The 72,089-nt window shown below is 39.7% G+C and overlaps 1 protein-coding gene, 2 long non-coding RNA genes and 1 pseudogene across 3 annotated transcripts; 3 read left to right on the forward strand and 1 right to left on the reverse strand.

Annotated features, from left to right (window-relative positions):
* The first annotated feature begins 14,524 nt into the window (after positions 1-14,524).
* Positions 14,525-15,629, forward strand: LOC120438679. Its single transcript, XR_005612035.1, has 2 exons — positions 14,525-14,587; positions 15,009-15,629. It is a non-coding gene; the product is annotated as an uncharacterized LOC120438679 (long non-coding RNA).
* A 7,967-nt stretch (positions 15,630-23,596) lies between these two features.
* Positions 23,597-24,350, reverse strand: LOC116318251 (annotated as a pseudogene).
* An 8,905-nt stretch (positions 24,351-33,255) lies between these two features.
* On the forward strand, positions 33,256-41,994 carry LOC120438606. Its single transcript, XM_039609014.1, has 9 exons — positions 33,256-33,285; positions 36,710-36,973; positions 37,082-37,336; positions 37,419-37,667; positions 37,799-38,056; positions 39,737-40,039; positions 40,133-40,402; positions 40,524-40,607; positions 40,750-41,994. Exons 2-9 carry the CDS (start codon positions 36,747-36,749, stop codon positions 40,814-40,816), a joined length of 1,713 nt encoding a protein of 570 aa, XP_039464948.1. The 5' UTR covers positions 33,256-33,285; positions 36,710-36,746; the 3' UTR covers positions 40,817-41,994.
* A 4,341-nt stretch (positions 41,995-46,335) lies between these two features.
* On the forward strand, positions 46,336-48,470 carry LOC120438696. Its single transcript, XR_005612053.1, has 4 exons — positions 46,336-46,785; positions 46,943-47,093; positions 47,379-47,449; positions 47,552-48,470. It is a non-coding gene; the product is annotated as an uncharacterized LOC120438696 (long non-coding RNA).
* The last annotated feature ends 23,619 nt before the right edge of the window (positions 48,471-72,089 follow it).

The following is a 72,089-nucleotide window of genomic DNA, read 5'->3' on the forward strand; positions in this document are numbered from 1 at the left end:
TGCCCTACAGATGGACCCACACACTGTTTTCATTGTTCTCTCCAAAGTCATAGGAAATATAATGAGCTCCTCAAACCATCTCACATAAATACAAACAGTTATTTTCTTCTGCAGCCTCATTTAAACCCTTTATCCTCCAACTCTTTGCTGTCAGTCAGACTGAAGAAGAAAGTTTTTCCCACCAATGTCTCAGGATCACACCGAGTTGATTAACTGTCGTGATTATATTTCTTATTTTGTTCACACATTTATCTGCAGGCTGAAGCTGCTGACTGATTCTGATGCACAGCTTTATATCTATGTAAGGACACCTAAAAGCTGACATGCTGTAGGTACACAAACCTAATGAAAAGTAACACTGAAAACACAAATGTGGCATTAAGGACTCAGTTCCAGCTTACATGTCTAGAGCAAAGAACAGTGGAGGCTCTCTGGACTGATTACTCCTCAGAGACACACAGCTGGATTCAGAAAACCTCTGGAGGACCTGAGGCCAACAGGTTCTCCCACTGACTCTGACAGACATGGAGAGAAAATCATGTTAAATCCTTGTTCACAGAAGATTCTCTCTCCACAGACATCTGACCTGTAGGAGGTCTCTTCATGTTAGAAGGGAGTTCTTCCTCCACACTTTCACCAAGAGCTGCTCACAGATGATTATCATTGGCACCTCTCTCTAATATTGAACATCTTTACCTTATGAGTGAGATAACTATGATAACTGGTGTTACATTAGTAAATATACATTTCATTCATTCTAAAACTCATTTGTGTTATGATTCATATAAAATTGTTATTAAATGTTAGAAATAATGTGTATTTATATACTTTACCCTTTTTCCTTCACCTGCAGGCCTCACCAGCCTCCAGCTTGTATTACTCAGAAAAAAGTTATATTAAGAAATTGGCCTAAATATTTAAGAATTATCGTTATTTTTTTTAAAAATTTGCTCTTTGAGCCACTTGTTTGGTCGACTTGTAATATATTTGTTGATGTTTGATGCTAGAAAAATAACCAGGATAAAGTAAATGGATTCATTATTTACAGCTTTGATTTGTGGTTGAATGATTTATTTCACAACCAGATCAAACCTCTAAACTATCCTCTCATGTTCTTGTGGAGCCTGGCTGTGTTTATCACACCCTGCATGTTTCACTGCGTTATATGTTCCCACACACTACAAGACGGATCCAGCATGTGTTTATTGGAGCTTTGAGTGTGACCATGTGCTGAGCTGTGACATGGAGAAGAGTCATGAACAGTTAGAGATGGTCATCTCACCTCTGATCTTTGGTCTGGCTCTCATGTTCCCCACACAGAGTGCTTTTAGAGGGAGGGACTCCCTCCTCTCTGTCCTCACACTGATCCATGCTGCTCAATTCACATCAGCTCACACACACTTTCTACCTTCACCTGCAGAGGAAACACAAATCATTCATTTGCACATCAACTGAAATCCTCTTTTCCATCACGTGTGCTGTCCAAATATCAGCTGCTTCATCTCAGTGTCAGCTGAATGCAGTCAGACAGCAGTGTGAGGCAGAGGAAGCTGCCATCAGCTGCTCTACTTCTATTCAAAGATTTTACTGATATCTGTGCCATTATCATATCTGTTTATTGATCTGACTCTTGAAAATTTCTATTCAAAGTTTTATATGATTATTACACTCTATATTATATTTATCAGTCTTACTCGGTCTGACTTCTGTAATCCACAGAAGTCCTATTTATAACAAGTAATAATGGAGTCCGTCTTTCCCGCTGGCAGCACTGTGAAGATAAAGTTCCCGTCCGGAGCTCAGAGTCTCTACATTCTGGTGTTGTGCCAAACGTGATCGCACAAACGAACACAATATGGCGAACACGGCCTCGTTGTGGTGCCGTATTCACAGTCTGAGCTGCGAGTCCGTTACCGTGAACTAAGCTGCACACAGGAAAACATTACAAACATTACTGACTCCTTGCATTACCTTAACATGGAGCTTCACACGGAGACGGTCCACTGACACAAAGTTCAGGGGGGAAAAGTAATGAACACGGAAACACCCGAGCAGCTGCTGTTCACCGAGACTGCGTCTCATATTACAAGAGAGCCGCACCTCCACGTCCACACGCACACGGATGTTTATGAAAACTTTCCGTTTTTAAAATCTCTCCGCCCACATGTAAACGCCAAAAACAAAGTCAAACGCTGCCAAATCCTAACTGTGTAGTAATGTTGGCTTATCAGAAGCTTGGAGGGGGGGCACAGGTTTGTACTTCTGAAGTTTGTGTTTTTCTGGAAAGGAAGCTAATTTTTACTTTTCAACTGCCTTCAATCTTTCAAATGTTAATAACTAAAGACAGTCTTATGGCTGGTGTAGACTCACAATTTAGGAATGAACAAAATGCATACAGCATACATAATTTAATTTAACTGTGTGTGTGTGTGTGTGTGTGTGCGTGTGTGTCTATGTGTGTAACCAGTAAAGGTGACTAAGGAATGCTAACAACGCCACCTGGGGAGGGAGTTACCCCGGGAAAGATTTCTAAAGCCAATGTGGATGTTAAATTAGCTACCAAAGCCCTCAGGCTCGTTATTAACAGCAGAGGTGAGGTTAAAGTCTTCTGAAGATTAGGACTCAGATTGATCCGGAGGAGCGGTGCATCAGTAAAACCACACCACCCTGAAATTTGTGTGTAACAGCTGGCCTGTGCAATGCGCAATAAACACAACATATTATTTACTGCCAGATCATAATAGCAGATAATACCACAATGTAACATGCAGGCATTAATCTAACATAGTTTCATTAAAAGCTGCATTTTCACAGGAATTTCATGTTTATTTGTTGTAGATGCAGCAGAGAGAGTGACTCGCTATGTGCTGAGAAAAAGGAGATCAATTCAGTTCATTACTGAAGACTAACAAGTGGGCTTGCCTCTAAACACTCAGCGTGAGGACTGAGGGAAGAGTTTTACACTGCACTGCGCTCACAGCTTGTAGCCGATTAACACTCGTTCGAATAACAAATCCCACTTATATAGCTATAGCAAAGCCACAACGGGCATGGATTTAATGCAGTTTGCAGCAAATGGTGTGCCATAAATGTCTAATTCATGAGAAAGAAAGGAAATGACAGTGTTTTTTAATCCAAAGGAAAACTGGAGAAATGAGAAGGAGACAAGAGACAGGAGGAGGAGAGAAGAAACAAATTTTTCACATGTCAGATTTGATCACACCGGGATAAACAGCACACTTCATTTTAGGGGAAACACTGTAACATTGCATGTTATGTTACAGTGTCAAGACTATGTGTCAAGACTATGATAGGATCTAATCCTGAAGTGACGTTCTGGTCCATACCAGTTGGTGGCGGTATTGCACCATTCTGTTGTTTGCCAACCGCCAATAAAATTTAGAAGAAGAGGAAGAAGCAGGAAGAAGAAGAAGAAGGAAAAAGTTTGAGGAAATGTGTTTTTTTTTATTGTGGGACGTGATTCTGTTCAAACCTGGATTATCTTCAGTGTCTTTTGTTCCTGCTTCCTAATGGGCTGAAACTTTGTCACATTCACGGGATGTTGAGTGTTCAGGTCAGTTGTGTGTCTTCCGGACACCGCCCTGTTTACCTCAGTTCATGGCGGTGTCTTCTTTTCATTTTTCGTTGGTTTTAATTTACGTTTTAAAGTTTCAAGTGCGGTTTAAAAAAACGCTCGATGTGTTCAAGGACGCCGCAGATGGTGACTCGTGAATATGAGAATCCACTTTTAGGATGTTTTTAGACTAAAATGTCGCTGTGTGAACGTCACATGTCTGTCAACAAGTGCTGTGAATTTAGAAAACACATCGGTGCAAATTATAAGTCTGTATCATCATTTTTGTGCGTTTGCTGTAGGGCTGTCAACGTTAATGCCGTCATCACGATTAATGTTAATAAAAATTTTAAGTGAAAGCCTACAGCACATGTTCATGTATATAAACTTCCCCCTGTGATCAATAAAACTGTTCTCATTCTTACACGTGAGTCCAGGAAGACTGCCATTTATACTTAACACAAAGATAAATGTCAAAGTAACAGCAGCAATAATAAACAGGGTTTAATACCCTCTGTGGTCTGTAGACTGTCGTAATACATTTAGACCGGATTATTTTCCACACTCAGAAACTGCAGATTGTGCCTTAAAACAGCGGCCACGTGGTTATCAGCGCAGGTGCACATTCTGAGTAAAACTGAGAAGATCTACAAAGTTTGTTTTTCCTCCTCTTCATATTTTTGGGCTCTTTTAAAAAAGTAATGACTTGCTTTGTTAACTTTGTTTAAACTGAGGCAAAAAAAAGTGATCCGTGTAGATCTGAAACAAAGAATCCTGGAACCACCTTCACTTTCGCTTTACTAATGTTAAGGTGCGGGAATATTTACAGGTTTATAGATGGCAAAAACATCAGTGGTGCAGTTTAACTTCATACTTTTTAGACACATTGCAAATGTAGGGCATGAGTACTTTGCTACTTATTTCACAGTATAAAATTATTTCCATGCTAAATACTGCATTACTGGTTTTTGTAGCAGTTCTGTAGCAAGAACATGGCTCTATATGTTTATACACATGAATGAAACTGACATTTTCTTGAAAAAAGTAGACCTACTTAAAAAGAAAAGGGGAAAATAACCTTTATATAATGTTCGTTCAACAAATTGATACTTTGAAATATTACAGTACTTGTCAAAAGTCTTGAGCCAGCCCTCGTTTCTTTAAAATGTTCTTGGTAATTGGAAAACGGGTGGTTCATTGAAATGTGCAGAATAGTCTAAATAATGACTTTATAAAGAACGTCAGTATTTGGTATGACCATCTTAATTTTTTTTCCAATAGTCTGAACTTTTACTCTTTAGGAGGAACATCTGTGACCTAGTCAGCTAATCTTTGCTGTTGCCAAACTTAGTTTTTAACTTAGTTTTCTTCTTTGTTGTCTGGATTATAATATGCAATGCATGATGTGAGCTGCCGTACAGTTAAGCAGCATGATTGATTACTAAATAATGTTATTTATCTTTTCCAATGACTATGTCTAATGTGTGTTTGACATTAATCAAGGCTAAGCTTTAACTTGGTATCTGAGTGTTTGTTGGTTTTAGTTGGTTAGCCCATTCTTTTTAATGTCCCTAGTCTTCAGGACTAGTTCTGCAGGCTTCTTCAAGAACATTCAAAGCTCTCCTTTGGATGTTGGCTGCCTTTTATTTGGTTCTCTGTCAAGATGATCTTCCAGTCCATGGTCAGTCTATGACTGATAGGGCTTTACCGTGTTTTTCTATCCTGGAATGGGAGTGTTTGGGCTTATTGACATGCTGAAAAATGAAGCTGCTGTCAATCAGACACTTGCTAGATGGTTTTGCACAGAGAATTAAAATCTAATGGTTCTTTGCCATCTTTATAATTCAGTCAATTCTCACACACTACAGGCTTTAGAAATCTTGGAGAGCTATGGCTCAAGATCATTTTAAAAATGACCAAGTCTGACTTCAAAATATAAAGAATTTGATCTTCAAGTGTTAAAACCAAGTGTTTAAAGTTTAAGATAAGTTGTTGCTATGGCAACTAATCTTAAGATAATATTGCCTGTCCTTTTCTTTTAAATTATATTTAAAAAAACAAAAATGAACTCTGAACCTCTCCTAAATCTCCTCATCCCCTCTCCTGAAGGCTGGTTCCAGAACCCATATAGTGCATTGATGTCACCATTAAAGGAAATAAGCCCAAAACTCAGGTGTCGGTTAGTAAACTGAAAAGTGAAAAAAGTTTAGTCAACAAACACTCCTCTACGGAGCAGGCGTAACCAATCACAGCTCATTAGCTGCACCCAGCAAAAACAGCTCTCTGGCTCCAGAGCTCATCTTTCTCTGGCCTTAAATACCTTTAATTGCTGATAGGAGTCAGCTGTACAAAAGAAAAACGTTGGCACCTAAGACGGGAACTTCAGTAGGACATGCCCACACAGGCAACTTCAGGAGGAGGCCCTGCTAGGGCCGTAACAAAGGCCAATACACAGTCTGAAACTAAATGTTGCCTGTTTTCCACCCATCTTTCTAATCCTGTATTGCAGACTAATCCGTGTAATCTGTTTGCACAGTAGTGATAATTAAAAAGAGAGATGAGCTTTATCCTGCTTTAACCAAACACTCCATGCCACAAAGCATAAATCACTGTTTGAAATCCATGTTGTTCACCCTGATATTTTTTTTTCTCTGAACAGCATTTCTGAAATCCAGCAACTAAAGATCATGGCTTGTGCATCTCAGTCAGCCTTGGATTACGTCAGGAGTGCCAGAGACCACCTGGTGAGAACATTAAAGGGGTTTACTGAGGTTGTGGAGAAATTGTCCACGAGAGGATTTTTCTCAGAGGAAGATGTAAATAAAATAAAGTCAGAGAGTGATGGATTTGACAAAACCAGAAGAATTGTGGACTATGTTATAGAAAAGGGAGAAGAAGCTTGTTATGAGTTTCTCAGGATTATTGACAAAACAAGGAGGACCTCTGGAGAGAGATCAGTGTCTTTTGCAGAGTCATCGTCCTCTCTGTCCAACATGTTTGACCTCAACTACTGGATCAGCTGCTTTTCCTTCAGGGAGGACATTAACATGGATGTAACATCTTTACAAGGTATTTTTTAAACTGAAATGATTTTAACGTATTGATTGATGATTTTTAATCCATCCATATTGTGATGCTGTCAAGCGACACATCAGTGACATTAAATTGTTCTGCTTTTTTTTTCTCCTACACCTCCTTTCTTTCAGGCCCCAGCCCGTGCCACAGATACCAACAAAAGCTGAAATCAGAAGCTCAAAAGATTTCAGAAAGATCATGGACCCAAAGTAAAGCAGTCCTGTTCAACAAGCAGAGCTCCCTGTCCTACACCTCGCTTGTGTTAGACACACAAGGACAGGCTTCACCATCCAAAATAAAAAAGTCAAAGATCAAGAAAAGCAGGAAGCTTCGACCTAAAAAACTAAAAATGTACATACCTGAGGACAAACATGGAACTTCTCCGAGTGAGCTCCTGAAAACATATGAAAGAAAAATCCTTTTGGTAGGAAAACCTGGAACTGGGAAAACAGCTGTGGTCCATCAGATGTTGAAACTGTGGTCAGAGAAAGATAACAGAGATCTGGATTACATGTTCTACTTTGATATGAGAGAAACACCCAACATCACAGAGCTTCATAAACTGGATGATCTTCTCTTCAGTGTGTTCTGTGAACCAGATGAAGGCAAAGATGAGGTCTTAGAGGACATGAAGGATAATGCTGACAGTGTTACCATCATTTTTGATGGAGTTACAGATGTTGGCTCTACATCTGTGGTGTTTAAGCTCATACAGAAGACTCTTCTACCCGAAGCAAAGATCATCATCACCTGCAGACCAGAGGTGGAGTCAGCAGACTTCCTGTTGGATTGGGACTGTCTCAGAGTGGAAGTGAAAGGCTTCAGTGAGCAGAGCATCAGAGAGTACTTATCCAAGAATCTGAGCGAGGATCACTTCAACAAAGTTTTGTGTAACTTGGAGTTATTCTCTCTTTGCCACGTCCCCATGTACGCCCTGATGGTGGTCGCCTGCTTTAGCTTTGAGGGCTCAGATTTCTCTCCACATCCCTGCACAGTTACTGAAATATACCTCAATATCCTCCATTTCTGCAATCAGAGGAATGTTTCTAAGACATCTGAAAATGAAAGCACTAAATGGGATGCAATACTGTCTTTATCTCAGGCAGCTTTTTGTGCAACAGAAGGGAAAAATGTGAACCTAACTTCACTGCCCAAACTAGACAGCTGTGCTAATTTGGCCATTTTGAGCAGGAATGTAATTCAAGTCAGCCCAACTGTAAGGAAACCCTTGTGTGCCTTTCTCCACTACACAGTTCAGGAGTTTTTTGCAGCTCTGTGGGTCTTAAAGGATCCAGAGAAGACCAGGTGTGTTCTACAGCAGTGTCTGGTTCAGGGCAACAAACACATGAAACATTTGGTCCCTTTCCTGTGTGGACTGTTGAATGAGAAGAACACTGATTTGTTAGAGAGTCTCCTTCCTCCTCAGCAGCTCAGAGACACGTCTGATTGGTTCTTCAAACACTTGGTGACCACCTTTGTAGGTTGTAGTGACAGTGAAGACTGTGAAATGGACTTAATGTTCTTATGTCAATGCCTCTATGAGTCTCAGTCACCTGATGCCTGCCTCTGCCTCCTGGATAAATTGGACTACTTTATTGATGTGAGTGGAGAGACTCTTGATCCTCAGCAGTGTTGTGTTCTGGCCTATGTAATCAGCCAGAGTAAGGAGAGGAAAATAGAGCTGAACCTGGAGGATACAACAGTATCAAAACAGGGAATGAGGCCTTTGCTGGGATGTCTTAGCAAACTTCAAAGGTAAGTGAGAACTTTTAGAACTGAAGTTAAAGGGTTCTGTACATCTGTTTTTAATGTTTTTAATGTAAAGCATTCAGTGATTTAGAGCAGTATGTGTTTTTCTTAAAGTAAAAAATGAAAACATAGTAGTGAGAATGATTTGTTTCAGCTTTGTTTCATCATGTTTCCAGTGAGTTGTAGACAGAAAGTTTGTATGTAGTCTTTACGTATTTGGTAACATTATTCTTAAGTCTTGATACATACATAATAATACAGGTGAGGAGATCCTAGAAAGCTTAACTAACTTTACCTGGACGTTTGTCATTTGAATGAGAGATTTTATTACTTATTTAAGACATTTTCAGTCTCAGCTGAAGCACATTTAACTTGTAAACCTCTTGCAGCTTTGCACAAATTAGGAGTTTTGCATGAAAAAAGGCGAACATGGTTCTTCAGTTTCAGCATGAATCTACAGAATTAGACTTTGTTCTCAGCAGCTGATTAAATGTGAACTAATGAAGTTCTCTACCAACCTTCCAACTGTAGGAGTGACTCCTTGTCACGCCAGCTGTGGACCATTTCTCTTCTGACTGATGGGGACGTGGATTATGTGAGTTTACTTGACTTCACTGAGAATCAGCTGCACCTCCCAGTCAACAGTAAAACACAACTGTATGACAGAGCTGTGAGAGTCCTGCAGGAGAGGAAGAGGAAGGTGAAAGTCTGCCTTCATTGTGATCACAGAGTCTGTCAAAGTGCGAGCTCGTTCCTCTTACACCGTTTACCCCACATCCACTCACTCAGGTATGCTCTTTGGTTTTACTTATTAAACACTCAATGTTTTCATGTGCTCTTCAATTGTGGTTTAAAATCCAGTTGAGTTACTTTATAGAAATAATTGAATTGAATAATTGAACCAACTGTAATACTGACCTTATATGTCTTTAATAATGTATTAATGTATTTTTAATGCTGGAGATATTTATCTGAGACAAATCTAAGATGGTATCAGCGAGTGCTGCTTGTTTCTCTTTATTGTGCTCAGACCAAATCATCACATCATGTTTCCTTTTCTTTCTTCCAGTTTCTGTCAGTCATCAGGAAATCTCTCAGATCAAACTGAGTTGTTGATGAATCTCTTCATTGTAGCAGCAGAGAGAGAACAGAGGACAGGAGAGAAGATCCTCAACATGTTATCATCAGTCTGCTCTTATCAGAAATTCCCTCTTCATTCTAATTCCAATGACAAATATCAGAGTGACTTCATGTTGGATCTGTACTCCCATGTGAAGGACTATGAGAGTAAAACAGGTCTGAGTGTCCTTCCATCATTACAGTCAGTTTTCCAGTCAGCTCCTGCAGTCTGGTCCATAAAGCTCTCAGAGAGAAAGACCTCCATCCTCCTGGAGGTGCTGAAACTCCAACCAGAGAAGAAACAAGTGGAGCTGACAGGCTGCTCACATGAAGAGAGTGAAGTGAGGAGTTTGCTGCAGTGTCTGCCTTATATCTCACAGCTCAGGTAAATAACATGTTCTTCACACAATAAAGTCTGTCTATCAATAAATGAGTGCTGAAAATAATTCATGAAAATATTTTAGCTTTATTTGACAATTTAGTTGCTGGTTGATTGAACTCAGTTTATAGAAATAAGTCCACAAATTTGTAACGTTTATCTTCAACAGTTTTTAAACATGTTACAGTTTGTCTGTGAAAATAAAACTGCACTTAGTGACATTTACAGCATCACTAAGACCTCCTGGGGAAAAAAAGCTTCATTAAAAATATAAATAAAAATTACACTGTTAAGGTATTTATCTGTTTCTGATAGGCTTTAAAACAAAACAGCATCAAGCAGCTGTTACTGCAGAGTGAAACAGTTCGAGTTATCCAGGATGTTCAGCTTCAGCCTGTGAGGCCTGCGTTTGGGGCCTCTCGTCTCCACATCCACACAACGACCATTCATACGTTATTTCTGTCTTCTTCCACACAAAGTAGACCCACGGATTTTCACCTCCATTAATAAGAAATATTGTTACATTAACAGGTGACACAGAGCTATAAACAATATGTAACTATAACAACACAGGCAACACTGTTGCTGCATCAAAGGAGACTAAGCGATGCAGGTAGCAATCATTAACATGTGAATGAATGAATATATGTGTGTGTGAGCGCTCTGTGCTGCAGTTTATTTGTAAGCTGACAGCTGCACATTAAAGCTGTGACACTTTGACCTCGATCCACTTAAACATGAAAGGTTACTCGTTGCATTCAGCTTTGACACACAATCTGATGAAGGAGTTTGTCACCACATCAAAGTGAAGTTCATGTTATTGGTGGATCTTCTCTGTGATAAATGGACTAAACACAGACTGATGGATGTTCTAATGTGTGAAACAGATGTGCAGCAGATTAGGCTCCACATCTGTTTCACACTGCATCAGCAGCTGCATACATGGAAACTTGTGTGACCATGTGGCTCACAGACTGTGCTGCTCAGAGCAGACTGGAAATAAAAGAATCAGAGAAAATGTGTCACTTACAGCTGATTTTAATCTGACACTCTGAACATAACCTGATCTACACCAGGCTGTGTTCAGCATCTGTTACCATGGTGATATAGCCAGGTAAAGACAGCTGGTCTGGTGAAACTAAACACTGACAGGAGGCTCAACATGGCCACTAACATGTGAATCTTTGTGTTTAAGACTTTTCTGCAGCAGAAAATATTAATTTGGTCTAATTTTCAAAGTAAACAAATCTAAATTTAAATGAATTAATTATCAAATGTTAGTAAATGTTTGATTTCCACGTGTGTGATGTGAGCAGCAGGTGAAGCTGCTGTTGTAGATGTTGTTGTTCCCCTCTGTGTGTTTCTGTATTGTTGATATTTAGTGTTTTGCTGCTAACACTATAACAGCTGCACACTCTTCAGCATCAGTGAGTGTGAGTCAAAACATATTCCATCATTTATAAAGCTCCTCCTCAGTATGTCAATCATAAACATGGATACACATGATTAAGTTTTACTGAAGAGGCTCAAATATAACATGTTTAATGACAGCAGTTTGATACTTTTTCAATGATGGATGAACACTTTATAAAGTTGTACATGTGTTACAGATATTCCTGAGTTAATTCAGACAGTTACTGGTTGTTAGTGAAGTGTGTTGTGTGAGCAGGTCTAAAGTGAGGCCCATCCATGACTGACAAAGCATTTATCACATAACCTGAAAGCTCAGCAGGACCTGGAGACTCCAGCAGGTCTGAGCTGTCTTCATGACAGGAAAAGGAAAACACACAAAGTGATACAGAACATACAAATATTGATCACACAATGCAAACATAACTCACTGAAGGTTTGCAGGATATTAAATGTGAGCAGGGCCAGAGTCTGAGTTTGTTTGAGGCTTTAAGAGAGAAAGAGACTCACTGAGCAGCTGGAGCCACTCAGAGCTTTAACTTCAATGTACTGAAACTTCTTCTTTCAAATCAAATGTGAATGATCACAAACACTAGTGAATATTTCACACAGCGTCACAGACGAGTGTAAACAGCACAAACACAATGTTGATATTGAAGCGATCAAGGCTACTTTAGCTGCTCCCTCATCACAAGGAGTCACCTGATGATGCAGGAAAGTGTCTCTGGGATGTTTAAGAGTTTGGAAGTTGTGTAGTTGGTTCCTCTGGTTTGTAGTCAGTCAGTTTTAGTAAACAGGTCCAGTCAGTTTCACTTCCAAAGTGCTCCTGAATGAAACACAGCAGCTAAGCTGTTTGGTGCTGTGCTTTCACACAGGTGAAGCCTGAAAAAGGGGGCGTGGCCTCCTCGTCTGGCACAGTGAAAACTCAGAGCAGCTGCTCAGGCTAAGGAGGTGATCAGGTTCAGAGGTGGCTCGCCATCTCCTTCATCATAGAGAATCCAACGCAAACAGCATTTCCTGTCATATAAACATTACCTGTAGAAAACAGACATGTTACTGCATTAAACCAAGAAATACCAGGATTCAGTGACCATAGCAAATATAAACTCTCAAAATACTCTGACGTACATGAATAATACAACACTGTATTACAGCTGTTCTCACACAGTGTTCTACCTTTTTACAGCAGTGACATAATTATTTGATCCTCTGCTCAATTTATGAGTTTGCTGACTTCCAAAGAAATAAAGAGACTCTGATTTTTATCAAAGTTTTATTTTACTGAAGACAGAAAATCAACAAAGATCCAGATGAAACTCACAAACATTGCAAAGTGTGTCAGCAGTGTGTGGTTGTTTTAATGCAGCTCACATCAAATCATCACCGAATGTTTCCTTCTTATTGTTCCAGAGTTGATGCTGAGACATCAGATGAAGACAGAACGAAGATCTTTGTGAGTCTGTTCTGTGCAGCAGCAGAGAGAGATCAGCAGACAGGAGAGAAGATCCTGGAGCTGTTAGCATCAGTGTGCAGATACAAAAACAGTCCTCTTAAAGAGAAATGGTGTGACTTCCTCCTGGACCTGTACTCTTATGAGACTAAAACAGGTCTGAGTGTCCTTCCATCATTACAGTCAGTTTTCCAGTCAGCTCCTGCAGTCTGGTCCATAAAGCTCTCAGAGAGAAAGACCTCCATCCTCCTGGAGGTGCTGAAACTCCAACCAGAGAAGAAACAAGTTGAGCTGACAGACTGCTCACATGAAGAGAGTGAAGTGAGGAGTTTCCTGCAGTGTCTGCCTTATATCTCACAGCTCAGGTAAATAACATGTTCTTCACAAGAGTCAAATATCTGTAAGAAAAGATGTGCTGTGAAAACAAGTGATGGAAATATTTGAAACTCCATGAATTGTAAAGTGATGATTTTGACAGAAAGGACAACAGGATCTAAAATAAAGACGTTCTCATCAGACAGGTTGGATTGGATTATCTTTGTAGAAATTAACTGATTTCATGTTCAATTCAATAAGTTGATGTCAGTTGTATGAATGAAGGTGAGCATGTGACTGAGCTCATGTAGCAGAGAGTGTTCCCACATAGCAAATTTGGTATGGCCTGGATCTGGCGACCGTTTCCTTTTACAGTATTTTTGTGTGGTGCGTTTTTCTATGTCTTAACAAAAGGGGAACAAAGATGTTTAAGTTCACCCTGATTTGTTTTAGTTTTCACATGGTCTTACTGAGATGATGCGAATTGAAACAAGCATTCTTTTTTGTTTCTTTTTTTTTTTTTTAGGGGTGGGGGGGGATGTGCTGGAAAAGCTTGAAAAGGGACGTTGAAAGTGCTCAAAAAGTGCTTGAATTTGATCCTGAAAAAGGCGTACGAACCCTGAAGTAAATTCTTGCATTTTTACTCTTATTTGTTTAATTGTTTACTAAAGGTTTTAGGTTTGAAATAAATTTCAAATCTAGTTGGTATTGGTATGGCGAGTAACCTTCAGTAATAGTAATAAATCACACAGCAATGGGACATTAATGTTGTTGTAAAAAGCACAATAATATATTTTGTAATCCAAAGTATTCAGAATATGTTACAAAATACATTTTGGGGCATGTAACCTGTAATCTGTAGTGGAATACATTTGAAAACTTACCTTCCCAACACTGCTTGTGAGTCAGTAACAGTCTAAATACTATGCTCAGCTGCTCTGATGGAAGATGGCTTTAAAATGGACTTTCATTATAAACAGGACACACATGGGCAAGTGCATCAGCAGTGTGTGGCTGTTTTTATGCAGCTCACATCAAATCATCACTAAATGTTTCCTTCTTGTTGTTACAGTGTTTATTTTGAGACTCAAGATGGTGAAATCAAGTTCTTTGTGAGTCTGTTCTGTGCAGCAGCAGAGAGAGAGCAGCAGACAGGAGAGAAGATCCTGGAGCTGTTAGCATCAGTGTGCACATATCAAACATTCCCTCTTCATGAGACATACTTCTATGATGATGATCTGAAGCATTATCAGAGTGACTTCCTGTTGGATCTGTACTCCCATGTGAAGGACAATGAGACTAAAACAGGTCTGAGTGTCCTTCCATCATTACAGTCAGTTTTCCAGTCAGCTCCTGCAGTCTGGTCCATAAAGCTCTCAGAGAGAAAGACCTCCATCCTCCTGGAGGTGCTGAAACTCCAACCAGAGAAGAAACAAGTGGAGCTGAGACGCTGCTCACATGAAGAGAGTGAAGTGAGGAGTTTGCTGCAGTGTCTGCCTTATATCTCACAGCTCAGGTAAGTCAGATTGTATTCAGAAGCTAAGTGAACAGTTTTGATGGAGAACATGTGTTCACCACATGCAGTATACACAGAGTATATAGTTACTTTACAAAGAAAGCAGAAAACAACTTTTCTATGAATTTAATCTTAAATTAAAATCAGGTTTTTACAGTCTCTTCTTGATTTAAAGAAGCTTCTAAAAGTGGAATTTTGACAAATTTTAAAAATATTTGTGTTTTCTTGTTTTTATGAGGACTAATAAATTAGTTAAGTGCTGGAACTGAGATGATATGTTTCCCTCGTTTATGTTATATTTAACATGGAGCGTCATTATGTACAGGAAACATGGACCAGATGGAGTCCATCAGCAGTGTGTGGCTGTTTTTATGCAGCTCACATCAAATCATCACTAAATGTTTCCTTCTTATTGTTACAGTGTTGATCCTCTGAGGTCACGTCGTCATAAAGCAGTCAGGATCTTTGTGAGTCTGTTCTGTGCAGCAGCAGAGAGAGAGCAGCAGACAGGAGAGAAGATCCTGGAGCTGTTAGCATCAGTGTGCACATATCAAACATTCCCTCTTCATGAGAGACACAGAAATAAGTATTATCAGAGTGACTTCCTGTTGGATCTGTACTCCCATGTGAAGGACTGTGAGACTAAAACAGGTCTGAGTGTCCTTCCATCATTACAGTCAGTTTTCCAGTCAGCTCCTGCAGTCTGGTCCATAAAGCTCTCAGAGAGAAAGACCTCCATCCTCCTGGAGGTGCTGAAACTCCAACCAGAGAAGAAACAAGTGGAGCTGAGACGCTGCTCACATGAAGAGAGTGAAGTGAGGAGTTTGCTGCAGTGTCTGCCTTATATCTCACAGCTCAGGTAAATAACATGCTCTTCACACAAGTCGAAAAGATGTGCTGTGAAAACAAGTGATGGAAATATTTGAAACTCCATGAATTGTAAAGTGATGATTTTGACTTGTTGTTATTTTCTATGAATATCAGATGACTTTTAATGCTGAAACAGGACAACAGGATCTAAAATAAAGACGTTCTCATCAGACAGGTTGGATTATCTTTGATAGGTGTAGAAATGAACTGATTTCATGTTCAATTCAATAAGTTGATGTCAGTTGTATGAATGAAGGTGAGCATGTGACTGAGCTCATGTAGTAGAGAGTGTTCCCACATAGCAAGATTGGTATGGCCTGGATCTGGCCCACACAATGTGCTCACACATGGCCCACATGGTGCAAAGAATGGCGGCCCTTTGGTGAAGCACATGGTCCAGCACAAGAACTGTTGCAAACTCACTGGTGCTCCTGTGCTGGACCAGAACAGTTTCAGCTCTGGCCCCAGGTGTCAGCCTAATGTGTGCCTTAATCAAACCATGTAACAACAACATGTACCTGAACATAACAGTACAAAAGCAACATGACGAAACCCTGTTCAGACAGTGAATGGACTGATCCTTATATAGCACTTTTCTACTCTCTTGGATTACTCAAAGGTCTCTATACAACAAGCTACATTCACCCAATCACACACTTTCTCTAAACTGAGTGCTTCCTAACTACATTCACGCACACTCACACTCTTGACATGGAGACTGGAGAAGCCAAGGATCGAACCACTTACCTTCTGATCAGTAGGGGACTTGCTCTACCTCCTGAGCTACAGCCTCCCAATGGTTAACATGAGTGAACTCTCACTAGGTTTTGGATAAAGTGTACACTCAAAAACCTGCATTTGAAACGCTGGCTACCATAGCAGTATTGCAACATGGCATTTGGGTCTTCTAACTAAAATAGGAAAATAAGAATGCCATCATTGCCTGACCTGGCCCACATCTGGTTGACATACACCCTGCCATGACACCAGTCAGTCAGAGGTGCCAGCTTTGAGCCAGATCCAGGCCAGACCTGTTTTCTATGAGCCTGGGCTAAATAAACCAAACCACAATCGAGCCAGATGTGGCATGTCATCACATAGACAGTGTCATCTAGGCCTGGCCCACATCTGGATGACATGCGTCTTATCATGCTAGAAGTCAGCCAGCAGTGCCAGCTTGATACCAGATCCGGGCCAGACCTGCTTGCTATTGGTGGATCTTCTCTGTGAAATGGACTAAACACAGACTGATGGATGTTGTAATGTGTGAAACAGATGTGCCACATCTGTTTCACACTGCATCAGCAGCTGCATACATGGAAACTTGTGTGACCATGTGGCTCACAGACTGTGCTGCTCAGAGCAGACTGGAAATAAAAGAATCAGAGAAGTTTCACTTACAGCTGATTTTAATCTGACACTCTGAACATAACCTGATCTACACCAGGCTGTGTTCAGCATCTGTTACCATGGTGATATAGCCAGGTAAAGAGAGCTAGTTTGGTGAAACTAAACACTGACAGGAGGCTCAACGTGGCCACTAACATGTGAATCTTTGTGTTAAGGACTTTTCTGAACAAGAAAATATTAATTTAGTCTAATTTTCAAAGTAAACAAATCTAAATTAAATTAATCTAAATCTAATAAAATTGACCATGAAATAGTAGGTGGACTTCTCATAACTGATATAAGCGATCATCTTCCTGTTTTTGCAATTTTTCAAAATTATTTTGGGATTAAAACTAAAAAAAAGAATCAAACATTTGATATGATACGACATAGAACAACAAGAGCCATTGCTGCCCTCCAGGTGGACTTAAAGGAACACAACTGGAATGAGGTTTTTGCAAATGAAGATTCAAGTAGTGCATATGATGCATTCCTATCAACTGTAATTTTACTATATGAAAAACATTGTCCTTTAATGAAAATCGCTAGAAAGCATCACAGATCAAATAAGCCATGGATCACAAAGGGGATAGAAGATGCATGTAAAAAGAAAAATAATCTATATAAGAGATTCATAAAACAGAGGACAAAAGATGCTGAAATAAAGTACAAGTTATATAAAAATAGATTAGTAAATATTATAAGAACAAGTAAGAAAGAATATTACCACACATTACTGGAGCAAAATAGAAGTAACACATAAGAAACATGGAGGATATTAAATAGCATAATCAAAAAGGGCTCAAAAAATAAGAATTATCCAGACTATTTTAAAAAAGATAAAGATATTGTGCTTGATAAAACTAAAGACATTGTAAATGAATTTAATGATTTCTTTGTAAATGTTGGCTTTAATTTAGCAAAAGAAATTCCAGAGTCAAGAAATAATAATGACCTAAATAAACGTATTACTCAGAATGTGTCCTCCATGTTTATTGGTGCTGTAACTCATAGAGAAATAATTAACACTGTGAAAACATTTAAAAATAAAAAGTCCACTGACTGTTTTGGTATTGACATGAAATTAATTAAAAGTATTATAGAATATATAGTGCAACCTTTCGCATACATTTGTAATCTGCCCTTTCGAACTGGTGTGTTTCCCTCACAAATGAAAATAGCAAAAGTTATTCCAATCCATAAAAACGGAGAGAGATGTCAGTTTACCAACTACAGGTCAATATCACTACTCCCACAGTTCTCAAAAATTTTAGAAAAGTTATTTGTTAATAGACTTGATAAATATATAGAGAAGCATAATCTCCTAAGTGATTACCAATATGGCTTTAGAGTGAAAAGGTCCACTTCGATGGCAGTGATGGAACTTGTAGAAGGGATATCTACTGCAATAGATGATAAGGAATATACTGTTGGTGTTTTTATAGACTTAAAAAGGCGTTTGATACAATTGACCATTCTATATTAATGAATAAACTAGAGAGATATGGTATAAGAGGGATAGCATGTAAGTCAGGCGTGTCCAAAGTCCGGCCCGCGGGCCAACTGCGGCCCGCAGTCCAGTTTTAATTGGCCCGCAAGTAATTTTATAAATAGAATAGAATATGGCCCGCACTTCAACTTTTGCTTGAGTGTATTGCACTTCTTAGCTTTAACACCAGGGGGAGCTGCTGCTGATCAAGGCAGTTGCTCCACCAAAAAGGACAATCACAGAAGAAATTTACCCCAAGTTACTAAACATGGCAGAACCAAAGAAGCCAAAGGTCGAGTTAATGCAGAAAATTTGGGAGAGTGAATATTTCTTCAAAGAATTCAAGGGGAAGTGTGTCTGTTTGATCTGCACTGAAACTGTGGCAGTTATGAAAGAGTATAATGTACGACGTCATTATGAAACCAAACATCAGGCCTATGCATCCTACACTGGTGCTGAGCGAGAGCAGAAATTAAAGCAAAGGGTAGCTATCCTGCGGGGTCTCCTGCCGGGTCAGCAACAGTATTTTTTTTCGTGCTCAAATTGTCCAGGAAAAGGCTCCAATAGCAGCTATGAGGTCGCCCAACTCATCGCAAGACATGGCAAGCCTTTTTCAGATGGAGACCTCATAAAACGCTGCTTCGTTAAAGTCACCGAAATAATGTGCCCGGAAAAAGTGCAGGACTTCAACAACGTCAGCATGTCCAGAAATACAGTTGTGCGACGCACTGAAGACTGTCAGCCAACATTAAACTGCAACTGTCTGATAAAGCTGTGCTTTTGATTTTTGCTCCATCGCATGCGATGAGAGCACCGATGCCACAGACACCGCACAGCTGCTAATTTTTTTTGCGGGGAGTGGACGAGAGCACGAGCGCTTTAGGTGAGTAAAAATATATTCCACAGTACCCGTGTGTTAATGTGCAGGTACACATGCTTCAAATATCAATAATGCGCATCAATTCTGTCACTACCCTGCTTTTGCGCACCACTTTCTTATATGCGTTTTTCTTGTTAACACACAGAGTACACACCGCTGTGCACAGCGCACGCACACGCAAAGTCAGCTGATCTCATCTGATGCAGATCTGCTCCTTGATCAAGTGACATTTGTCCGGATTTTTGCCACGAGTGGCGTCGGATCAGCACCGCAGCTGGATGGCCCGATTTACATACCCAGCGCAGCTGATACTCACCAGAATAATTTACTAAAATTATATGGACTCCTGTTATTAAGTCCAGTTCAGTCTGTTAATGTTGATAATCGTTTCAAACGAACGTTAATAGGTGTGTTGCTAAGCCTAAGAACTTAAATAACAAACTTGAAATGTCCCCGTCCCATTTTCCCCTTTATTGTTTTTTTCTCTGTGCTGTAAATCTTCTAAGAAGAAATCTGCTGCTGTTCTGAGAATGAGCTACCAAAGCTTTTTCTGAATAAATCAATAAAGATGCATTTATGGAAAGCTGTGATGAAGGCATTTTTGTCTTTAATTCAACAATATAACACATTTGACCACTTTTAAGTGATTTTTAATACAGTAAAGTTAAGGTTATATACCTAATTTCTAGTAAGTGGCCCAGCCCCTCCTATATTTTTGTGTATGTGGCCCTCAGCGAAAAAAGTTTGGACACCCCTGATGTAAGTGGATGAAAAGTTACCTGGATGACAGATATCAATATGTTGAAATCAATAATGTAAAATCTAATCAGTTGAAGGTAACTTGTGGTGTTCCTCAGGGCTCTGTGCTGGGCCCTAAATTATTCATATTATATATAAATGACATATGTAGTGTTTCCAAACTGTTAAAATGTGTATTGTTTGCTGATGATACCACTCTGTATTGCTCAGGTAAAAACCTAGAACAGCTTCTGACTACAGTGGAAAAGGAGTTAAATATATTAAAAAACTGGTTTGATGTAAATAAGTTATCATTAAATATAAAGAAAACAAAATTGATTATTTTTGGCACTAGACAAATGAAAAATGTATCTAAAATCAGGGTTAATGGAATTGAAATTGAAAGAGTGTATGAAAATAAATTTCTTGGAGTGATAATTGATGATAAGCTGAGCTGGAAGTCTCATATAAATCATGTGACAACAAAAATGTCAAAGACCATTGCTATTCTCTACAAAACAAAGCATGTCCCGAACAAAAAATCATTATACACACTTTATTGTTCTCTGTTGCTTCCATATATGACTTATTGTCTGGAGATATGGGGTAATGCATATAAAACAAATACTCTTCCTATTTTCAAGTTACAAAAAAGAGCTATAAGAATTATAAATCAATCAAACTATATAGAACCAACTAACATTTTGTTTATTAATCTGAATACCCTAAAATTTTATGATTTAGTTGAATATAAAATGGCACAGATAATGTATAAAGCACAAAATAACTTGCTTTGCCGCAGTACTCAGAAGCTGTTTAAAGTCAGAGAGAGTCAATATGACTTAAGGGGAACAGATGTCTTTAAAAAAAAAACAAGATAAGGACAAACATAAAGCAGAGATGTGTTTCTGTTAGAGGAGTTAACCTGTGGAATAGTTATGACAGTGATTTAAAAAGGTGTAGTTCATTTTTAAACATGTTTTTAAACAAGGAAAATGGAGTATTAGAAAAATATATGAATCAAGAATGAAAAGAGCAAAAATAATAATTCTGAAACTCTTGATTGTTTTGCTTTGATGTAGTTATCTAAGGTGGAAATTTTGTTTGTTTGTTTGTTTGTTTGTTTTTGCTTTGCTTTGTTTTATTCTTTGCTTCGAGCCCTGTGTACAGGAGCTGTATGCAAAAGATTTTTTGTTAAAAGGGTTGGCGTAATAAGCAAATGCTTCAGCCAATACCCTTTGATTAGCCTTGTCTCATGATTTTTTGCTTTGTGGTAATCTTTATTTTGTATTCTGTATTCACTGAGATATTTAAATGCTAATCAATAAAATCAATCAATGATCTAAATTTAAATGAATTAATTATCAAATGTTAGTAAATGTTTGATTTCCACGTGTGTGATGTGAGCAGCAGGTGAAGCTGCTGTTGTAGATGTTGTTGTTTCCCTCTGTGTGTTTCTGTGTTGTTGATATTTAGTGTTTTGCTGCTAACACTATAACAGCTGCACACTCTTCAGCATCAGTGAGTGTGAGTCAAAACTTATTCCATCATTTATAAAGCTCCTCCTCAGTATGTCAATCATAAACATGGATACACATGATTAAGTTTTACTGAAGAGGCTCAAATATAACATGTTTAATGACAGCAGTTTGATACTTTTTCAATGATGGATGAACACTTTATAAAGTTGTACATGTGTTACAGATATTCCTGAGTTAATTCAGACAGTTACTGGTTGTTAGTGAAGTATGTTGTGTGAGCTGGTCTAAAGTGAGGCCCATCCATGACTGACAAAGCATTTATCACATAAACTGAAAGCTCAGCAGGACCTGGAGACTCCAGCAGGTCTGAGCTGTCTTCATGACAGGAAAAGGAAAACACACAAAGTGATACAGAACATACAAATATTGATCACACAATGCAAACATAACTCACTGAAGGTTTGCAGGATATTAAATGTGAGCAGGGCCAGAGTCTGAGTTTGTTTGAGGCTTTAAGAGAGAAAGAGACTCACTGAGCAGCTGGAGCCACTCAGAGCTTTAACTTCAATGTACTGAAACTTCTTCTTTCAAATCAAATGTGAATGATCACAAACACTAGTGAATATTTCACACAGACGAGTGTAAACAGCACAAACACAATGTTGATATTGAAGTGATCAAGGCTACTTTAGCTGCTCCCTCATCACAAGGAGTCACCTGATGATGCAGGAAAGTGTCTCTGGGATGTTTAAGAGTTTGGAAGTTGTGTAGTTGGTTCCTCTGGTTTGTAGTCAGTCAGTTTTAGTAAACAGGTCCAGTCAGGTTCACTTCCAAAGTGCTCCTGAATGAAACACAGCAGCTAAGCTGTTTGGTGCTGTGCTTTCACACAGGTGAAGGCTGAAAAAGGGGGCGTGGCCTCCTCGTCTGGCACAGTGAAAACTCAGAGCAGCTGCTGAGGCTAAGGAGGTGATCGGGTTCAGTTTTTACAGCAGTGACATAATTATTTGATCCTCTGCTCAATTTATGAGTTTGCTGACTTCCAAAGAAATAAACAGACTCTGATTTTTATCAAAGTTTTATTTTACTGAAGACAGAAAATCAACAAAGATCCAGATGAAACTCACAAACATTGCAAAGTGTGTCAGCAGTGTGTGGTTGTTTTAATGCAGCTCACATCAAATCATCACCGAATGTTTCCTTCTTATTGTTCCAGAGTTGATGCTGAGACATCAGATGAAGACAGAACGAAGATCTTTGTGAGTCTGTTCTGTGCAGCAGCAGAGAGAGAGCAGCAGACAGGAGAGAAGATCCTGGAGCTGTTAGCATCAGTGTGCACATATCAAACATTCCCTCTTCATGAGAGACGCATGGATGATGATGATGACGACGACGACGACAACGATGATGATTTGAAGCAATATCGTCTTGACTTCCTGTTGGATCTGTACTCCCATGTGAAAGACTGTGAGACTAAAACAGGTCTGAGTGTCCTTCCATCATTACAGTCAGTTTTCCAGTCAGCTCCTGCAGTCTGGTCCATAAAGCTCTCAGAGAGAAAGACCTCCATCCTCCTGGAGGTGCTGAAACTCCAACCAGAGAAGAAACAAGTGGAGCTGACAGGCTGCTCACATGAAGAGAGTGAAGTGAGGGGTTTCCTGCAGTGTCTGCCTTATATCTCACAGCTCAGGTACATGAATTCTACTTTATATGATAAATTCTTCATAAGACGAGATGCTCCCTGATGTCAGCAGTGGAAACATTTTTCAGTATATGAATTTTAATATAATTGTACAATTGAACAGAGAGCTGAAGAGTGAAGCAGCTTGATCATAAGCAGGCTTTCTTTGTGTTAGCTGGCCTGATGAAAGCTAAACTTGCAGTCAGAGATGACAGCTGTGACAATGTGGGGGAAAACTTTGTGTTCACTCAGCTTCAGTCTCTGTCCACACTCACATAAAAGGGGGCCTTTGATTTGCTATTTCTCTCTTCTTCCACACAAAATGGACCAATCAAATGCCGCCTTCATCAGTCACAAACATGAGCACATGAATGGATGATAAACATCTATGAAGAAGTGAATGAATAGATGTGTTTGAGCGCTCTGTGCTGCGGTTTATTTGTTAGCTGACAGCTGCATATTAGAGCTGTAAGAAATCTTCTTCCTAGCGGTTCATATCCCGCGATGCTGGATCTGCTGTTTTGCATGCCTCCCTCCACTTCTTCCTATCCAGGGCGTCTTCTGGTGTAACATTCGCATCTTTGATTTGGTCCATCCAGCGCTTTTTCGGTCTTCCTCGTGGCCTGTTGTCACCCAGATCTAATTGCTGGGCTTTCTTTGCGATGGAGTTCTTATCGCTACGGGCAACATGGCCGTACCATCGGCGCCTCACCTCTTGCCTCTTGTTTGTGATCAGTGTCACTCCCACCGTTTCCTGACATCTTCGTTCCTCACTCGGTCTAGTCGTGTGAGACCCAGAGGCCACCGCAGCATCTTCATCTCCATCGTGTGAAGGGCTTCTTCGTGCTTGTTCGTCGCTGGCCAGCACTCTGACCCGTAGAGTGCCACTGGGCGCACAATCGACTTATAAACTTTCGCCTTAAGGTAGATTGGCATTCTCTTATCACGTAAGACTCCACTGACCTGATGCCACTTCATCCACGCTGCGTTGACTCAGAGTCTGGCATCTGGCAGCATTTCGCAGTCCGAGGTGACAAGGGACCCGAGGTACTTGAATTGGGTAACTTTAGTCAGCGGCCCGCCGTCGAAAGTTGCACAATTCAAGTACCTCGGGTCCCTTGTCACCTCGGACTGCGAGGTGTAAGAAATATTTTTATAAATTATTATTGAAAAAATATTTTAATAGTAAGGCAATATGAGCAGTGTTACAGGCATAGCCCTGAAGACTGTACCGTCATGGGCAGTGTGGTCCGTGCAATTATGCACATTTTTCTTTCTTGTTTTTTTTAACAGCGCATTGTGTTCTGTGTCCTGATTGGCTGTAGACCATTAACAATCAATCTTGTGTCTCCTGTCCAGTACAGAACGTGTTCAGCTTGTCAAATTTACATAACTCTTCACTTGCTAGCGGTGTGACTCTACTGTACTGTATGTTTGTAAGTTTTCTATGGGCTCAAAATGTGGTCATAAATATTTTGTACTTGTAAATCAGGATTTGTATGTGTAAAAATAATTTGTGTGTGGACTTAGCCAAAAAAAAGCCCTGCAAGTTACAAGTACGAATTTTGACCCTATTTTTCTTCCTTTCATCTGATTGGTCAATGTCATGTCAATCACAAATGTAACAATCCAATCAGAGAACAGATGGGTTTGTCTATTGGAGGGGCGCTTTATGGAGCTTCAGGTCCTTGAAGGGAATAAATGCCCTTTTACATGCCAGCCCAGCGTTTTCCTTCATCACCATGAAGGAAAACAGTCTGTGATCATCCGAGTTTGGTGATTTTTGTGTCACAGGTCTACGTGTTTAATACAGGGACTTCCACAGCCTTTTCAACAGCGCTGCGGACCGCGGGGCGGGGGGAGCAGTGTTTTGGAAACGACAGTCTTCATTACAAAGCATTCTTTGTTATGAATTAGCATACATGTTTTTATTGAACATTTGAAGAACTAGCAAAAAAACCAGAAACTCTTGTAGAGGACATAAAGTCAGAGATAGAAACGACACGGAGCAGGTGCATCTAGTACAGGTAGAGCTGCTGCAAAAACCCACAGAGCTCAGCAGCCAGCGCAACAAATTCTGGATCCTTTGCTTTTAGTTAGCAGTTAGCATTAGCAGCACATCCTGCGTCCGATGTGAAAGGACCTTTATGCTGCGCTCTGTGACTCACAGCAATGGTCCCGGGTCAGCCTTGACTTTGTGTTAAACTAATCCTAAAGTAATAATGGTTTTTCTAACCACTGATATATCACAACTTTATCCTTTCAACAGCTGCTGAAAGTAAGGGGACCTAGCTGCTATCGGATATTTATATAAAGCTCCTCCAGCTTTAAACTGTATTACCCTTCAAGGACCTGCAGTTCAAAAAAGTGCCCCTCCGACAGCCAAACCCATCTGTTCTCTGATTGGATAGTTACATTTGGTCAATGTCATGTCAATCACAATCAGATGAAAGGAAGAAAAATAGGGTCAAAATTCATACTTGTAACTTGCAGGGGTGTTTTTTTGGCTAAGTCCACACACAAATTCTTTTTACACATTCAAATCCTGATTTACAAGTACAAAATATTTATGACCACATTTTGAGCCTATAGTTTTCTCCCCAACAAACTGTTATGTTCTTAGTCTAGGCGTGTATTGAACGCAACAAGAAATTGGCCCCACTCACGCACCACCCAAGAAAGAACACAAACAGTAGTATCTTTTAAAGTGCTAAGCAGCCATTTATTTGCTTCAGCAGTGAGCAGTGCCAAAAATAACAAACAAAACTCCCTAATGGTCCCTACGCTTTCCTACACAAATGAAAACCAACCAAAAGGCAATTCACTTACCTAACTTTCTAAATGAAAAACAGGAGAAAACTTAATCAACAAAAATGGCTTCTCACGCCTACTAGGCTGCTGCAGTGAACAAAATATACAATTGCTACTTTACAAATCTATTTACAAGATTAAGGTACTAACGCCAGACACACACACACACACACACACACACACGGTTATACTGGCAAATCAATGGGCAAAGACACTCTACGAAACAACGAATCAAAAACACATGCTCTTCTTTGTTGGATGGTGGAGGCTAGGAGAGAGGGGGGACCAGTTGGCTGTCATCTGGTGGGTAAATACTGGAGGTGATTAACCAATTATCCAATCCGAGGACAGGAAGAGACTGCAACCAAATACTCAGCAGGCACGCCCAGGTGTCCACCTCCTAAGAAAGAAAAGGGGGAAAAAACCCACAGCCATCCTCTGGTGGGAGGAGTCGCACATAAAAGAAACACTGACAACATTGGATCATAACAAAACACAATGTCGACGAAACGTTTTGCACCGTCAGAGGCTCCCGCGGTAGCTCCCAAAAGGCTGTGGAAGACACCAACTATGGCACCAAAAGTTTGACTTCTGCACATGCTAAAGGAAGGTAGAAGTTATCGCATTTTTCAGATTATAAGACGCATTAAGCAAAGCCAAACAGTCAGAGAAGTCAAACTTGACTCATTCTTCTTGCTTTGTCTACTTCCGCACCATTGATTCATTAATGTTGAATTCTCTGCAGCTGCTCTATTCCCATGTTCTGAAAACAGGGTTTGATCTTTGGTTTCATTCTATAATACTGGACTTATTTTTCTAACAAGGTTTGAACTTTGTGTTTAAACAAGAGGGGTTGGGAAGCGCATCTGTAACCGGAAGGTCGCCGGTTCGATTCCCGGGCTCTCTGTCCTAGTCGTTGTGTCCTTGAGCAAGACACTTTACCCTACTGCCTACTGGTGTTGGCCAGAGGGGCCGATGGCGCGATATGGCAGCCTCGCTTCTGTCAGTCTGCCCCAGGGCAGCTGTGGCTACAACTGTAGCTGCCTCCATCAGTGTATGAATGTGAGAGTGAATGAATAATGGAATTGTAAAGCGCTTTGGGTGCCTTGAAAACCGCCATATAAATCCAATCCATTATTATTATTATTATTATTAAGAGAGAAAAGAGTAAAAATGTTCATACCTGTCTGAGAAAAGTGTCTAAAGTGTGTAGTGAGGTTATTTACAGCCTTCAAACATCTATAATAACTTTAAAAAATGAAGCTGACTACTGTACAGATTACACCTATGGCTGGTTATTTTTAGAATGTAACACCTGCATTAAACAATAGACCACTGTACACAGAAAATAATGATACCTCTGCCTTTCTAAATGGGGGGACAGTAACTGCGTGTGTAAGCGTGTAAAAACTGCAGATAGTAAGATTAACAGCAACTGTATTTTGTCTCTATCCAACATTGTAGAAATTAATCTCATGTAAACAATAACGTGTCGCACAGCGTGACGTGAAAAAAGGTGCACACCTTTGACTTTGCGTAAGGAACTCTGTATTCCTCGTCCATGTGAACGCAAAATTTTGTTTTTAAAAATCTCAGTTTTTGGTGATTCAAAATGCTGTTTACATGTGAACGAAAGGCCCAAACGCATAGAAAAAGCTGCATTTACCCGTCTTGGTGTGAACGGAGCGTAAAAGAGTTAGTAGATTATTTTATTGCTACAAGTAAGTTATTGCATTTTTACTCTTATTTGTTTAATTGTTTACTAAAGGTTTGAGGTGTGAAATAAATTTCAAATCTAGTTGGTATTGATATGGTGAGTAACCTTCAGTAATAGTAATCACAGAGCAATAGGACATTAATGTTGTTGTAAAAAGCATGATAATATATTTTGTAGTCCAAAGTATTCAGAATACGTTACAAAATACATTTTGGGGCATGTAATCTGTAATCTGTAATCTGTAGTGGAATACATTTGAAAACTTACCTTCCCAACACTGCTTGTGAGTCAGTAACAGTCTAAATACTATGCTCAGCTGCTCTGATGGAAGATGGCTTTAAAATGGACTTTCATTATATACAGGACACACATGGACAAGTCCATCAGCAGTGTGTGGCTGTTTTTATGCAGCTCACATCAAATCATCACCAAATGTTTTCTTCTTGTTGTTACAGTTTTGGGTATGATGGGTTCTCAGCTCCTCGTGAAGCAGTGATGTTCTTTGGGAGTCTGTTCTGTGCAGTAGCAGAGAGAGAGCAGCAGACAGGAGAGAAGATCCTGGAGCTGTTAGCATCACTGTGCACATATCAAACATTCCCCGTTCATGAAAGAGACATGGATGAAGATGATGATTATGATCTGAAGCTATATCGTCTTGACTTCCTGTTGGATCTGTGCTCCCATGTGAAGGACTATGAGACTAAAACAGGTCTGAGTGTCCTTCCATCATTACAGTCAGTGTTCCAGTCAACCCCTGCAGTCTGGGTCATATATCTCTCAGAGAGAAAGACCTCCATCCTCCTGGAGGTGCTGAAAGTCCAACCAGAAAAGAAACAAGTGGAGCTGTTGATGTGGCAAGGAGAAGAAGAAGAAGAGAGTGAAGTGAGGAGTTTGCTGCAGTGTCTGCCTTATATCTCACAGCTCAGGTAAATAACATGCTCTTCACATGAGTCAAATATCTGTAAGAAAAGATGTGCTGTGAAAATAAGTGATGGAAATATTTGAAGCTCCATAAATTGTAAAGTGATGATTTTGTCTTGTGCTGCTTGTTTGTCATCAGCATCATATTTGTGACTTTATCTACATGGATCATGTTGTAAATGTATTCAGACTGTTTCACTGACTTGTTCAGCTGTTTGTTGCTATGAAGTTTTATTTTTCTATAAATATCAGATGACTTTTAATGCTGAAACAGGACAACAGGATCTAGAATAAAGACGTTCTCATCAGAAAGGTTAGATTTATATCTGATAGGATCATGTGACTGAGCTCATGCTGCAGAGAGTGTTGGAGTGCACACATGCCAGAAACATCCTTTACACCCAAATCCATCATCGCCATGGAAACAACATGAAAGCAAACTCAGCGAGTCCTTCAGTGACATAACTCAGTAAATGAATGAGTTACATGAAGCTGGACTTTATCTCTGCCTTTGTTTTACTGAGCATAATGATGATGATGGTGGTAGCAGCTCTATAGTGAGCAGACGAAGATTTCAGACAGCAGAGAGGTGTGTGATGTGAGCAGCAGGTGAAGCTGCTGTTGTAGATGTTGTTGTTCCCCTCTGTGTGTTTCTGTATTGTTGATATTTAGTGTTTTACTTTCTAAAGTCAGACAGCAAAGAAAATTACAGTTACAGTTCAGTACGCAGTGATTTCACACATGAGTGTTTGTGTTGTGAGTCAGTAACAGTCTAAAAACATTGTTCAGCTGCTCGGATGGAAGATAGCTTTAAAATGAACTTTCATTATATACAAGATGGAGTCAATCAGCAGTGTGTGGTTGTTTTTATGCAGCTCACATCAAATCATCACTAAATGTTTCCTTCTTATTGTTACAGTTTTGCATATGATGGGTGTTCAGATCCTGATGAAGCAGTCGGGTTCTTTGTGAGTCTGTTCTGTGCAGCAGCAGAGAGAGAGCAGCAGACAGGAGAGAAGATCCTGGAGCTGTTAGCATCAGTGTGCACATATCAAACATTCCCTCTTCATGAGAAATACTTGGATGATGGTGATGATCTGAAGCAATATCAGAGTGACTTCCTGTTGGATCTGTTCTCCCATATGAAGGACTATGAGAGTAAAACAGGTCTGAGTGTCCTTCCATCATTACAGTCAGTTTTCCAGTCAGCTCCTGCAGTCTGGTCCATAGATCTCTCAGAGAGAAAGACCTCCATCCTCCTGGAGGTGCTGAAACTCCAACCAGAGAAGAAACAAGTGGAGCTGACAGACTTCTCACATGAAGAGAGTGAAGTGAGGAGTTTGCTGCAGTGTCTGCCTTATATCTCACAGCTCAGGTACATGACATGTTCTTCACACAATTAAGTTTGTCTATCAATAAATGAGTGCTGAAAATAATTCATGAAAATATTTTAGCTTTATTTGACAATTTAGTTGCTGGTTGATTGAACTCAGTTTATAGAAATGAGTCCACAAATTTGTAACATTTACATTAAACAATTTTTAACATGTTACAGTTTGTCTGCGAGAATAAAACTGCACTTAGTGACATTTACAGCATCACTAAGAGCTCCTGGGAAAAAAAGCTTCATTAAAAATATTAATAAAAATTGTACTGTTAAGGTATTTATCTGTTTCTGATAGGCTTGAAAACAAAACAGCATCAAGCAGCTGTTACTGCAGAGTGAAACAGTTCGAGTTATCCAGGATGTTCAGCTTCAGCCTGTGAGGCCTGCGTTTGGGGCCTCTCTTCTCCACATCCACACAACGACCATTCATACGTTATTTCTGTCTTCTTCCACACAAAGTAGACCCACGGATTTTCACCTCCATTAATAAGAAATATTGTTACATTAACAGGTGACACAGAGCTATAAACAATATGTAACTATAACAACACAGGCAACACTGTTGCTGCATCAAAGGAGACTAAGCGATGCTGGTAGCAATCATTAACATGTGAATCAGTGAATGAATGAATATATGTGTGTGTGAGTGCTCTGTGTTGCAGTTTATTTGTAAGCTGACAGCTGCACATTAAAGCTGTGACACTTTGACCTCGATCCACTTAAACATGAAAGGTTACTCGCTGCATTCAGCTCTGACACACAATCTGATGAATGAGTTTGTCACCACATCAAAGTGAAGTTCATGTTATTGGTGGATCTTCTCTGTGATAAATGGACTAAACACAGACTGATGGATGTTGTAATGTGTGAAACAGATGTGCAGCAGATTAGGCTCCACATCTGTTTCACACTGCATCAGCAGCTAAAAACATGCAAACTTGTGTGACCATGTGGCTCACAGACTGTGCTGCTGGGCTTCATTCAGTGCTGTTAGTCAGAGGTTGTGTATATATATAACACCGATTCACACTCAGAGCAGACTGGAAATAAAAGAATCAGAGAAAATGTGTCACTTACAGCTGATTTTAATCTGACGCTCTGAACATAACCTGATCTAAACCAAGCTGTGTTCACCATCTGTTACCATGGTGATATAGCCAGGTACAGAGAGCTAGTCTGGTGAAGCTAAACACTGACAGGAGGCTCAACATGGCCACTAACATGTGAATCTTTGTGTTTAAGACTTTTCTGCAGCAGAAAATATTAATTTGGTCTAATTTTAAAAACTTTCAAAGTAAACAAATTTAAATGAATTAATTATCAAATGTTAGTAAATGTGTGATTTCCACGTGTGTGATGTGAGCAGCAGGTGAAGCTGCTGTTGTAGATGTTGTTGTTTCCCTCTGTGTGTTTCTGTGTTGTTGATATTTAGTGTTTTGCTGCTAACACTATAACAGCTGCACACTCTTCAGCATCAGTGAGTGTGAGTCAAAACTTATTCCATCATTTATAAAGCTCCTCCTCAGTATGTCAATCATAAACATGGATACACATGATTAAGTTTTACTGAAGAGGCTCAAATATAACATGTTTAATGACAGCAGTTTGATACTTTTTCAATGATGGATGAACACTTTATAAAGTTGTACATGTGTTACAGATATTCCTGAGTTAATTCAGACAGTTACTGGTTGTTAGTGAAGTATGTTGTGTGAGCTGGTCTAAAGTGAGGCCCATCCATGACTGACAAAGCATTTATCACATAAACTGAAAGCTCAGCAGGACCTGGAGACTCCAGCAGGTCTGAGCTGTCTTCATGACAGGAAAAGGAAAACACACAAAGTGATACAGAACATACAAATATTGATCACACAATGCAAACATAACTCACTGAAGGTTTGCAGAATATTAAATGTGAGCAGGGCCAGAGTCTGAGTTTGTTTGAGGCTTTAAGAGAGAAAGAGACTCACTGAGCAGCTGGAGCCACTCAGAGCTTTAACTTCAATGTACTGAAACTTCTTCTTTCAAATCAAATGTGAATGATCACAAAACACTAGTGAATATTTCACACAGCGTCACAGACGAGTGTAAACGTCACGAACACAATGTTGATATTGAAGTGATCAAGGCTACTTTAGCTGCTCCCTCATCACAAGGAGTCACCTGATGATGCAGGAAAGTGTCTCTGGGATGTTTAAGAGTTTGGAAGTTGTGTAGTTGGTTCCTCTGGTTTGTAGTCAGTCAGTTTTAGTAAACGGGTCCAGTCAGGTTCACTTCCAAAGTGTTCCTGAATGAAACACAGCAGCTAAGCTGTTTGGTGCTGTGCTTTCACACAGGTGAACTCAGGTGACGGCTGAAAAAGGGGGCGTGGCCTCATCATCAGGCACAGTGAAAACTCAGAGCAGCTGCTCAGGCTAAGGAGGTGATCGGGTTCAGAGGTGGCTCGCCATCTCCTTCATCATAGAGAATCCAACACAAACAGCATTTCCTGTCATATCAAACATTAGCCTGTAGAAAACAGACATGTTACTGCATTAAACCAAGAAATACCAGGATTCAGTGACCATAGCAAATATAACATCTATACTCTCAAAATACTCTGACGTACATGAATAATACAACACTGTATTACAGCTGTTCTCACACAGTGTTCTACCTTTTTACAGCAGGGACATAATTATTTGATCCTCTGCTCGATTTATGAGTTTGCTGACTTACAAAGAAATAAAGAGACTCTGATTTTTATCAAAGTTGTATTTTACTGAAGACAGAAAATCAACAAAGATCCAGATTAAACTCACAAACATTGCAAAGTGTGTCAGCAGTGTGTGGTTGTTTTAATGCAGCTCACATCAAATCATCACTGAATGTTTCCTTCTTATTGTTCCAGAGTTGATGCTGAGACATCAGATGAAGACACGAGGATCTTTGTGAGTCTGTTCTGTGCAGCAGCAGAGAGAGAGCAGCAGACAGGAGAGAAGATCCTGGAGCTGTTAGCATCAGTGTGCAGATATCAAACATTCCCTCTTCATGAGAGACGCATGGATGATGATGATGATCTGAAGCAATATCGTCTTGACTTCCTGTTGGATCTGTACTCCCATGTGAAGGACAATGAGACTAAAACAGGTCTGAGTGTCCTTCCATCATTACAGTCAGTTTTCCAGTCAGCTCCTGCAGTCTGGTCCATAAAGCTCTCAGAGAGAAAGACCTCCATCCTCCTGGAGGTGCTGAAACTCCAACCAGAGAAGAAACAAGTGGAGCTGAGACGCTGCTCACATGAAGAGAGTGAAGTGAGGAGTTTGCTGCAGTGTCTGCCTTATATCTCACAGCTCAGGTAAGTCAGATTGTATTCAGAAGCTAAGTGAACAGTTTTGATGGAGAACATGCGTTCACCACATGCAGTAGACACAGAGTATATAGTTACTTTACAAAGAAAGCAGAAAAAAAAACTTTTTCTATTAATTTAAGCTTAAATTAAAATCAGGTTTTTACAGTCTCTTCTTGATTTAAAGAAGCTTCTAAACGTGGAATTTTGACAAATTTTAAAAATATTTGTGTTTTCTTGTTTTTATGAGGACTAATAAATTAGTTAAGTGCTGTAACTGAGATGATATGTTTCCCTCGTTTATGTTATATTTAACATGGAGCGTCATTATGTACAGGAAACATGGACCAGATGGAGTCCATCAGCAGTGTGTGGCTGTTTTTATGCAGCTCACATCAAATCATCACTAAATGTTTCCTTCTTATTGTTACAGTGTTGATCCTCTGAGGTCACGTCGTCATAAAGCAGTCAGGATCTTTGTGAGTCTGTTCTGTGCAGCAGCAGAGAGAGAGCAGCAGACAGGAGAGAAGATCCTGGAGCTGTTAGCATCAGTGTGCACATATCAAACATTCCCTCTTCATGAGAGACACATGGATGATGATGATGATGATGATGATGATCTGAAGCAATATCAGATTAACTTCCTGTTGGATCTGTACTCCCATGTGAAAGACTGTGAGACTAAAACAGGTCTGAGTGTCCTTCCATCATTACAGTCAGTTTTCCAGTCAGCTCCTGCAGTCTGGTCCATAAAGCTCTCAGAGAGAAAGACCTCCATCCTCCTGGAGGTGCTGAAACTCCAACCAGAGAAGAAACCAGTGGAGCTGAGAGGCTGCTCACATGAAGAGAGTGAAGTGAGGAGTTTCCTGCAGTGTCTGCCTTATATCTCACAGCTCAGGTACATGAATTCTACTTTACATGATTAATTCTTCATAAGACGAGATGCTCCCTGATGTCAGCAGTGGAAACATTTTTCAGTATATGAATTTTAATATAATTGTATAATTGTACAGAGAGCTGAAGAGTGAAGCAGCTTGATCATAAGCAGGCTTTCTTTGTGTTACCTGGCATGATGAAAGCTAAACTTGCAGTCAGAGATGACAGCTGTGACCATGTGGGGGAAAACTTTGTGTTCACTCAGCTTCAGTCTCTGTCCACACTCACATAAAAGGGGGCCTTTGATTTGTTATTTCTCTCTTCTTCCACACAAAATGGACCAATCAAATGCCGCCTTCATCAGTCACAAACATGAGCACATGAATGGATGATAAACTTCTATGAAGAAGTGAATGAATAGATGTGTTTGAGCGCTCTGTGCTGCGGTTTATTTGTAAGCTGACAGCTGCACATTAGAGCTGTAAGAAATATTTGTAAAAGTTATTATTGAAAAAATATTTTAATAGTAAGGCAATATGAGCAGTGTTACAGGCATAGGCCTAAAGACAGGAGCCTCATGGGCAGTGTGGTCCCTGCAATTATGCACTTTTATTGTTTTCTTACAACGCATTGTGTTGTGCCTCCTGATTTGCTGCAGACCATTATCAATCAACCTTGAGCCGTGTCTCCTGTCCAGTGCAGAACGAGTTCAGCTTGTCAAATTTACATAAATCCTCCATCGCTAGCAGTGCTGTATGTTTGTAAGTGTTCTCCTCCACAAACACAACAATGTCGACGAAACCTTTTGCACCGTCAGAGGCTCCTGCGATATCTCCCAAAAGGCTGAGGAAGACGCTAACTATGGCACCAAAAGTTTGACTTCTGCACATGCTAAAGGAAGGTAGAAGTTACCGCATTTTTCAGATTATAAGACGCATTAAGCAAAGCCAAACAGTCAGAGAAGTCAAACTTGACTCATTCTTCTTGCTTCGTCTGCTTCTGTACCACTGATTCATTAATGTTGAATTCCCTGCAGCTGCTCTATTCCCATGATCTGAAAACAGGGTTTGATCTTTGGTTTCATTCTATAATGCTGGACTTATTTTTCTAACAAGGTTTGAACTTTGTGCTTAAACAAGCGAGAAAAGACTGAAAATGTTCATATTTGTCTGAGAAAAGTGTCTACAGCTTGTAGTGAGGGCTTCAAACATCTATAATAAATACTGTACAGATTTCACCTATTGCGGGATATTTTTAGAACCTAACTGCCACAATAAACGAGGGGTCGCTTTATAATGACGCCAAAATAATGACGCCTCTGCCTTTCTAAATGGGGGGACAGTAACTGCGTGTGTAAGTGTGTACAAACCACAAATAGTAAGACGTGAAAAATGTGACGTGAAAAAAGACGCACAACTTTTGACGTTGCGTGATGAACCCCGTATTCCTCGTCCACGTAAATGCAAAGAAGGAGTGTTAAAAAAATCTCAGTTTTAGATGATTCAAAATGCCGTTTACGTGTGGACAAAAGGCCCATACACATAGAAAAAGCTGTATAGGTGTGGGCAGAGCTTAAAAGAGGTAGAAGATTATTTTATTGCTACAAGTAAATGATTGGATTTTTATTCTTATTTTTTTAATTGTTTACTAAAAGTTTTAGGTTTGAAATAACTTTCAAATCTAGTTGGTATTGGTATGGTGAGTAACCTTCAGTAATAGTAATAAATCACACAGCAATAAGACATTAATGTAGTTGTAAAATCTTAATAATATATTAAGTAATCCATAGTATTCAGAATACGTTACTGTCATTGAGGATTTTGTAATGAAATACGTTACAAAATACATTTTGGGCCATGTAATCTGTAATCTGTAATCTGTAGTGGAATACATTTTAAAAGTAACCTTCCCAACACTGGCTGTTTCATTATAAACAGGACACACATGGACAAGTGCATCAGCAGTGTGTGGCTGTTTGTATGCAGCTCACATCAAATCATCACTAAATGTTTCCTTCTTATTGTTACAGGGTTGATGTTTGGAATCATCATGAAGCAGTCAGGATCTTTGTGAGTCTGTTCTGTGCAGCAGCAGAGAGAGAGCAGCAGACAGGAGAGAAGATCCTGGAGCTGTTAGCATCAGTGTGCACATATCAAACATTCCCTCTTCATGAGAGACGCATGGATGATTATGATTATGATGATCTGAAGCAATATCAGAGTGACTTCCTGTTGGATCTGTGCTCCCATGTGAAGGACTATGAGACTAAAACAGGTCTGAGTGTCCTTCCATCATTACAGTCAGTTTTCCAGTCAGCTCCTGCAGTCTGGTCCATAGACCTCTCAGAGAGAAAGACCTCCATCCTCCTGGAGGTGCTGAAACTCCAACCAGAGAAGAAACAAGTGGAGCTGACAGACTGCTCACATGAAGAGAGTGAAGTGAGGAGTTTCCTGCAGTGTCTGCCTTATATCTCACAGCTCAGGTAAATAAGACATGATGATTTCATTTGCAGAACGTTTCCAGCACTTTCTCTGATTCCATCTTCACTGTGTTCCAGCTGTGATCCAGACTTCTTCCAGAGTGTGTGCACATCCATGTCTGTAAGATCCAGAGAGGAGGCCCAGCAGCTGGAGTCTCTGCTGCAGCTGCTGGGCTTCCAGCTGCTGCTAACAGGAGAGTTACACAGGAAAAGCTGCTGGTCTGTGGGGAGAGTTCTCAGACTGTGTGGCTCTAAAGTGGATCTCATCCTCACACCCAGCAAGATGTCTGCCAGAGGAGGCGCTCTGCTCTTCAGACACACAACACAACTACACAGTCTGAGGCAGGAAGTCAAACCATGACTCTCTCTTGCTCTTCTAACATCATTTATATTTGAATCTTTAGTTCTTGGTGTTCATCATTTCTGCTCTTTTGTCTCTTCGATCTTCAGGCTTTCCATCGACATGTCCTTGCTCCTGTCTCAGTGGGTAAGAAGAGGCAGAGCGGCCTGTCGGCTGGCTGTTGAAGAGCTTTCTCTTGTGCCTAAGAAAGCCCGACCATCACACAGAGTATTGTTGAGGGCTGTCAGTAGTTTGGCTTCCCTGCTGAGATACTGGACAGTCGGACGGTTAGACCTGACTGAGACCTGCATCCCTGCTCAGGGTCTCATTGCACTGCTGCTCCATGATGGTCCTCTGACAGTCAAGTAAATGTCTTTCTGAGCATCACAGGACAAATAAAATGTAGATTTTACTTTAAAGCTTATTTTATATTCATGATCTCTGCAGACTGAGTGAAGAGAGCTTCCAGCAGCTTCTGTCTCTCCTGCATGAAACCCAGGACAAGGACTTGACGTTGTCCTTCTTGAGTAAGGTTGGTGGAGACCTGACCTCCTGCTGTCTGAGCTGGGAGCTTCTTCACTATCTGCTGCAGCAGCCGTCAGCTCAGACCATCACTGTGAACCTGAGGAAGAACCTGTTCTTACAGGAGGAAACCACACGTCTGCTTCCCTTCCTGGACAGGATTGTGTTTAAAAGGTGCTGAATGTAGTTTGACCTTTTACACAGTTTCTGCTGTTCAATCAGGAGGATTTGAAATGCTGTCTCATCTTTAATCAGCACTTTATGGATCCTTTAAACAAAGTTGGAACTAAACTGTTTGTTTTCAGGCCCAGTCCCAGCTTTGTGATCAGCTCCATCAGAGAGCTCTACAGAGCTCACAACAGTCACACTGTACCCAGTTTACTGAGGTCACTCGGTCATGTGATCAACCTGAGCTGCAGAAAGCTGGACTCAGTGGACTGTGCCGCTCTGATCTTCATCCTCAAACACGGAGACGGAGTCAAACTGAACCTGCTGTGGACCTCCATACCAGCAGGGGGAGTAGAGTCCATCCTCCTCATGCTGGACAACGTTTCTCATCTCAGGTCAGATATTAGAGCTGTTTCTCTGTGCTGCACTGTGTGATTGCTGAACAACACACTTTATTGTAACATAATTACATTGCTTCAAAAACAAGCTAACATTTTACTGTTAGTGTGGAAAAGATTATATGAACAGTTGAACAAGAAACTATAAGGAAATTTTCAAACAGCAGGCAGAGTGAACATAATTTAAAGGTAGACCAGTAATAATAACAACAACAGCAATAAAAATAACAACACATTTTATTAGTGGGCGCCTGTCTAACAACCCAGGGTCACCATAACAAACACGGAACAGTAAACAGGATTAAACAGTAACTGGAGTCGTTGTTCATGTTGATGTTTACAGACAGTAAGCTGGTTTGAACAGATGGCTTTGAGTTCAGTTTTCCTGATATCCGGAGGAAAAGAATTCCAGAGCGACTGATAGTGGTGCTCATAGTGGCGACATGTATAAACAACAATGTAGTGAAGTCAAAGCTTCATATCTTATATATCATAGATGGTGAGAGACGATAATCACACTCTGATGACACAAACAACATGTTATCACTATAGTATGTGTTCTTTAATGATGACCAGATGTTTGTTTCACTATTTATCATCGAGGGTTTCATCACAGATGCCCCGACTGTTGCTTAGTCTCAGAGACTCACACAAGCTTTTCTTTAGCATTAGCCCGCTGTCATGGCAACAGCGAGAGCCGTTTGTTGTATTTTAATCCAACACAAACTTTACTAAACAACAAGAGAAATTCAGACTAATGAAAAGTTTTTTTGTTTTTTGTTTTTTACACCAAAGGGCCGACTTATCACTGAACACACTGCAGCTTAGCATTAGCCGTCCTGTTTTTAGATGTCATACACAATATTCATGAATTATTTACAAAGTTTACAAATGTCAGCTTTGCAATTCCTCATTAATTATACAGATAATTGTTTAAAAATATATTATTGGAAATAATTTCGGTGAAGTTTACAAATGAGGCCCAAACATTTCTGGTGATCTTCAGTGTTTCCCAAACTGCAGCCTCTGACTTGTTGCTTCTGATTTGTGTGTCTCATTTGTGGTTTTACCAAATGGTATCATCAGCATTATTGTCATTTTACTCTTAGTGGATTAAAATTGGTCTAATTAACAATTTAGATTGTATTAATTATAGTTATTATCAAGTGTTGTCATTACACCTCCTGGGCTTTTATCAGCTGCTCCAACGATAAGCTGAAGGCTGGAAATCACAAGTTTGTCTGCAGACACATTTGAACTGACCCATTAAAATAATCTGCAACATGCTGTGTTTCTGTGGCTTCCTGGACACAAAGGAGACATTTACTCTTCATCACTGCTGACAAATGATGCTTTTAATCTGATAGATGCAGTAAATTATGAACAACACAGTTGCCGGATAAACCGAGTCCTTATTCATTTAAAGCTGTTATCTGTTTACATCCACCTGCACAATCAGCCCAAGCAGTGAAACTGGGCTCAGTGTGACTTTGTCTTAATAACATGAGTGCTGTGCATAAATCCAACATCTAATTACAATAATGTATCTGCTGCTAGTTCATAGATGCTGTTCTTGAAAACCTTTAGTTTTAAAGATCAACACATTTTATTGAAGCTAGCAGTTTATTTGTAGCATCTATAATTTTAGTTTTTCTGTCTTCATGCGTTTCTTTCCAGTGTTGACAGGAACCAGCTGCTGAGGTTCATCCACTGCTGTGCTGCCTGTGACGTCCAGCAGGAGGCAGCGTCAGGCCTGCTGAGGACTCTGCAGCACAGCTTGGATCTGTCCTGCTCCTCCTGTGTGGAGCTACCAGAGGAGGATCAGCCTGAGCCTCTGAGTCTGACTGCTGATGACTGCAGGGCCGTCTCCACCATCCTGACACACAGCAGCCGGGACACACAGCTGGACCTGCGAGACTGTGAGGTGGAGGACAGCGTGTTGGACCTGCTGTTTCCTGTCCTCCACAGGGTCCGCCTCAGGTGGGAAAGACCACCGAAGAGTCTGAACCAGAGAGAAGCTGGTTCACACTGGTGTTGATGCATCCTGACAGTTTCTCTGTTTGTCCTGTTTAGAGTCAGTAAAACTGTCCTCCTCCAGCTGCTGTCTCTGGTTCCTGTGAACAGTGAGAGGGACACAGTGAGGCGGGCGGTGTACCTGTGTACAGCCCTGGGTGGAGAGCTGGATCTCAGTCACAGCACACTGGATCAGAGGGTCTGTGGGGCTTTGGTCCAGATGCTGGACTCGTGTGAGGGGCTGACAGAGCTGGACCTCAGTCACTGTCAGCTCACTGACCAGCTGCTGCTCCCTCTCATCACACATCTGCACAAAGTCCAAGTCCTAGAGTGAGTGTCACACACTGATCCTTCTCTGGGAGGCACCAATACCCATCAGCCTGTTCACACACACTACAGTAATATAATGTGCAGCGATCACTTAGAGCCACATGTTGTGTTTGTGTTACAGTCTGAGTCACAATCAGATCACTGATGCTTCGACTGATGTGTTACTCCAGCTGCTCTCCATCAACCCCTCCATCCACTCTGTGCGGTGAGCCAACATGAATCAGTCACCATGAGTGAAGGAGTTTCTTCTCAGACTCTCAGAGGAATCATTCACAGCCTGAGCTCACGTGGATTCATGTTGTTCTGTGTGAATGACGTCTGCTCTCTCTGCTTTGGTCTCTTTCTAGACTCTTCAGCAACAACATCGTGCACAGAGCAGCCTTCAAGGAACACACGCAGTTTGAGATCTGGTGAAGCGCTCGGCATCATCACTGTCGTCATTATCATCATCCTCCTGGTCATCATTATCATCATGGTCGTCATCATCATCAGAGCAGCCTTCAAGAAACACACGCAGTTTGAGATCTGGTGAAGCGCTCGTCATCATCTTTATCATTGTCGTCATGGTCGTCATCATCAGGGAGATGTAGTTTTATGGTCTCAGTAAAAACTCTCGCAATTGCTTCATACTAATCTGTAATATACAAGAGCAATAATAGGTCAGTAAGCGTTAATAACTACTTTAGAGTATTTTCTTTTTCATGTCGTAATTAAAATGCTTTGTTTTATTTATTTGTGTAGAAACAAGCACGTCTCATGTTTCTGCTGATTTTTATTTTATGGAGATCTGAAGCCATCTAGTGGTCATCCCAATATTTACACATCAGGTTGTATTATTGTGATTAAAATATTTTCAATTAGTGAAAAAACAAAGGCTGTAACAGTTACACTGTACATTGTACAGTTCTGAGTCGGCTTTGTTTATTTTTGGTACTTTTGCAATAACTGTGCTGATTTTTGTGTACTCGCACACAAATGTTGATTCCACGAAATACAAACAGATACTGAAAAGTGTAACAGCTGAATTGTTTATTGAACAAATAATGAACAAGTTCTCACAATCATCTCTTCCCGATGGAATGTCATATATCAGTAATAACAAAAAAAAGGACGTCACAGCAGAAGCATAATGTGTTGTACATGTATTTTTCATTTATTGTATTTACCAACATCAAGACGTTGCAAGCAAGCAGCACATTAAAGACGTGCAGTGTTTTCAGAAAGAAGTTTTTTAGACCGGCTGTTATTTTGTTACTACAGATATGTGAAATGTGCTGTTATGGTTTATTATACAAATCATTTAAACATTATAGTCCATTGTAAAGTCCATTGTGAGAACTTGTTCAATATTTGTTTAATAAAAGATTCAGCGGTTACATGCGTTATACATGATTTGATTTGACTGATTAGCATTCAAATATCTCAGTGAATACAGAATAAAGATTACCACAAGGCAAGAAAGCATGAGACAAGGCTAATCAAAAGGTATTGGCTGAAGCATTTGCTTATTACGCCAACCCTTTTAACAAAAAATCTATTGCATGCAGCTCCTGTACACAGGGCTCGAAGCAAAGAATAAAACAAAGCAAAGCAAAAACAAACAAACAAACTTTCCACCTTAGATAACTACATCAAAGCAAAACAATCAAGAGTTTCAGAATTATTATTTTTGCTCTTTTCATTCTTGATTCATATATTTTTCTAATACTCCATTTTCCTTGTTTAAAAATGAACTACACCTTTTTAAATCACTGTCATAACTATTCCACAGGTTAACTCCTCTAACAGAAACACATCTTTGCTTTATGTTTGTCCTTATCTTGTTTGTTTTAAAGACATCTGTTCCCCATAAGTCATATGGACTCTCTCTGACTTCAAACAGCTTCTGAGTACTGCGGCAAAGCAAGTTATTTTGTGCTTTATACATTATCTGTGCCATTTTATATTCAACTAAATCATAAAATTTTAGGGTATTCAGATTAATAAACAAAATGTTAGTTGGTTCTATATAGTTCGATTGATTTATAATTCTTATAGCTCTTTTTTGTAACTTGAAAATAGGAAGAGTATTTGTTTTATATGCATTACCCCATATCTCCAGACAATAAGTCATATATGGAAGCAACAGAGAACAATAAAGTGTGTATAATGATTTTTTGTTCAGGACATGCTTTGTTTTGTAGAGAATAGCAATGGTTTTTGACATTTTTGTTGTCACATGATTTATATGAGACTTCCAGCTCAGCTTATCATCAATTATCACTCCAAGAAATTTATTTTCATACACTCTTTCAATTTCAATTCCATTAACCCTGATTTTAGATACATTTTTCATTTGTCTAGTGCCAAAAATAATCAATTTTGTTTTCTTTATATTTAATGATAACTTATTTACATCAAACCAGTTTTTTAATATATTTAACTCCTTTTCCGCTGTAGTCAGAAGCTGTTCTAGGTTTTTACCTGAGCAATACAGAGTGGTATCATCAGCAAACAATACACATTTTAACAGTTTGGAAACACTACATATGTCATTTATATATAATATGAATAATTTAGGGCCCAGCACAGAGCCCTGAGGAACACCACAAGTTACCTTCAACTGCTTAGATTTTACATTATTGATTTCGACATATTGACATCTGTCATCCAGGTAACTTTTCATCCACTTATATGCTATCCCTCTTATGCCATATCTCTCTAGTTTATTCATTAATATAGAATGATCAATTGCATCAAACGCCTTTTGTAAGTCTATAAAAACACCAACAGTATATTCCTTATTATCTGTTGCATTAGATATCCCTTCTACATGTTCCATCACTGCCATCGAAGTGGACCTTTTCGCTCTAAAGCCATATTGGTTATCACTTAGGAGATTATACTTCTCCATATATTTATCAAGTCTATTAACAAATAACTTTTCTAAAATTTTTGAGAACTGTGGGAGTAGTGATATTGGCCTGTAATTGGTAAACTGACATCTCTCTCCGTTTTTATGGATTGGAATAACTTTTGCTATTTTCATTTGTGAGGGAAACACACCAGTTCGAAAGGGCAGATTACAAATGTATGCGAAAGGTTGCACTATATATTCTATAATACTTTTAATTAATTTCATGTCAATACCAAAACAGTCAGTGGACTTTTTATTTTTAAATGTCTTCACAATGTTAATTATTTCTCTATGAGTTACAGCACCAATAAACATGGAGGACACATTCTGAGTAATATGTTTATTTAGGTCATTATTATTTCTTGACTCTGGAATTTCTTTTGCTAAATTAAAGCCAACATTTACAAAGAAATCATTAAATTCATTTGCAATGTCTTTAGTTTTATCAAGCACAATATCTTTATCTTTTTTTAAAATAGTCTGGATAATTCTTATTTTTGAGCCCTTTTGATTATGCTATTTAATATCCTCCATGTTTCTTGTGTGTTACTTCTATTTTGCTCCAATAATGTGTGGTAATATTCTTTCTTACTTGTTCTTATAATATTTACTAATCTATTTTTATATAACTTGTACTTTATTTCAGCATCTTTTGTCCTCTGTTTTATGAATCTCTTATATAGATTATTTTCCTTTTTACATGCATCTTCTATCCCCTTTGTGATCCATGGCTTATTTGATCTGTGATGCTTTCTAGCGATTTTCATTAAAGGACAATGTTTTTCATATAGTGAAATTACAGTTGATAGAAATGCATCATATGCACTACTTGAATCTTCATTTGCAAAAACCTCATTCCAATTGTGTTCCTTTAAGTCCACCTGGAGGGCAGCAATGGCTCTTGTTGTTCTATGTCGTATTATATCAAATGTTTGATTCTTTTTTTAGTTTTAATCCCAAAATAATTTTGAAAAATTGCAAAAACAGGAAGATGATCGCTTATATCAGTTATAAAAAGTCCACCTACTATTTCATGGTCAATTTTATTTGTGAATATATTATCTATCAATGTAGCTGTATCAATTGTTATTCTACTTGGTTTTATAATTACAGGGAAAAGGCAGTTACTATACATTGTACTGATGAAATCTGTTGTTTTCTGATGTCCATTTGGGTTTAGCAAATCTATATTAAAATCACCACAAATTATTTGCACTTTTTTATCATTTAGGTTGCTAAACATAGCAGCAAGTTTTTCATTGAATGTGTCAAGGCATGATCCTGCACTGAAAAAATTGGAATTGGCAGGCTTTTGAATTTGCACAAATGAATTTAGTTAATGTTACACAAGTCTTTCATGTTTCTCTTATTTACATGATTGAATAAAGTACCATTTACTTGATCATAAACAATACTGAGACTACTCATTTTTCTTTCATTGATTTAAAGTGACTAAATTAGAATACTAAAACCATTGTAATCATGTTTGACCACAACCGGAAATGATGCAATATATTCAAAGACAACAACTAAATATGATTGGATAATAACACCTAGAGTCTTGTCCAATAAGACAACAACATAATTTACGGAGAGCACAATTGACCGCCAGATTCTGGAAGACTGTTTAGCCACATGCAGCCTTTGGCATTGAGTCAGGCATACTGAGAAGGTAAGTAATTTAAATACATTTGTTTTAGTTGGGTACGTTTTCACAGAATTGTTGTAGTGCATGCTATATGAAAAGTAATCTGTAATGCATCTACATGTTGTTTTTACAGTGCTAGCTAAAGTTGGTATTAGCTTTGTGGCTAAAGCTGAAAAATAGTAACAAATTGCACATAGTCGAGAGAAAGCAGCTGTTGTTGGTCAGATATGGAATTTATGTATGTGACAGAGAGCACTGGCGTTTTTGATGGCTTAGCAAGTTAAAACGTCACTGAGAGAGCGCAATAGTGTTTGTGTTACTCATGCTAGTTATGGCTATAGTGGCTAATTAGTCTGGCTGTAACCCTCAGAGAGTTTAAGAAGCTGGGAGCGCCACAGTGCCATACCTTAATTCTTGCTGCTGACATGCACTCGAGTTATAATAAGTATCCTACCACCTTAGACGTGGGTTTAAGAACCTGTGCCCATAAATGCCAAATCATTTTTCCATTTAGTCATTGTTTTAGGTGAAGGGTCACTTACTTGACTATTCTATTGTTCAAGCCCAAATAATACAGCAGATATCTACAAGGAGATAAGTTTGTTCAACAGAGTATGTCTTATTAAGTGATGTATTGTGAATTTTCCAACATTGTCCTAACAAAAATTAGGACCCTTTTTCCCCCTTTTTTTCTACTTTGTGTAGAACATATGTGAGCTGCTTCTCAAAACATTATGTATAAATGAGAGAAAGATTGGTACTTTAAAGAAACTATTAATGCTCTTCTGGACTGGAATACCTTTTTTCAATTAAAATTTGTTTTTTGTAATGGTGGAATTTTTACCTTTATGATTACAGAAGTCAAAACATCAGATGATGATAGCTTACCATCTAAACTCCCCATCTCTTGGCAAGTCTGAATTAGAGGTCTCAGCTGTATCGGCCTTTCTAGTGGATTTGCTTAAAGAGGAGATAGCTTAAGTCATTACGTACATATTCCCTGACATTCTAGAGGTCAACCTTGAACGGGAATGGTACTGGCCCAAAGGGCAGCAGTTGGATTGCCAGAATACTAAAAAAACATATCTGCATTGTACCACAGCACATTCTACATTGTCAGAGAGCTTGGTGGCTGGTACAGAGAGCACGACAGAGCTTTTGAGCTCAGCCTAGTATCCACAAGAATATTCACTCTCGTTTCACTCTGTGAACTCCTTGATACTTATCCACTGGTTGACTATAAGATTGGATCAGTCCACATTGTGACTTTAAAAAGGCATATAGAAATAAAAGGTGTTCAGATAAGTAATAGGTTCAGTCGCATGTATTTTATTAGATAAATTCTTCTTTTTTTTATGTCTGAAATTTATAACTTTGACCATTGGGTATGGATAGCTGTATGAAAACTAAACTGAAATGGTTCTTTCTGAATGTCTGATATGTAATTCTTTTTTGCCTACAGAGTCCTAAAGACTGTCTTGGCTGACAGAACCTGTCGAAGGCTCACTCTCTAATGGAGCGCCTGAATCAACTGAGGATCTCATCGTTGAAGTCAAGAGACAGTGTTGTCTTCAGGGCAGTTTCAGACTTCAGTTTATGGATTCCTTGTTTGGGAATGAGTTTCTTAACCTTACCTCGGTTTCAGAAGTAGCAGATAAAGGGATTCTTAAAGCTATTGACATGTCAAAGCCCACCACATGGACATAAAAAAGAGTAACAGAGTTGGTGAAACTCAAGATGGAAAAGACTTTTTCATACAGAAGACATGAAGTTGTTCGTGATGCACCAATGGTGGAAGCTTTCATGGCAAGATGGCCTGCTCTATTTGATTTCCATGAGGTAAGGTTTGCCTCATACACGGTGTTCTTGTGGTATTATCCTCAAATGGTTAAGGCACAGTTGTTATTTGACAGCCCATTTCTTCAGCATGAGTGATTGCAGCCTTCTTCCAGGTATTAAAACTTTGAAGCTCATTCCTCTGTGCTCATGTTTTCAGATCAACGCTGAGTTTAAGAGAATTGCCACCATCCCCCCTCAAACAAAGTTCCTGGCTCAGCTGGATCTCCACTTGGACAACCTGGTGAAGTTGGTCAACAGAAGAGGAGAGCTTGGACTAATACTGAAAAAATTGTGGCAAAATGGATAATGTGTTTATAAAGCCTCAACACTCACTTAACATGATCCTTTTTGGATGAAACTTTATAATTGTGGAAGATTTCAAATGTTTTCCCATGATAAATTCTCTCATTTTGTATTTTTACATCTGCTTGCTTTTTTAACCTTCAATTTGTCAACTTATTATTAATTGCCAGTAAACCTATTATTAATTTGTGTGCCTTTACTTTAAAAACATTCATGTAAAGTACACTATTAAAACTTAAATGAAGGACAGGGGCTGAATGAAGATGCTAATTACATACATTTCATTTCAGTGTGAAGATGATGATGCTGAATGTGTATCTACATGGGTGAAGACCCTGGCATGCTTATCCGGGAGTATGTGGTATGTACTTGTCTTTTCTTTTCTTTTTTTTTCGGACTTTCCACAGTGTTTCATATTACTTACTTGGCATGAAATGACTAACATGGCTTCTGTTTTTTACAGGTCATGGAAGAACGTGCCATCAATGAGACTGTTGAAGACACCACTGTTCGAATTTATCTTCTTAAAGAACAAGCTTCAGCAGATGAACATGAGTTGTCCTTGCAGGCATCAGGGTGGCGAAGAATTTGGATAATAAAGCATTTGCTGTGATAATGCTATTTGGACTCATGTATGCATTAAACCTTGCCTACTCTGCTGACCTCCGCTACACCTTTGACATTTTCCAGAAGGTTTTCATGGAACTGGATGGAGCTAAACTCTCTAAAGTTCTTGCTTTTAGAAACCATCTGTTTCATTGAGAAGTCAGAGACTGCACTTCTGCAATTCTTTGCAGTTTTTCATTTTGTGTTCAGTAACGTTATACTGCTTATGTTTTTATTGCTTTCCCCTCATGTGACTGCAATGCAGGATGATTTTTCCTTTTGGTATCATGTTGTAAGACATTTGTACTGATGATTTTTAGCAATATGTTCTGAGTCAACCTTAATGTCCTGCTTACATGTTTAAAAGGAAGAATAGATTCATGTAGGTGTTTGGTATTAGTTATGTAACAATGTCATTTAAGGCTCAACTTAGTTGAAATCTTGTACAGGTAAATACTTGTACAGAAGCTGAAATTGTTGTCAAATAATACACAAGTTATATTTGTGTAAATCTGTTTATTCATAAAAGTGTGTTGCTTTTTTTCAGGTAGTCTTAATTTAGTCTAATTTTTTTAATTGTGTAATTAATACAAATGTTATATGTAAGAGATGACAGGATCATCTATAAGCACTTTCTATTATTGGCTGCTAAGGTCAGTTTTTTGTGAAATATTTGCAAATGTTTTAAATTTTTCTTTTAGTTACTTCTGCAGGCTATCTTTAAGAATGTGTTAACAAGTTTATATGGATGTGATTTTGGACTTGATCATGGCAGCTTGCTGCTTTCACTGCTTTTACAGTTTAATAAAGGTGAATTGTTCAGTAGCACTCACAGTCTTTGTGTTTTTTGTAAATAATGATCAGTTAATATTCAAATTGAAAAAATTAAGTAGAGATTTAAAGCCATAATTTGTGTTACAGGGACATAATTGCAATGTGTTTACATTACACAATATTGCGTACCACTGGCAATCAAAAATAAGTTGATATTAAACATTAAAATATACTGACATTATGCAATACATTGATATTAAGGTAACAGATTAATATTAGTACATCAAACATGATTTTTTTAAGTAATCTGATGTAAATAAAATACTTTGATTTGACAAGCATTAATTACTTGAGGGAAAGTGGAAAATTAAGTCAATCATACTTATTCATATTATGTGGGACCGATGTACACAATAAAATCAAGTAAATTGAAAGAACTTTTTTTTTCAGTGTCGTGTCCTATAGATGCAACTTATAATTATATTGCTAGCTTTTTCAACATGGATTTCAATAGTAACACATTCCATTACGTCATCTATGATGCTTGACATACATTCAAGACTACATTTCAAAACTTTATCTACATATAAAGCAACACCGCCTGCTTTTTTATTCACCCTGTTCATTGTAAATAATTCGTATCCTTCCAGTCCCATTTCACTAACTTTCTCATTATCGAGCCATGTTTCTGATATTGCAATTATATTAAACTTTTTTAACTTACTTAAACATTCTGTAATTTTAGAAAATTTTTTATACAGGCTTCTACTATTGAAATGTATGACCGACAATGCATTTGCCATTTTAATATTCATATTGAATTGGTCGTCTGTATAGTACTCACAAGTGTTATTGTTGTTATTGTAGAAGTGGTTATCTGGGTCAATGTTAGTTTCAGGGTCATGCATGTTGTGCTCTGCATAGTTAAACGTTTTGAAGTTCATTTTCTCAGCGTGTGTGGCAAAATAACCTCCTTGACAGTCTTTCTCATAATCAAAGTCTTCCTCTTCAATATCTCTGAATGGAAACCTATAATCTGTGTCCAAACTTGTCATTTATGTGTTTTTGTTGTTGTTTTTTCCATTGTTTTTTGAGCCATAAGGCCAGAAACACTTTCCATACCCATTGTTCATTATCCAATCGTCACTTTTCCAATAGATTCCATAGCAGATTCCTGATTATTTATATTGCTCTAAGTCTTTGAGTTCTCTTATCATCACAACTTTCGCTTCTTCTGGATTGCCATTTAGTCTTATCATTACTTTGCAGTTCCTCGTCCATGTCGCTTGTATCTTATTTTGTTTTCTCAGGCTGTGTGCCTGTCTTGCAATTTCAGCAGTCTTTTTCGTTAAATGTTCATTTAAATACACACCGGTCCCTTTTAGCTTCTTACCCTGTTTCAGTAACTCAATCTTTGTTTTGCGACTCACAAACCGTAGAATAATTGCTGGCTTTGTTTTACTGTCTTTTCTGGGGAGCGTGTGGCATGCTGCGATATGATGGCTCTGAATACTTACATTCTTCGTTTGAAGGAATTTTATCACTTGCTGTTCAAGCGTTTGCAGCTCCTCTACCGGGGCATCTTCACCGTCTTTACCTCCGCCAGCTGTTACTCTGGCGTAGGTTCGGTGTTGCGTCTCCAGTCCACTTATGACTAAATCATCCATTCTTGTGTATTGTTCAAGGTCCTCGAGTCGCCGTTCCAAGTCGTCTATTTTCTTGTCCTTGTCGAGGTTTTTTTAGTTGTTTTATTTCATCCATTAGGTCATGTAGCATACCTTGTTGTTTAGCCACTTTGCTCAGTTCTTGAGACATGAAATTAAGCGATTTCCTAATCTCCTCCAACTCCTCTTCAACTCCTGGGTTTGCTTTTTTAGGCGGCGTTTTGAAATATAAATGATGACATGATGTAAACATAACCATGAAACTAGCCTCATAGCATATTTCAATAACCCAGTAAAGTCCAGAAAGATAGAAAGAATGGGTCGAAGACCAAGTGCCATGACACAGAAGGTTAAATCTTTTTACAAAAATCCTCTTACTGCTCTAGCGTCGGTCAGCCAGCTCCTCCTGCTTCATTCTCCTCAGGAAGTTCACTGTGATCTTCACAAATGCCTCTCTGCAGCTGCTCCTCTGCTCATCATCCTCCCACTCTGGGTAATCTGGACTCTGAACCTTTTGAATCTTCTTCAGCTCATTCTTCACAAAAGTGATGATGTTGTCCTCCAGCAGCTGGAACAGAATATTTATGAATGAGCCAATCAGACTGAAATCATGGAGCCAAACATCAGATCCATGTTGGACACACTGACAATCCACCGGTCTACAAAGCGCAGCATGGAGATGACTGTGAACAGAATAGATGTAAAAGTAGTTGTTGTACATGTACAGACCATAAATATGGAGTCCAGCTGTGTTTGATGCTGCTGGGCAGACTGACCGCTGGGAACCTCTGAGCTCTGCTGGTCCACTCTGTGGAGGAATAATAAAAAATTAGCTCAATCACAAAGTACGTTTTCTGCTCTGTGTTAGTTCTCAGACAACATACTCGTAATTAAGTTTCTAAAGCTTTAAATTGTGTCCCAGATATATTAGGCCAGGGGTGGGGAACTACATGCCTCAAGTGCCGGTGTCCTGCAAGTTTTAGATCTCACCCTGGTGAATCAAATGATTAGTTTATTTATAGGCCTCTGGAGAACTTCAAGACATGTTGAGGGGTAGTGTCACCGTCCCGGGCCGCAGACAGCCGACCAGGACGCGTACACGCACACCCACCATTAGGAGGTATTTTAGCAATTTAAATCAGCTGTAATGGATCAAGGACACATCTAAATCCTGCAGGAGACCGGCCCTTGAGACCTGGAGTTCCCCACCCCTGTATTAGGCAATTTTATTTCTGTTTCCAGATGCATTCTCGCACCTCCCCAGTCACACTAATCTGATTCCTAAAAAACAGCTTAAAATTGTGAAAAAATATAAAATATGCTTATGTTGCTGCCACTTAGTTCAGCTCACAGATCTGGCTGCAGAGCTGCACCACTGTAGGTTCAGGCTCCACTGTAATAGTTGCTGAAAAGTGAACGTTCATTTCTGCTTGTGCAGCTTTCCAGTTGCTTCGCTCCAGTAGAGCACCTTAATATTTATGATGTAATGTTTTTTTCTTACTAAACATCCTCAGAGGCATCTCAAACATATTCTAGTCCACAATTCTGTTAAGATAGGATATGATTCCACTTTAATGTAATCACACATGAATAAATACAGGGTAGCAAAATAAAGTTTGCATCTAATCAGAAGTGCAAGAGCAGTAGGTGCAATAAGAGCAATTATAAGTTAAAATTATAAGTTAAGCAAATATATAGATGAAGAGAGCAAACATATAGATGTACTGATATATACAGATAAGTGTAGTGGAAATGGTGAAATAGTTATAAACGGTTTATGTACAGAGAGACCAAATACACAGATGAACTGTGTATACATATGTAGAGATATACAGATGATCTGTATATCATACAGATGTTCTATACTGCTATACAGATGGGCAGATATAAAGATGTACTATGAACAAATATACAGATGTGCTACATATATCCAGATGTAGAGGTGTGAGGTAAACAGATCTACAGACTGCTATGAATATATCTACCACAGTGGAAGCGTAGCTCTCTGAGCAGACTATAATAGATAACAGTGTACGCACTATAACAGAGACTACACTATGTCAGTGTCCTAAACTATAGCAGTAACCAATGTGTGCATATGGTGAATGTTGAGAATGAATGACAGTTAAGATCATGGTCACTAAGGGGGGATAGGGGTGTGTGGATGGAGAGTGAGTGAGGATGGAAAGGTTCAGCAGGGGACTGAGTTCAGTAGAGTGACAGCTGTGGGGAAGAAGCTGTTCCTAAACCTGCTGGTTTTAGTCTGAAGGCTCCTGTAGCGCCTCCTGGAGGGGAGGAGCTGGAGGAGTTTATTGGCAGAATTAGAGGAGTCCCTGAGAATGATGTGTGCTCGGCATAGACATCTCTTCTTGTGGACATCCTCAATGGCAGGAAGTAGAGTCCCTGTGATGTGTTTTCACCACCCGCTGCAGTGCCTTGTGGTCAGCAACGTAGCAATTTCCATACCAGACTGTGGCACAGTTGGTCAGGATGCTCTGTATCGCACAGCGGTAGAAGTTAGCCAATATGTCAGTAGACAGGTGGTTCTTCTTCAGCGTCCTGAAGAAAAAGAGGCGCTGATGGACCTTCTTGACCAGGCTGGAGGTGTTAGTTGACCAGGTCAGATTCTCAGAGATGTGGGTCCCCAAGACCTTGAAGCTGGATACGCTGGAGCGCATCAGCGATCATTTTAATTAATTTGTACTAAGTTCATACCAGTGGCCAGAATCTCCTCCAATGATTACATCCCGCGGTTAAAGGATTTTTCTGTTGTTTATTGTTTAGTTGTTAACTTGCCACATTCTTGCCTTAGTACTAGCAACTGGGAAGATATGTGGTATTTAGCCAACTTCTGGTCTTACGGCGACCCCTTGTGGACATTGTAAAATATTGCTGTGTCTGAGTAGATGATGTGATTGTTTCTTAGTTATCTTTGACCCTGCTAATTATAGTATTACCTTTTTCTGTTTCCAGACAACCATGCTTATAGTCACCTATACTGCATCTGCCACAATTATAAGTGCATATCTGGCTGTACCACAGTTCTACAGACACACCGTCAAAGACCCCCTGAGACCCCACAGACACAGTCTTCCTGGTTACACACACACAGGTCTTGAAGGCTCTGAAAAAGGTGAACCCCCACAAGGCTGAGGGACCCGATGGAGTTCCTCCCAGAGTACTGAAGGCCTGTGAGGAAGAACTAGCTGTAGTGTGTACACTGACATCTTCAACCTGTCACTATCCCAGGCAGTAGTCCCACGCATTTTTAAAAACCTCCATCTTTATACCAGTTACCAAAAAAAACAGACCTATCCGCCCCGAATGACTTCAGGCCAGTGGCCCTCACACCACATTGTCCCTGACACTATAGAGCTTCTCCAGTTTGCATACAGCCCCAATTGATCAGTGGATGGTGCAACAGTATTAGCCACCACACCACACCTGGAAAACAGCAGAACGTATGTCAGGATGCTCTTCCTGGACTACAGCTCTGCTTTCAACACCATCCGCCTAGGCAAGCTGATCAAGAAGCTGACAGACCTCACCATCCCAACACCCACCCGTAACTGGATTCCGGACTTTTTGACAGACAGACAACAGGTGGTGAGAATGGGAGGACACGTGTCTGCTGACATAAGGCGAGCTACTACCTGAAATGACTCAGGACACCACCTCTCATGGAATAAAAGACATAAAAGTGAGGGGAGGAGGCTGTTAGGTTTATATGGTTGATTGTCATTTATGCTTAGAAATATTTACTCATATATGCTTGGAGTTTTATAATCAATTGCATATTGATAGAGCTCACCATCAGCACTTGATCTCCACAGGGCTGCTGCCTCAGCCCCAAACTCTTCACCCTGTACACCCATGACAGTGTCTCCACCCAGGAAAACGCCATCGTCCTCAAATACGCTGAGGACAGCCCCATCCTGGGGCTCATCAATGGGGGGAACGCAGACAACGTTCTTGTCTATGGTGTGAAAAACGACCTTATCCTCATCATGGACAAGACCAAGGAATTAATTCTGGACTTGAGGAAGTACCCCCCTCCCCTCCAACCTCTTATCGTCAAAGGGACGGAGGTGGAGAGGGCAAACAGCCACAGATTCCTGGTCTGATGCAGGTTGCATCAGACCTGAGCTGGACTCTCAACACCACAGCAATAGTGAAAAAAGCCCAGCAAAGGCTTTATTTCATTAGGCTGCTCAGGAAAGCCGGCATGAACCACCACCCTCTCACCCAGGCCTACAGAGGACTGATAGAGAGCATCCTCACCGCAGGCATCACTGTCTGGTATGGAAACACCACACAGACAGAGACGAAGCTTCTGCAAAGGGTCATAAAGTCTGCAGAGAGGATTATGGGAACTTTGTCATGATCCTGGGCCATGTTGGCCCAGTATTCTTAGGTTTTGTGTTTTGTATTTTGCTCTTTCTTTATGCATTGGTTCCTAGGTCATTCAGTTAAGATGTTCCTTTTGGTTACCCTCTGTGTGCCCCTCTGTATCTGTGAACCCTCGTCTCCCCTCCTTGTGTTTTATTCCATGTTTCCCCAGCCCGCTATGCCTGTGCTCTCCCCGTGCTCTCCTGTCTCTCTCTCTCCTCCTGTCTGCACCTCTGCATACTTCCTGTTTTACTTTGACAGTCTCCCATCAGTGTTGTCTACTCCTACCATGTCTCGTTACGATTATCTGTGTCAGCTGTGTTCCCCGTGTGCTCCCTCTTCCCTCGTTAACCCTCTGTGTATTTATGTGCATGTCTCCCTCGGTTCAATGTCGCGTCGTCAATGTCTCCTCCCCGAACCTGTGTGTCTTTCTGTGTTCCCTCGGTCCTCAGTTAGCATTCCCAGTTCTGTTTCGCTGTAAGGCCTGCAATAAAGCAGTGATTTTGAGTTCAGTTCCTGTCTCCGTGAGTTTTGCGTTTGGGTCCTCATCTGCCTCCACACAGCCAGTCCATGACAAACTTCCTTCCATGGACTCTCTGTACACACAACACTGCCAAAAAGAAGCAGAGAGAATTATCTGGGACTCACACCATCCAGCTCACTCTCTGCTCAGACACAAACACTGCACATACAATCTCAGACACAACAGAGCGGACAGCATCATCACACACAGAACAAGATTCTTTAGTAGCTTCTTCCCCGCAACTGTCAGATTGATGGCAAACAAAAAACACTGAAAACCTAAAAATAACACAGCACTGAATATTCCTCATTTTGAATGTAAAATTGGGAAAATCACGGATTATGTGCAATACTTAATCAGATCTGTGAAATGTGCAATACTATGTGTACAACACTATTACACTATTTATATATAATATACCGTTTGAACTCTCACCAGCAAGTACAGCACACAACCTGTGCAGTGTTTCTTATATCTTTTATACTGTAAATACTACTAGAAGGCTGCTCCACTCTTTGCTTGATCTCTGCTTTCCTTAGCTGCTTTGCTTTTAACGTCTTTTTTTTTTTTTATGTGACTTGCCCTGGAGAGCTCTGCAAAAACATTTCCAGTGTGCATGGACTGTTGGTCCTGTGAGCAAATGGCAAATAAAAATCTTGAATCTGTGACATGGAGAAGAGTCATGGACAGTTAGAGATGGTCCTGTAAAGACATAAACATGTAAAAACATGTAAAGTCTTTGTGTTGATCTGAGGAGGATCCTAATAAGTCAATCAAGATAACAGAGAAAAATCCTGGTTTGAAATGATTTGGTGGCACAGGTGTCAGGTGGACCACTCACCTGAAGACAGGTGAGGAAGCTCTTCCTCTGCTCTGACCTCTTTGCCATGTGCTTTACAAACAGACACTAAATCTAAATCAGTGACCACAGCTTGCTGAAGCTTCTTTTTAGCTGAGCACACGCCACCAACCAGGGTGCACATTTCACTGGCTCACAGGTCACTGACAAAGCTTTCAGACCCTCAGCTCACCCGATCATCGATGCAGCTGGGTGGCATCATTAAGCAGAACTCCAAACTGACAGTTTAGTGTTTTATATTTGCTATAATGATCAGTTAAACTTAATATGATCATCTGAGACCAGATGCATTGTGTTTCTATTTAAAGGTGCTGCCCAAAAATTCACCACCTATAAACTTGAATAAACACACAAGACATGATGATGCTGACTGTCAGAGTCGTCTCCTCCTGTGATGACTGAAGTTACAGCCACACAGCAGTAATATCTACCAAACATCAGTGTGGAGGCTTACACATTACACGATACAGGTTAACAAAGAATTGATTATGGTTTAGAATTAATTGACATACTCATAATACTGTATTCTAAATTAAGTGCACACATTTAGTTTATACTGTTATCTATGTCTGATTTAATCTTTCTTTGTTTTCTCAGTTACCTCAGTGGCAGCTGCTCACAGTCCATTGGTTGATGAGCTCAAAGGTGGAAAAAAGGGCGGAGCAAGCCTATGTGGAGACCTGCAAATTGGGTCATACCACAATTCTGGATCGGGGGGTGGGGGAATTTGTGATGCTAGTTTCAGTTGGACTTTTGGTGTGTTATGCCCCGTTTTGTGTTTTTGTGGGCTGATCAGCCAGTATTTAAGTTTCCCCTTTGTCTCATTTATGTAGGTCAGTCTGTTTGAGTTAGTAGCATTTTTTTATTGTCAGCCTTTGAATTTTACTGAATACTTTTACCTCTTTTATGGGCCCAAGATTTAAAATTTTCTGTATAGTTTAACCAAGTTTGTTTTCAGGGTTAGATAAAAAAACAACAACAAAAAAACCCACTTTTTTGGGACTTTAACCGGTGCTTGACTTTACTTCAGTGCTCGGTGTGTCGCACCTCCTGGGAAATGTTCAACTTTGCACTCTGAACTTAGAGTTCACACCAACAATCATAAGAGTCAAAACTTGCAGACATAAAGTGAGCTGCTACCTGAAATGACTCAGGACACCACCTCTCATGGAATGAAAGACATAAAAGTGAGGGGAGGAGGCTGTTGGGTTTATATGGGTGATTGTCATTTATGCTTAGAAATATTTACTCATATATGGTTAGAGTTTTATAATCAATTGCATATTGATAGAGGTTTGATCCTTAGCAGTCTGTAAAGACTCTGTGTGCCTTCCAGAGTGTTCTGGCATACACACTCACATCCTAAGGTCACGAGAAGAGGTCGTACCTTCTCTTATTGTTTTATGGTATAGCAAACACAAGTATATCTGTTTTAGTCTAAGTGCCTTTTGTTTAGATGAACTGCTGGACTCCCAGGCCAGCAGATTTTGGGAAGTAATTTATGGGGTTACATCTTGAATGAAGTGTTCCCTGCTGTAAATGCAGCTTTTTACTGTCCCAAAAGTTGATTCTGTCCATCTGGATGTAGAGTTTTCAGTGGGAGAAACATCTTGTCACTCATCTAAGTGACTTCTTCAGACTGTTGTAACTGCAGTGATTGCTGTGACAGAGCTAAGCTGACTCATTTACAGAATCCTTTTCTTAGAGGTCCTGAGTGAATTTGCACACAACAGCAAACATCCAAGTCCAAACTTGCTGTAATTGATATTAAGACAAAAGACAGCAGTTATCTTGAGTGAGTCAGGACTCCACCTCTAATAGAACAAAGAGGGCAGAAAAACAGTACTCATACTAATATGATGTTTGAATTGATTTATTCTTGCACCTCAATGCAACAGTGGCCAAATTCTTCACCCCGGTGAAGACATGATTGTTTTCTCTTCATTTTAATAAACTGAGCAGTTTACTCTTTGGTACCTAGAACATATCACAAAAAGGTTAATGAGAAACATGTAAATTAGCTGTACGTAAGCAGCAATACTGTCATGGTCCTGAGTCATTTTGACCCAGCGGTTTAAGTTTCCTGTGTGTTCTGTCATATTTGCATTATGTTGATTACTCCAGGTTTCCATTCAGCGTTGCTCATTAGATTTCCCCCCGTGTTGTTGTCCCCTGTGTCTCCCCCTGTGTGACTGTGTATATAGTGATGTGAGTTACTGTGCTTTGTCCTGTGTCCTGTGTTTTCCTCTATCCATCATTTTCTCTCTCTCTGAGACAGAGTCTCTATGTACTTTCCGTGTTATGTTTAATGTCCACGTCTTGTTGTCAGCGTTTTCAGTGTCGTGTCCTCCCCACTCTGTCATGTCTAATAGTCCTCAGCTGTGTTCCCTGTGTGTTTCCACTTCCCTTGTTACCTTCTGTGTATTTATGCCACGTCCTCCCTCATGGCTGTTTCCCTGTGTGTCTCCGTGAGTACTAGTTTGCTTTTTTCCAGTTTAGTTTAGTTTTGGATGCTTTCCCCATGTCTGCCAATAAAGCTGTGGCATTTTGAGTTCATCCCTCGTGTCAGTGAGTGAGCAAAAGTATTTTGCTCTCCTGCATTAACTCCCACTTCCACCGCCATCGTTATCCTCCTGCATGGCCCACAATGAATCCTGTAATATGGTAGGACACAAAAGATATGAAATTTGGGAAAAACAAGGACGCATTTGTCGCCACATTTGGAGGACTCTTCGAATTTGGAAAGCCTTTGAAGCGTCTTTCTCCTGAATTTGGACGAAGCCTGTGTCTCTGTTTACAGTCTACTAGAGCCAGTCAGAGCAGCAGCCAGTTGCATCATCCAAAAGGAGTCACATGACCTCAGCATCAGCTCTCAGGGTGTGTTCCTACAGTGCCTCCTATCCTGTCTCCTCTTCCTAACGTTCTTTCCTTGATGAAAACACCATGGGGTCGAGGAAAGATGGGCAGGAGAAGTGATAAGAAGACTTTGTGAAACAGAAAAGTGTTGGACTGAGAATCCAAACAGCCTCACACAAGTCTCACCTTAAAGATTTGATGCAGGATGTCCTCCATGTTGGATCTGCAATGTACAGAAGATGGACTATCGCTACCTGATCCGTACTGGAAACCCGATAGGTACCATGCATTCACAAATCTTACGTCACTTCCTCTCTTTGACAACATTGCAACATCATTGCTCGACAGCTCTGCCTCCTTTTCGACTGCCCAGGACATTTAAACAATGGATAAACCGTATACAAACAAATTCATGCTTTTCTCCTCAACGGAGAGCTTCCCCCGATTGAACAACAGCGCTGCAATGAGAAGAATGGTGCCTGATTACAGACTTAATAATACTGACTTAGTAATATGTAACTTAAGACTCATCAGCCAGATTAAGTGTTTACTGACAATTGACAGTGATAGCGGACATCATCATCACTATTCCAACAATCCCCTCCACACAGACAAGCATGAACACACTCGACTATCACTAATCAAATTTAACGATACACAAACACGATTTGTAATGACGCAAGTTCAGTTTACAATAGGCTTCATTACCACTACCACTACTTCCTACTGGTCCATCTCTGACACAGCAGTCTGCATAATGTATGTGTGGGAACACAAACAGTGAAGGAATTGTGTTGCCAATGGCATTAACCGCATATACAAAGGTGACCAGTGAACCTCTCTCTGCTGATGTCGTTGCCCCAACTTGTTTAATATAAGTTAAAGTAATAGTGTGGTAAGTTGTAACATCTGCATTACTGTTACAACTAACCCAGACTGTTGTTGTTACAACTGACCCAGACTCCTATAGCCATGAACTAGCTAAGATTACAGCCAACGGCTAAAACATTAGCACTAAAGACCTACACAGAATATATCCCCATAGACATACAAATAACATAATTTAAGTTTGATGAGTTTAACTGCAAAGCAGATAATGCTATTAGAAATTGAAATAAATTACTTTTTGGCATACAAATTACTTTTTTTCGTGTTAAATTGTCTGTGTTTGACAAAATGTGCTGATTTTTCGCATGTGATAGCAGAACTGAATTGGGCATGCACAGGATGAATCACATCATTTGAAACGTAGCCCTGATAGGAGAAACTGGAAGTGTTACAACTGACCCACGTTACAACTATCCCCGGTCTCCCCTACTTACTTTTAAGAGTTTACTCTTCAGCCGCTGATTTTTTTATTTTTTATTTTATTTATTTATTTTTTTTTTTTTGGGGGGGAAGACAGCCACACCCACCGCTGCGCTATAAAATCTAGGATATGGTGGGCCACAAAGGATACACCTGAAAAAAAAAGAGGATAAACCTAAAAGATGCATTTGAAGGCCGCATCTTGAGCAGCCTTTGAATTGGGACAGCCTTCGTTGCGTCACTGTGATGCAATTGGCCTCAAAATGTGGCCTTTAAGGCTGCAGACCCTGAATTGGGACACAGCCAGGGTCTGCAGCCTTTGGAGGCTGCAATTGAAGGCTGCAGGATGAGTCTGCAAGATGTATCTGTCATGGCCTACTATATTTCAGAATTATAGTGTTAAATCAAATTCTATAAGGATGTTATGTGTTTGTTTCTGCCCAGTTTGACCCATTTAGGTGAAGTCAGAGCTTTTCTTGGTGGACAGACTTCGCGTCATGTTGAGAACACACAAACAAAGGCAGCAGACACACAAAAGGCAACTTCTAAGTTAACCAGCTCACTGACAAAAACTGACAAATGGACAAAAATTAATAACATGTCAAAATAAATCTACACATTAAATCCTTCGTGAAGTGAAGACATTCAGGCATTCAGCTGCAAACTGTCGGTGCAGTGTAACGACTGAGTAATGTGAGTGAGCGATGATTTTTTGCTGGTACTTGTTTTGCGTCTGCTCGATCTTTGTATTGGTGAAACCTGACAGTGTAAAGCTTTCGACTGCACATTTTCACGTTTTATATTTGTGCCCTTGTGTATATCACGGTATTTATAGTTGTTAGCGTATTTATAGAATTATCTTTCTATTTTAATCATTTAATGTTTTCCGTTTCTCACTTAAAACATTTTCAAAGTCCACAGAGTGGTTTGTGTCATCTGTCTGCTACTACAATGGCGCCATCGTGTGGACAGCAGCAGGACCTACACAGCTGAGGAGGAACTACAGGAAGTGCTTCTTTTATGAATGAAAGCAGCTTCAGCTCGGAGGCTCTGCTTCGCTGCTCAGGTATGTTTTCACTTTAGTTTTAAAGATGCTTTGAGGTCAGACTCCCGCCGTTACTTCGAGTGTGTGTTTCATAACATCGTCACATTCAGTTATTTTCGCTTTAAACTTGATCGACGCGGTAAATCTCCTGTGTTCAGGATATGACAGGATACTCTGACGTTAAATAGTCGTTCGTGCAGACACGGGAACCATAAACTGAGCTGTAAACGTTTAAAGAGAGACACAAGTTTTCCGTCTCTAACTTGTATGTACGGTAAACGTTTTTAGTTTTTTTGTAAAACAAATAAGTCATATCTATATGGCTGCCTTTATTACGGCGATGCGTCAGCCATACCGGCTACTTTACAGCAGACAGTGTAACACCGAGAAATGTATAATGTTAATAACAATAATCAGTTAATACATCCATAAACCATTCTAACAGTACTACAGGGACTCTGACAGACACAGCTGTTCGAGTTTGTGTTTTTCCCGTCACGGTTACAGGAAGTGACCAAATCAAATGCCAGGCAAACACGGATGTTTTTGACTTCCTAGTTCAAACTTTGTGCAGAAGAGTTTAAGTAGTGAAGTAATGCGATTTAAAATCAGTAATTAAAAACTACAGACATTACAAAACAATAAAGAAAGTTTATGTTGTTTAATGTTTTTTGTGAAAACCTGGAGATCAACCAGTAATTATTCAGCTGTTATCCCAGAGTGTTTTTAATAGTGAGAAATAAAACAGATTGTCACGCCGGAAACGAGGGAGTGGACTCAGGAGCAGACAAAAATCGAAAGCACTTAAAATAAGATGGCTAAAAACATTTATATTTTGGGTAAGGTTAGAGATTTATTAGACTACAAGGCGATGCACACTTTATACTTTTTCCTGTATCTTAGTTACTGTGTAGAAATTTGGGGGGAATGCATATGTAAATACCATAAAACCTCCATACTTATTACAGAAGAAAGTGACACAAAGGATTCATATTCATGTTAAATACAGAGGACAAACGAATAATTTGTTCAGAAAATTGAAACTAATGAAAGATTTAGTGAAATTAAAGACAATAATTATGTTTAAGGCTAAAAAATATTAATATATTGGCCCTCAAGTTACAAAGATCATTTTCAATTTGTTTAGGAGGTGAGGACAGAAGGAAATATCCTTTTTAGCATCAGTTTGCAGGACTACACAAAGACAAATGTGTCCAACGGTTATAAGATTGTGGCACTGCTCATTATAATCTTAAGAGTTGTCGTCAAGGACGAGGAATGGGGAGCCAGGCACTGGGTAACATCCAGCAGGAACCTTTAAGCTATTGGCAAGTGCAGTTATGAGCTGGAGACCTCAGAGTCACTGTGACAGGGACGTGTTAACAGCAGGCTAGACGTGGTTTCAGTGAATGTGCGGCAGTCTTACTTAACGCGGGTGGAGGTGAAGCTTAGAGGGGAAGGTCTTGATGCATTCTCAATCATCCAGGACAGTAAATCTCCAAAAGTTGAATCTGTTCATCTGGACGTAGAGTTTTGTGGGAGAAACGTTTCGTCACTCATCCAAGTGACTTCTTCAGTCTCAGCTGACTGCAGGTTTCCCCAAACCTTATAAACAGCACATTTGCATAATGACTGAAACCAGCCCACTGAAGGAACGATGGGCTGTGAGGTCAGTTCCTTAATCATAATTATGCAAATTCCCATGGCCATTGATCAACAATCACTGATCAATGGCCATGAGTACCATTCACAGAGAGTTGGGGAATGGCTGCAATCACAGCATTATAAGATGGTGACAGATGTACCCTTAGGCCCCCTCCTCGATTCAGAGATGGTCTTTCCCTCTTCACGTAAATGGCCTCCTTGACTCCGCGCTCAAACCAGCGTTCCTCCCTGTCCAGGATGTGTACATCCTCATCATTGAAAGAGTGTCCACTGGCCTGTAGGTGTAAATAGATTGCAGAGTCCTGGCCTGATGAGGTTGCTCTTCTGTGTTGTGCCATCCGCTTCGCTAGAGGTTGTTTGGTTTCCCCGAGGATGCAAAATAAGAAAATACACAGTAATTATCAAAACTAGAGTTACAAGTTTCTTTGCAAAATAATAAAGAAAAACATTTAAAGAAGACAAGAAAATAAAATCAAAAACCAGAATGCTGAAAAAACTAAAAGTCAAAGATTGAGGATAAATTATAAACACTTGACACATCAATTTAAAACGAAGCCTAGCAATGCTAGGAACAGGAGCAACATCAAAATTATATATTAGTCTGAATCTTTGAAATGAATTACATTTTGCTTAAATTCATATTTGTTCAACAAAAATCCAGGAAATAAAGGAAACATGGCTTGTACATCTCAGTCCGCTGTGGAGTACGTCAAGAGGGCCAGACTCAACCTGGTGAGAACATTAAAGGGGCTCACTGTGATTGTGGAGCATCTCTACCAGAAAGAAGTTTTCTCAGAGGAAGAAGTCAGTAAAATAAAGACAGCGGGTGACGACTTTGACAAAACCAGAGAAATTGTGGACTCTGTCATAAAAAAGGGGGAAACAGCCTGCTATGAGTTTCTCAGGATTATTGACATAACAAGAAAGAGATCCGCAGAAAGACCGCCATCTTTTCTGGAAATTACACAGTCAAATTCCTCTTCACGAGACAGATTTGACCTGAACTACTGGATCAGCTGCTTTTCCTTCAAGGAGGACACCAACATGGATGTAACGTATTTACAAGGTATTTTTAAACAAACTGAAGTCTGATTTCTCGTGATCACACTCATTTATAATGCAGTGTTGTTCAGTGACACATGAGTTAAATCCCTAAATTACTTTTTAATTAATTTCTCCTACACCTCCTTTCTTTCAGGCCCTAAACCGTGTCACAGATACCAACAAAAGCTGAAATTTAAAGCTCAGAAGATTTCAGAAAGATCATGGATCCAAAGTAAAGCAGTCCTGTTCAACAAGGAGACATCTTTGTCCTACACCTCGCTTGTGTTAGACACACAAGGACAGGCTTCAGCATCCAAAATAAAAAAGTCAAAGATCAAGAAAAGCAGGAAGCTTCGCACTAAAAAACTCAAGGCCTACATACCCGAGGACAAACAGGGAGCCTCTCCCAGTGAACTGCTGAAAACGTATGAAAGAAAATTCCTTTTGGTAGGAAAACCTGGAACTGGGAAAACAGCTGTGGTCCATCAGATGTTGAAACTGTGGTCAGAGAAAGATAACAAGGATCTGGATTACATGTTCTACTTTGATATGAGAGAAACACCCAACATCACAGAGGTCCATAAACTGGAGGATCTTCTCTTCAGTGTGTTCTGTGAACCAGATGAAGGCAAAGATGAGGTCTTAAAGGACATAAAGGATAATGCTGACAGTGTTACCATCATTTTTGATGGAGTACCAGATGTCCCCTCTACATCAACCCAGTCTGCAGTGCTGGAGCTCATACAGAAGACTCTTCTACCTGAAGCAAAGATCATCATCACCTGCAGACCAGAGGTGGAGTCAGCAGACTTCCTGTTGGATTGGGGCTGTCTCAGAGTGGAAGTGAAAGGCTTCAGTGAGCAGGGCATCAGAGAGTACTTATCCAAGAATCTGAGTGAGGACGACTTTAACAAAGTTTTGTGTAACTTGGAGTTATTCTCTCTTTGCCACGTCCCCATGTACGCCCTGATGGTGGTCGCGTGCTTTAGCTTTGAGGGCTCAGATTTCTCTCCACATCCCTGCACAGTTACTGAAATATACCTCAATATCCTCCATTTCTGCAATCAGAGGAATGTTTCTAAGACATCTGAAAATGAAAGCACTAAATGGGATGCAATACTGTCTTTATCTCAGGCAGCTTTTTGTGCAACAGAAGGGAAAAATGTCAACCTAACATCACTGCCCAAACTAGACAGCTGTGCTAATTTGGCCATTTTGAGCAGGAATGTAATTCAAGTCAGCCCAACTGTAAAGAAACCCTTGTGTGCCTTTCTCCACTACACAGTTCAGGAGTTTTTTGCAGCTCTGTGGGTCTTAAAGGATCCAGAGAAGACCAGGTGTGTTCTACAGAAGTGTCTGGTTCAGGGCAGCAAACACATGAAACATTTGGTCCCTTTTCTGTGTGGACTGTTGAGTGAGAAGAACACTGATTTGTTAGAAAGTCTCCTTCCTTCTCAGCAGCTCAGAGACACGTCTGACTGGTTCTTCAAAGATTTGGTGACCACCTTTGTAGGTTGTAGTGACAGTGAAGACTGTGAAATGGACTTAATGTTCTTATGTCAATGCCTCTATGAGTCTCAGTCACCTGATGCCTGCCTCTGCCTCCTGGAGAAACTGGACTACTTTATTGATGTGAGTGGAGAGACTCTTGATCCTCAGCAGTGTTGTGTTCTGTCATATGTAATCAACCAGAGTAAGGAGAGGAAAATAGAGCTGAACCTGGAGGATACAACAGTATCAAAACAGGGAATGAGGCCTTTGCTGGGATGTCTCAACAAACTTCAAAGGTAAGTGAGAACATTTAGAACTGAAGTTAAAGGGTTTGTTTTGGGTTCTGTTTTTAATGTAAAGCATTCAGTGATTTAGAGCAGTATGTGTTTTTCTTAAAGTGAAAAATTAAAAACATAGTAGTGAGAATGATTTGTTTCAGCTTTGTTTCATCATGTTTCCAGTGAGTTGTAGACAGAAAGTTTGTATGTAGTCTTTACGTATTTGGTAACATTATTCTTTAGTCTTGATACATACATAATAATCCAGGTGAGGAGATCCTAGAGAGCTTAACTAACTTTACCTGGACTTTTGTCATTAGAATGAGAGATTTTATTACTTATTTAAGACATTTTCAGTCTCAACTGAAGCACATTTAACTTGTAAACTAGCACCACTGCATCACACTGACCCATGGTCTCATAATTATTGTGAAGTTAATTTCATGATCAGAGGCCATGAGCAATGCTAAAGACAACCCAAAGTAAGGTTAGAGTAACAGACTTATCTCCCAGATTAATGCTGTGTTCATTTGTAGCTGTTACTCCTGAGTTATCAGGCAGACACGTATAGCTTTTATTCTCCAATGAGAAACATACTGCCTTTGTTACCTTGTGTTCAGTTAAAATCCACTAAGTCAAAACGCCTCACCCTCTAGTTCACATATAAATATAAATATAAGAATTTCCTCTACAAAAATGTGTTTAGATAAATTTTCATGTTGTTAGTCTGCTAGTTCAATACAGTTTTCTCATTAAAGTACAATGAATTATAAATATTAGCTCATCTCCTGAACACAACAAACAAGCTGACAGTCAAAACCTTTAAGATTTAAGAGAAGTATCTTTGTTTTTTAGTTTCTAACCAAACAGCAAGACCCAAACACGTCAGCAATGATCAGTCCATTAACCTCCTAACACCCAAACTCTTTCACGCATTTTAAATGTCTCTTTGCTCTTTACTCACAATTGAGTAATTATGTACAAAACTCTTTATTTGGTGTCTGAACACAGCAGCATTTTTCCTGAGTACAAAAACAAGATAAGAAACAACAATTGTGCCCCTTTGAGCCACATGGTTCATTTGAAAGAGCAAAACTTAGTATTGTTGTCTAGACAATAGGGCTGCCACAAACGATTATTTTTGCCATTAGTCCACTAATCAGATAATGCATCCATTAGACGTAAAACGTACAGCTTATTGCACCAGCATGCATCTGCTCTTATATAACTATCATTAGCTTACAGCTAGGGCTGTGCGATATGACCAAAATCTCATATCCCGATATAAGTGTTCTATCGTCCCGATAACGATATAAATCACAAAAATGTAACATTTTCTGTAAATTCTGTGAATCTCGTGCAGCTCGACTTGCGGGAAGTGTTTCCTGCTGCGCGTTATGTAGCTGGAGTCGAGTGTTTTAACAGATGCATGAAACTATACATTTTTAGACATAAGTTGTAACGCCGCCGTTTTCTTTGTATTTATTACACGGTGTGCTGCGGGGAAAAGCCTGTTCTAATGTTTGAGTCTAAAGTTTATTTTTTAGCACCTGGCGGCTCTTTTTTACTTCTCATCCATAAATAATCTGCTCTTTCACGTGATTCAGTTAATTTTGAAAAGTCTCAACAGGATCTTGAGCTTTATTGTGAAAGGTTTATGTGGAACATAAACAAGCGGACACGCGATGGTGCTACCATTGTTGTTGCTAACGACAACGCATAAAAGGTGTGTAGTACCGTCCGTAGTGTGGTTATATTAAATATAAGAGAAAGAGAGAACTTTAATTAATATAGCCACTACAGTGACCATCAGAACGATGAAAAATATTGCCGTAAACAGTTTATTTTGCGACACCATGAAACAAACAATAGCGTAAAATGAAACGATAGATGTTTTTATATTGTCATCCGATATGTATCGTTATATCGAACAGCCCTACTTACAGCTTTAAGTGTTTAAGGTATGTGCTAACTAAAAATAAAGACAAGATGATGTTTAAATTTTAATAAAATTTGCAGATTGTTTCGATGAAGTTTGATAAACTCCTTGCTATCTAAAATATAACGGGACACTGGAGTATGTTCTCAAGCATCTCACACTTCTGATAATCAGCTGTCTGCTTGACGTTTATTCAGCTGTGTAAAAACTATAACTTTAATCTCAGCCAAACCGATTTACTCAGGAACAAATAAAATACTAAAAAAAGCCAAACAATAACATTTTTAAGTTATCTAAGTGATGTTTAACCAGAGTAGCGAAAGACGGCGGTGGGTTTGAAAACGATTTGCCGGGAGTCCGGTGTTCTCACGGGCTCTAGTGAGCCTTGTACCCCGGCTAGCTATCGAGCTGGTGGGTAACAGACGTCTCCGAAAGGGTCGGAGTGCTTTTGAAAATATGTGGTGTCTTGATAAACTGAGCAGATATTTGAGGTTTACACAGCTACATTCTCATCTGAAATTATGTTAAACGTTTATTTTGTGACCCAGAAAGAATAATAAGAGTAATATTAAAACTAACTAGCTGCTGCCATTGTTGGAAACTAGTGGTGGGCGGATCGATCCAAATATCAATAATATCAATACCAAGTTGGCATCGGTATCGGATCGATACTAGCCTGGTGAGATCGATTCTTTACTTTGAACTCTGCTTGTTTGCTATGCTGTGCTTTCGGCAAAAACGAAACAACCAGGTCGCTGGACTCACCGCTCCTGTGTCAGCCGAGAGCACTTTGCTCCCTCTCCCCCACTTTTATGTTTCGGTGTTGCACTGACACGTCACGTGACTTAGACACTTTGGGGGTTGTTAAGTTGTTTACATATTAATTATATATTTTTTTGTTTTTGTTGTTGAGAATTTTAATTGTGATTTTTTTTGTATTATAGTTTATCAACAGTATTTGTTTTAATTTGTTTACTGGTTTGCGTGCACTTAAGATAAAAAAAAAACAAAAAACGATCGCCACCACGGCAGACCCAATGGCATTTTCATGCTTCGCAGCATCATTTATTCTTACAATAATCACTAGGGCTGGGTATCGTCACTGATTTCTCGAATCGATTCGGGACCTCGTGAATCGGAAACGAATCCACGATTCGATTCAATTCGATTCGATTCAATTAAATTCGATTTGAATCTGGGAAATTTTGACAGTCAGAAATATTATAATTCAGATCAGTACATTTACATATTTTTGTATCTATAAAAAGGAAGCTGACACACGCAAGACTTTATCAAATTCAATTCAATTCAATGTTATTTATATAGCGCCAAATCACAACAAAAGTCGCCTCAAGGCGCTTTATATTGTACAGTAGATAGCACAATAATAAATACAGAGAAAAACCCAACAATCATATCATATGACCCCCTATGAGCAAGCACTTTGGCGACAGTGGGAAGGAAAAACTCCCTTTTAACAGGAAGAAACCTCCGGCAGAATCAATCAAAGGTGTGAGCGTCACAGCAGATGCCTTTGTGTCAAAGTAGCTGAAGATAAAACACAGAAAAACATGAAGGTGGTTTTCCTGGCCTGGGATTTTATAAAAATATTCTGCAGTACATCAAAAACGAAAGAAAACCATTAATCAACATATGAACATTACCTCTGACGTTACAGCGGTTTTATTAGAGACACGGCTAAGTGTTTTGCATTTTGCATAATTTTAAAAAGTTTAAATTTGTTCAGTATTGAACAGCAGAAATTAGGTTTTCTTTTCGGAAGTATGTAAAACGAAAAAAAAAAAAAACAGCGGCCGACAGCGCTGTAAACCAGCGGTCCCCAACCTTCTTTGCGCCACGGACCAGTTTATGCCCAACAATATTTTCACGGACCGGCCTTTAAGGTGTCGCGGATAAATACAACAAAATAAAACTACTACCGGTAGGGGAGACCGGGGATAGTTGTAACATTTTTGACATTTCTGTCTGTAGCTTGGAGCTCTTTTAAGGTAGTGGATTCAAAATTTAATGCAAAGTATTTACATGTCTCTGCTATTAAATAGTGCAGCTATTTTCTCTGCAGCACAATTACCCATTGCATTGTATGGTCTCAAACACAAAGAGTGAAATGTTACAATTAACCCCATAGTCTGGGTTAGTTGTAACATATCCTGGGGTGAAATATAACACAATGAAATAAGGGTACTGACAAAACATTAACATGTAATCTTTTTTATTCAACACATGAATGCACTTAGAGCCATTTATGTAGCTGTGTGTGTGTGTGTGACAGAATGCAGAAATCTAGCTTTTGAACATATTCCAACCCCCCAAAAAAGACAAATGATGGAATTTTCTGCAACTGAATATTTCATTAATTTTGGTTGGTCTTCCTTGAGTTTGGCCTCATTGGCTCAGTGGGCATTATAACCTACAACTCTTGCACCAACTTTTGAACATAACAATGAAGCTGAAAAAATGTAGTTGTGCACCAGCATCGCAATTCCATTACTTTTTATTATGGCTTACCTTGGTGTGGTTTGCAAAGTGCTTCAGAAAGATGAGGAAATCTGTTTCTTGCACCCATCCTGATTTATTTCCACTACCAATACTTCCTACTGGTCCATCTCTGACACAGTGGTCTGCATAATGTATGTGTGGGAACACAAACAGTGGTTGTGTTGCCAATGGCATTAACCGCATATACAAAGGCGACCAGTGAACCTCTCTCTGCTGATGTCGTTGCCCCAACTTTAATATAAGTTAAAGTAATAGTGTAGTAAGTTGTAACATCTGCATTATTGTTACAACTGACCCAGACTCCTATAGCCATGAACTAGCTAAGATTACAGCCAACGGCTAAAACATTAGCACTAAAGACCTACACAGAACATATCCCCATAGACATACAAATAACATAATTTAAGTTTGATGAGTTTAACTGCAAAGCAGATAATGCTATTAGAAATTGAAATAAAGTAGAAAAACTTACTTTTTGGCATACAAATTACTTTTTTTCGTGTTAAATTGTCTGTGTTTGACAAAACGTGCTGATTTTTCACATGTGATAGCAGAACTGAATTGGGCATGCACAGGATGAATCACATCATTTGAAACTTAGCCCTGATTGGAGAAATTGGAAGTGTTACAACTGACCCACATTACAACTATCCCCGGTCTCCCCTACCGAAAAAAAGAAGATTTATTCATAACACACGTGAAAAGACCCAGGAAAACCGAGTTAACGATAAAAACGATAACAAAATAACGCTGAAAACCGATAAAAACCCTGAAAACAATACATTTCACACCCGAGCCTCAACTCTCGCGGCCCGGTACCAAACGACTCACGGACCGGTACCGGTCCGAGGCCCGGGGGTTGGGGACCGCTGCTGTGAACAACAGTAGAGTTGTGCGTAACAAGCAAGCAAATAATGGAGAAAACAGATTTTTAGACGGGAAACTGTTCTTGAAGTACAAAGAGAGAGGGAGAGAGAGAGAGAGAGCTGTGCATGAAGTGTGATTTTATCGTGGTGGAAGCAAAACAGTAAAAGTCAGAGTGATTTCATGACGATGTTTATGTGAAGCGTAGTTTGGATCTTCTTTTGCTGCTGGTTCGGTCAATATTGTTTGGAGAGAGATCAAACTAACAGCTTTAGAATCAGCGCAAAAAGGGCGTGAACACAAAGCGCGGACCCGCCGAAACATCACAATCAGCGAGCTGTCGCTTTCAGCCCCGACCGTGTCCGTGCAGTTGTTGTGCCAAAAAGTGATTGCCGTCGGCGGGAGCGCGCGCAGCCGCTTAAAGCTGCAGCGCCCGTCGGTGAGAAAGGCGACATCTCACTGATTCTGATCCGCGGGTCGCGCTGTGTGTTTACGTCCTTGTGCAGAATCCGTGTTCCTGCTCTCATTTACTGTCTTAGCTGTTTGGTGGTTGTTGACATTTTGTGAGGTTTCACCTGAGAGTCTGGCGTTTCGGGCAAAATAAATTTATATTAAAAAATCGATTCAGGATTTTAATGAATCGATTTCACGTTATCCAAGCCAGAATCGATTTTAATCGATAAATCGATTATTAAAACCCACCCCTAATAATCACGTGGTTGCTGTAACAGTATATTCAATGGCTTCAGCTATCCCGCTGGCAGCTGTACACATCACCACCACCAAACCTGCAGCGGCATCGCAGAACACACGCTGTCCACCCGTACAGTGATCACAGGGTTGCTGTAACAGTAGCCTATATTCAACGGCTGCAGCCCTCCTGCTGCCAGCTGTACACATCAACACCAAAAACAACAACAGCACAAGCAGCGCACAGGTTTTAAGCTGGCGAATCATCATTGTAGATGCAGTGAAGGTGAGTCCATCTCACCTGCAGCGGCATCGCAGACCACGAGCCGCCACAATAATAAAACATTTTTTATTTAATTATAAATAAATTATTTCTCCTAATTATGTCCTGGGTTTTAACTAATTAATAATACCAAATGAAACATCACAAAAAACACTTAAGATCATGAAAATGAATTGCGCTTTAGCAATTCAAAGAGGCATCCA

Source organism: Oreochromis aureus, linkage group 3 (assembly GCF_013358895.1).
Source record: "Oreochromis aureus strain Israel breed Guangdong linkage group 3, ZZ_aureus, whole genome shotgun sequence".
Lineage (NCBI taxonomy): Eukaryota > Metazoa > Chordata > Actinopteri > Cichliformes > Cichlidae > Oreochromis > Oreochromis aureus.

What these genes read in the sequence shown, in the direction of transcription:
- LOC120438606 (XM_039609014.1), top strand. Translation starts at nt 36,747, where the DNA reads ATGTCTGTAAGATCCAGAGAGGAGGCCCAGCAGCTGGAGTCTCTGCTG. An exon ending in ACACAACTACACAGTCTGAG is followed by an intron (nt 36,974 to 37,081) that starts GCAGGAAGTCAA and finishes TTCGATCTTCAG; the next exon opens with GCTTTCCATCGACATGTCCT. An exon ending in CTCCACAGGGTCCGCCTCAG is followed by an intron (nt 40,040 to 40,132) that starts GTGGGAAAGACC and finishes TGTCCTGTTTAG; the next exon opens with AGTCAGTAAAACTGTCCTCC.